Raw genomic sequence first — 61,802 nt, 5'->3', positions numbered from 1 at the left:
GTGTGTGTGTGTGTGAGAGAGACAGACAGACAGACAGACAGACAGACACTGGAAAAAGGCCAACAGACAGCTGAAACATAAGTAATGCGGGTGAATTGGTATATTATAAAATATTTGGAATGGAGTTTGCTTTAACTCAGAGATGACTAACTCAACATCAGAGGATTTTCATAAAGAATGGTCACTATTAGGATTCTATGTTCAAGGAAAACTGAATGAGAGACAATCGATTTGGAGAAAAGAAATTGTAAGGGGGGTGGTCTTTTAAAACGTTCTAACTGGCAAGTGGCTAGAGCCCGTCACATCAGGATTTTCAATTTAGGAAGACCTGATCTTATTAAGAAACAATAGAAGATGATAAGGTAGAGTGTATAAAAGGATACGATTTGTCCCCTCGCTTCATCTATGTCCCTGCAATAAGACAGCACAGATCTTCCCATTGAGAGACGGAGTCAACCTCCTTACTCCTTGAATCTGGGTTGTCTATGCAATTTGCTTAGGTCGGTGGTACAAGCGCACACATGATTCCGCAGTTCTGAAAAACATCTGTGAATCAGAGGAGAACCAATCACCAGCCAACTGCCAGATATGTGATTAAGGCCATACCAAATCATCCAGCTCTGGCCACTTCACCAGTTGACCACAGATGCATAAGAAAACCTGGCTGAAAATAGCTAGCTGAATCAGAACAGCAGAACCACCCACACGATCCACAGAATTGTGAGCAGATCGAATGGTGGTTGTTTGAAGCCACTAAGTTTTGGGGTGGTTTGCTCACGAAGGCCCCACCATCAGGAACGAGTTACCTGCACTACACCACCAAACAGCGTGCTGATGAGTGCTGGGGAAGACTGATGAGAATGACGTGGGAATGGAAGGTGTGCGGTTTTTTTCCATCTGATTCTGTTAGCTTTAGCTAAAGCTAACAGAATCAGATGGAAAAAAAAAAAAACAATAACAAGAAAAACTAAAGTGACAGGCTGAATAGACACTTGGAGCGGTGGCCAATTAAGTTTATGGCTTGAGGGGCTTTGCCCTCTACCTGCCTGAAGATAGAGAACTAGAATAAATGTTCGCAATATTTATTTGGAAAATAAAATGTCTTTACAGATCATCTAGTCCAACATGAGCAATGTACATATAAGGGAGCTGAGACAGAGAGAAAGGAATATGACCTTCCCAAGGTCACTGTGAGTTTCTGACTAAACTAAGACACCAGTCAGGCCCTCCAACCCCTAGTCCTGGGCCTTTTACTCACTCACACCTTCTTGAGATCTTGACCAGTACTAAGATTCCATGGCTCTGTGACTCTGTGGTTCTATAATTCCAAGACAAAACACCACAACACCAGCGCTCCAGACAGCCTGGGGACAGGAGAAGAACATGGTCTAGACCGAAGTGTCAACTACATCACTCTATCACTTCAAAATATCAACACCACCATCATGGATTCCAACAGGACACACAATCCCGTGTTTCTGGTGTTTCCTCCGCAGGTCACTGTTCCCGAGTTTCAGTCAACAAACTCTACGGTCACAACCGTTGAGTCCCGGATCCCCTTTCCAAAATTACTTTCTACAAAAATGAAAATCTTTGGGGTAAGTAAAATTTGCCCCAATGTAAACTCTGCTGAGGGTGTGTTATGGACTCAATATTTGTGTTCCCCAAATTCACATTTGAAACCATAAGCCCAATGTGGTGGTGTCTGAAGGTGGGGCCTTTGGGGGGTGGGTAACTCGTTCCTGATGGTGGGGCCTTCGTGAACGAGGTTAGTGCCTTTTCTAAGAGGGGTCAGAGAGCTAGCACATTCCCTTTCCATCTTATGAGCAGACAACAGAGAAGTCGGTGGTCTGGAACCCAGAAGAGGTTCTTGATCAGAATGGGACCATGGTCGGCTGGCACCCTGATCTCAAGATTTCCAGCCTCCAGAACCATGAGAAATAAATGTCTGTGGTTTATAAGCTGCCCAGTCTGTCCCTTTGTTACAGCAGCTCAAACCTACCAAGAAGTGGGGTGGTGCTCTAACAAATGCTTAAAAATGTGGAAGTAGCTTTGGAACTGGGTAATGGGTAGAGGATAGAAGAGTTTTGAGGCACACGCTAGAAGCAGCTGAGATTGTCATGAAGGCAATTAGTGAGAGCTCAGGAAGAAAAGAAGGGAGCTGTAAAAAAAAGGCTCCATCTTCTTAGAGAATACCCAAGTCATCCTGAACAGAAGCATGGTAGAAATATGGATAGGAAAGGCCACTCTGATGAGGTCTCAGGTGAATAAGGAGCATGTTACTGGACGAAGGACAAAAGCAGATCCTTTTTATAAAGTAGCAAAGAACTTGGCCGAACTGCGTTGTGTTGCAGTGTTTTGTGGAAGGTAGAACTTGCCAGCCACGGAATTCAATACTTAGCTGAGGAGATTTCTAAAGGAAGTGTCGAAGAAGGGGGCTTGGTTCCTCCTGACTGCTTGCAGCAAAATGCAAGAATGAGAAATTGCTCGAATACAGAATTATTCAGCAAAAGCAACTAGAACTTAAAGATGTGGAAAGTTCTCAGCCGATCCATATTGCAAAAACTGAGGGAGGGTATTAGCAAGGGTACACAAGGGGTGTGGCCAAGGGGCCTTTAATTAAGGAGATTAATGTGGGTGTGAACTAAGGACTTGATCAGCCACCCCAGCAGGCAAGCTGCCAGTCCGAACTGAAGAAGAGGAGGACAGGAAGGGACGAAGGAAGGCTCTCTTATTGTCTCATGATTTACAGGATGAGACAACAGAGCTATTGGGTTGTGAGTGTGCACCATTCTTCCAGACAAGGGAAGAAGAACCCCAAACGTGATTTAGAGATCATCAAGCCCACCACCTGGGTTTCAACAGGCCGGATGACTTCTAATAAAAGCCATGGGGGAGGAGCCGCCCAAACTGATGAGGACCTGACCTCTGTCCAGTGGAGCTACAGGGACAGGACCACTACCCCAGTGGGTCCTGAAGGCAAGACCACCATCCCGGTGGAACCACAGGGCCAAGCATCAAGCCACAGAGAATCATTTTGAAGACTTAAGACCTAATGGAATTTGCATGGCTAGGTTTGGACTTGTTTGGCACCCATCGCCCCTCCTTTCCTATTTCTCCCTTTTGGGATGCAAATGCCTATTCTACGCCTGTCCCACCATTATGCTTTGGAAGCTCATAATTGAATTGGTTTCACATGTTCACAGCTGGAGAGGAATCTGCCTCAGGATGATTTGTACTTCAAGTCTCACTCTTGTCTGATTTAAATGATATTTCGATGAGACTTTGGACATTAGAGTTGATGGTGGAAGAAGTTAAGACTCTGGGAGCTGCTACGACAGAATAAACATTTTCTGTGTGAGGACATGAATATGGGGGGTGGGGGACCAGGACAGATTGTTATGGACTGAATGTTTGTGGTTCCCCCAGTTCATATTTTGAAAGCCGAAGCCCAATGTGATGGTATCTGGAGATGGTCCTTTGAGAAACAATTAGGTCATGAGGGCGGAGTACTCAGGAGTGGGATCAGTGCCCTTAAAAGAAGAGGCCACAAAAGCTAGCTGGCTCTCTTTCCATTATGTGATACAACAGAGAAGTCAGTCTGAAACCGCAAGTGGTCTCTCATCAGAACCCAACCACTTCCGGCCTCCAGAAGCTTGAGAAATAAATTTCTTTTCTTTGTAACCTATTCAGTCTATGATACTTTGTTATAGAAGCCTGAACTAAGACAGGGGGTGGAGGGAGAAAGACAGGGAAACGTATCCGGTGGCACAATGTTTTCATGTAGGAAATAATTCCAACTTTCGCTTCCATTCAATTTAGGAAGTATGTATCACATTTCTATAGGAGTTATGTACAAGGTTCTGTGGAGAGGAAGATATAAAACAAATAAACCAAGGTCCCTGAGCTTGGCCACAGAGTAAAAATATCCACACAGATCACCTAGGAGATTTTTTTCCAGTCAAGCTCAGAGAAAACAAGGGAAAGAGAAAATCAAGTAGAAGTCAACAGACCAGGTTTTATATTCTGGGTTACTGAGTTCTACCGTTTCATATTTCCCCAGATGAAAATTAGAATTCATTTTGACAACATGACATGGTATTTTTCAATGGGGGGCTTTTGCAGAAAATCCCCTTAATAGTGTAAGTGCTCATCACTCCATCCACCCATTTACCCATTTCATTAATATTAACCGCCTTTTATTTACCAATCCTTGTTTCAATGTGGGGAATCAGCTATGTCTGAGGTTGTAATAGTGCCCATATCTTAGAAAATATTTGTCCTTTCAATTCCCAGCCTCCAAGAATGAAAAAATAGAAACTGGTATTTTTTTCCAGAAAAAAAAAACAAAAACGGAGAAGTAGAGAAAGATGGCCCACTGACATGCAGAAGAGACTCATCAGTTTAAACTGCTTTACTGCCATTCGAATATAATGGTACCCAAACTTCCGCTACGGAGTTCAAATTATTTTAACAAATATGTATAAAACTATGTGCAAGAAACTATGTTAGACACTACGGGAGTTACAGAAGTGAAAACAACTTAGTTTTTCTCCTTGAGGAGAATAAAAATATAATTGAGAAGTACTAAGAAGAAAATATTAAAAACTACACTTTTATGTCACATTTAATAAGAGCCATAAATGGTGTTGCTGGTGGGGGCAGGATAACCCAGAGAGGGCACAGTTACTTCTCTCTAAATGGGATAAGACAACGGCATGGCAAATTTGGCATTTAATCTGAACTCTGAAGAAGTAAGGGAATTTTAATAAGTGGAAACGAAGGGAGGGAGAGATGGGAGGCAGGATATTATAGAGGGAGAAAGCATCATGAACAAAAAGCACATGGCAACATAGTTTGGGAATGGCAGACAGCTGGGAGTGAACAAACTAGATTTAAAAGATGTAAAAGAATAAAATTACAAATTAAGAAAAAAGAAAAATTAGAATGGATAAATTGTGTTATATCCATACCATGGAATATTATTCAGTGCTCAAAGTAGATGAGTCATTAAGCCAGGACGAGACAGGGAGGAACCTAGGATGCACATTGCCAAGTGAAGGAAGCCAGCTTGTAAAGGCTGCGAACTATGTGATTCCAACTATATGACATGGTGGAAAAGCCAAAATATGGAGAGAATAAAAAGACCAGTGGCTGCGAGGAGCTGGAGGGGCAAGGAAGGGATGAATAGGTAGGTGGAGGACAAAGGATTTTTAGAGCAGGAAAAGTATTCCGTACTATACTATAATGGTGGATACATTTGCCACAATCCACAGAATGTATCACACAGAAAGAAGAGAAGGTTTAAAGGGACAACAGTGACTTGTTTTTGAACATATCGACTATAAAGTGGTAACCATGGGCCATTCAAGTGGGGATGTTTGACGAGAGAGACCTAAAAATGGGGTCTGGAGCTGAGGAATATATTATTTACAACTCACCTACTTAAAGGTAATTGTTGCTACAGAAGCGCATGAGATGATTCAGACTGAGAAGGTGGACTGGGGGTTAAAGAGGGCAGAGGACAGGCTCATACACCGCACACCTTCCATTCCCACGTCATTCTCATCAGTCTTCCCCAGCACTCATCAGCACGCTGTTTGGTGGTGTAGTGCATCACAGGTGTAGGAAGTACTTATGTGGCGCATGGTAGTGGCACAGGGAGAAAAAAATAGAAAAGATGAGGAATGCTTAGAAGTTGATGTGACAATTCCTCCACCGGCTCAGAGGATTGGCCATCAATGGAGGAGTTTTCTGACAGAGCACTTCTTGGAGGCCAGGCTGGTATGGTGATTTAGAATTCAGTGCCTCTCATAATACTTTACCATGTAATAGGCTAAAGATTTGGAGGTTTTTTCACCAGCTTTATTGAGATGTACTTGACATTTAACATTGTGTAAGCTTAAGGTGTACAATGTGATGATTTGATACACTTATATATTGCCGAATGTTTACCACAATAAGGTTAGTTATCACATTTTTCACCTCATGTAATTGCCATTTTGTTGTTGTTGTTCTGGTGAGAATGTTAAATCTCAACTCTCATAGCAACTTTTAAGTATAAGGTACCGTTAACTATATCACCATGCTGTCCCTCAGATCTTGCAGCTAGAAGTTTGTACCCTCTGACCAACATCTCCTTATTCTTTCCACCCCTCGGTCCTTGGTAACCACCATTCTACTCTCTGTTTCTATGAATTTAATGTTTTTAGATTCTACATATAAAGAAGATCATAGAATATTTGTTTATGTCTGACTTACTCACTTAGCATAATGTCCTCAAAGTCTATCTATGTTGTTTTAAATGGCAGAGTTTCCTTCCTTTTTTTATGTGGAATAATATTTCATTCTATACATACACATACATACATATACATGTGCATCACATCTTTATCCGTTCAATCATCTATGGACACTTAGGTTATTTCCATGTCTTGCCTGTTGTGAGTAATGCCGCAATGAATATGACAGCACAGATATCTCTTCAAGGCAGCGACTGCATTTCCTTTAGACATATACTCGGAAGTGAAGTTGCTAGATCATATGGTAGTTCTATTTTTAATTTTAACCTGAGGATTCTATTCAGTAGGTATAGGATTGGGCCTGATTGTTTGCGTTTATAATTCCCAGGTGATCCTAAGGCTGTCGATCCATGGGCTGTATTTTTAGGAGCATTGATTTAGATCATTTTACCTATTACTAAATGCCAGATAGAGGGATCGAGAAAATACCTGCATGCATCATAAAGGGGATTCTGCTATCCTTCCCTTATTTATAAAAGAGAGCAATTGCCAAACCCTTTACCCTTTACCAAAAGGAGAGCTAAGGTTTTGAAAGGGGAACCCACCATTTTGGCTTTTCCTCACATCTTTTTTTCCTCTATTTACAGACTATCCAGATCCTGGTTGGACTGATGAACTTTTCTTTTGGAGTTATTTTTCTCTTCACCTATGAAAATCCGTACCCAAGGTTCCCCTTTATATTCGTTACAGGATATCCATTCTGGAGCTCCGCTTTGGTGAGTAGAGTCAATCAAGTTCAATTTGAAGCCATGCCAACAGGAAGATTAGAGAATTCCTGGTTACAAAACTTATCAGTTGTATGACAGACTTTAAATAGTTAAAATAAAAATCAACCTTGTTGAAATTATTTCCCCATTAATTCATCAGAGTTACCGATATCCCATCATTGGGTCTTGAAGTTTCTTTGGGACTATTTCTTCCAGTCTTGAGGTTATCTGTCCATTCATTCATTCAAAATAAGTTACTATCTATCATAAGCCAGACACATAGAGGAAGGCAATGGGGGTCCTACGCTTAATAATACATGGGCCCTCACTATGGAAACCAGTATGGAGGTGCCTCGAAAATTTAAATCTAGAACTACCATATAATCCAGCAATTCCGCTTCTGGGAATTTATCCAAAGGAAACAAAAACACTATGTCAAAGCGATTACCCATGTTCATAGCAGCATTATTTACAATAGCCAAGACATGGAAAATATCTAAGTGTCCATCTACGGACAAGTGGATAAAGAGTTGTAAATACACACGCGCACGCACGCACACACACACATACACACACACGTGTATTTATAATGGAATATGATTCAGCCATAAAAAAGAAGACATCCTGCCACTGTGACAACATGAATGAAACTTGAGAGCGTTACACTAAGTAAAATGAATCAGATAAAGACAAATACCGCATGACCTCACCTATACATGAAATCTAAAGGGGGGGAAAAAAAAAAGAAAGAAAAAGAGATCAGATTTGTGGTTACCAGAGGCAGGAAGTGAGGAGAGGGAAAATGGATGAAAGTGGTCAAAAGGCACAAGTTTCCAGCTGTAAGATAACAAAGTACTAGGGATGCAACGTGCAGCCGCTATATGTGATAACCATAATTAACACCGCTATGCGATACACATGGAATTTTAAAGAGAGTAGATCTGAAGAGTTATTCTCATCACAAGGAAAAATATATTTTTTCCTCGTTTTTCTTTTTCTTTGTATCTATATGAGATGATGGATGTTATCTAAACTTATTGTGGTGATCATTTCGTGATCCATGTAAGTCTAATCATTATGCCGCACACCCTAAACTTATACAATGCTGTACGTCAATTATATCTCAGTAAAACTGGGGGGAAAACAAAAAGCAAATGAACAGAAATAAAAATACATACGTCTTTTCTTCACATACCCCTCAGTTAGCAAGAAAGAAAAGATGTAAACACGTAATTTCCAGGCAATCTGATAAATGGCGTCACAGAGGAGTGGAAAGTGCTTACATAAGCCGAGATGAAGTGGAGAAGGCTTTTCAGATGGACCTTTGAGCTGCACAGATGCGTTTATTTAATCATATTCAATAAACATTGTTTTAGCACCTAATTTAGTGCCAGAGAATGGGCCCTGTGTGGGGATGTGGAGAAAAGGCAGTCGCTGGTTTCAAGGTTTCGGGTGAGTGGAGAGTCAGACAATGACCCCATGGTGGGATGAGGGGTGACATCGAGGACACGCGAGCTGTCTCTACAGGAAAGGCACCTACGAAACGAAGGGGAGGTGGCCCAGAGACATTTCCGGCTTGACTGAATTTTAAAGGATGTGAATCAGATGTGGACACATACAGGGGAAGGGTGTGGGGGGTGGCTGGGTGGAAGCGGGGCAGGTAGGGACATCCCATCGTATGCCAAGGGAGAAACATGAGAAAAAAGTGTAAGGCGTGTGAGAACACTTTCTATTCTGAGAACGGTCCGAGTTCAGTGCAGAGAGTAACAGTGGAGGGATGAGGTGGAAGAAACGCCATGAAATGGGCCTAGAAATTTAAAAAACAGATGTGCTGTAATCAGATTTGAGGTTTATGCTAGACAAGGATGCCACCACATATGACTCACCTGCATGAAAATTCTTGAGATCTTTTTCAGAATTCCCAAAATATTAGCTGCAACTCCACCTATGCTCCCAACCAAGAGAACACACTGAACTGCAAATGGGTATAAAAGATGTGTCTTATAAGAATGATGGAATCCGATCTTATTGGTTGTAAACTGATTTGACACCAGGGGGTCAGGATATCAAAGCTGAGTCCGCAGTAGCTAAAAATGAAAGATGGATGAGAAAACTAAAGCCCAGTGAGGTTAAAAAAAAAGCCTCACGTTCAGATAAATATTAAGGCTAAAGCAAATGTCTAATCCAGTATTTTGTACACTATTCATTTATAAGCAACCATACATGGCCTCACACCCTTCTCATATCCGAGGGTCGAGTGAAGTGTGAAGAAGGGTCTGCAAAAGAAACGGAGAAGTTTATTCTGTGAGAAGTCTTTAACATCAGCTAACATGTCCGTCAGTAAGATATTCATTCTTTTTAACAGTTCATTAATTCTGGAGCCTTCCTAGTTGCACTGGAAAGAACCACCACAGACGTTCTGGTGAGTTATAGTCCTCTTTATTAAAAATTTATAAGTTTGAGATATATAATTAATCCTAGCCGTGAAAATCAATTTGGAAAATCATTAAGCCACTATAATTCCACAAACTGTCGATTACTGATACAATCAATCAATGTTATTCACATCTTTTTTTTTTAAATAGAATCATAAAACATTAGTGCTAAAAGAGTTTTCTAGGTTATCAAGTTTAATTCTGACTTTATATAGAAAGACACTGAGGCATAGAATAAATGATTTGTCCAAGTTCCTCAGCCAAATGACAGAATGGGTCTCATTATATCAGTAACTCATTCATTCTTTCTCTAAGTTTTTTTGGGGCCTAGTGCATGCCAGTTACTTTGATAGGCAATAGCTTGACTCATATTATAGGTACATTATGTAGGCAATATAACTAAACCTGATAGAATCTGAAAAAAAAAATACAGAGTTAATAATGCAAAATTTTAACTTATAGATAAATTATAAGTAGAATACTTTTACTTTTTTCAAAACATGGAAAATATGAAATATTAATTATCTGATAAATTATTTTCAGCAAAGGACATCTCCCGTAGATTTGTAGTTTTAGAAAGAATTAAAAATTGCAAATATAATTTTTAGTTTAAACAGAGTCATAAAACAAAAGTGTCAACAGGTCATGACTTACTGGAGCATCAAAGTGCAATGCGATGTGGCTACCCCTAAAAAAATCTTTTTGTCCTGTGTATACCCCTCCCCTCAATTAAATGGGGGATGGATTATTAAAAATTCACTGGATTCCCCTCATTCTGTAGATGAGGGCCTGAAGCCCAAAAAGGTAGTGATTCACATAAGATGACACACAGTTGCTCCGTGGCATTGTGATGTTGGGACTAAAATCCTGCTCCCCATTTTGTCTACAGACTCTGACTGGGTCTGAATCATTGTGTTATGTTCTTTTTCTCTTTCAGATGAAGATGAGCCGAACAATGAATTTTTTTAGTGCCCTGGCAGCAACAATAGGAATCATTCTCCTTGTATTTGGTTTCATTCTAGATCAAAACTACTTTTGTGGCTATGCTGAAGAAATCAGCGAGTGTAAGCCTGTTACCACCCTATTCATTGTAAGTATGCTGCATTTTAGTAATAGTTTTAATCGTAAAGATGGATTAGCTTCCCAAATCAGCATCATGCAAATAATGTTGCTGACACACATATTTTCCTTTGTTCACAAACATTTACACAAATCATAGTTATCTGACAGTCATTATGCCAGGCACTACAGAATAGAAAAATAAACATAGTATAATCCCCAACTTTAGGAATGCACAGATGAGTAGAGGAGATAAAACGTACACATCAATGAGGACAATATAAAAGATAAAGTTCTATACAAAAGGAAATACGGGTATAGCTGAATAGTAGTAGTTCAAAGTCCTGGATATGAGAGGAATGTTTTTATGGTTTTGGTATTTAGACTGGACTTCTGATAAAACACGATAGACAGAAAACAGGCATTTATTTCTGCTCTTTCTAAAATGCCACTTAAATTAGCGTAAATGAATGTAAAAGATATGCATCTACATGGAGGAAAAAAATAGTCAGTAAGACCCATCAAATATTGCTGAGACAGCTGAAAACTAATTGCCTAAAAAAAGGGGGGGGTCCTAAGAGAAGTAAAATATTTCATATGGCAGATTCTAAGAAACATTGAGAATCTAGACAGACCAGGACCACAGGAAATAGGGGAAAAGAGAAGAAAATAAAGACATTGGTTCTGGTAATAATAGTGAAATGGGCTATGTGGATTGAGCTTCCTCTGAAAACAAAGAAAAAATTTAAAAACAAAACAAAACATTTTTAAACACCTTAGAAGCGCTGAAGGGCTGAAGAGTCATCTGGAACTCCTAGGTCAATTTTTAGATGAAAGTCTAACCTGAAATCAGTCAGTGGAATGCCAGAGAGCAACAGCTGCTTATACCTCAAGGCCACCAGCCAACGCTGCCCATTTGGAATCTGATTCCCAACCTGAGAGCAGTGAAGGAAAAAGAAACCAAGGCCTAGAGTCCACTCAGGACAGGAAGACTGAGAAGTGACATTCCCACACTGAACTAGGTTATTGATAGACAATTACACTCTCCTGGTAAAGACCAAAAGACACACAAAATACTCTGCCCCATAACGGCAGAGGTAACTTACTGAATGGAGTGATAGAAAGAGAAAGTCTTTGAGAAATTGTGGCCCCAGACTAGGTCCCCTGACAAAATCCTCACGTCCCTCACCCCCACTGAGATTTTACCCTTTGGTAGACACACATATCATCTTTTTGAGATGCTACTGAGACTTAGACCTCAGAAAATTTGATAAATTCCATGTGTATGATCAATAGTTTTTCCTGAGACAGATATGAGGTCGAAGTGTTCATAAACTGAATCCATCTGTGTATCAAGTTACTGGTCTTCCCCTCTCTTTCTCTTCTGTATTCTTTGGAATGAACTCACTGTGTGCAACCGACAGGAGGGAGTTAGGCTCCAACTCCTTGGAGACAGAGTAGCTACATAAATCATTTGAAATTCTTCTAAACTGGAGATTTGCCTATTCTCCCTCTGCTTACTTACTGAATCATAGATCTATGGGTATTTATTTTCTGTTTTCGGTTATCATCTAAAATTATTCATTTTGTTGTGCAAATTGTTCAATTTTAGCCATTGGGAACTCTTTCACTTGGCTTCTGTGACCTTTCAATATACCCCCAAGTGTGTGTGTGGGGGGGTTTGTTTGTTTGTTTTAGCATTTCCATACTTCCTGGCTTCTCTTATACTGCCCCTGCCCCAGGTCTACAATAGGCCAATTCTCCAAAGAACTCTGGTTCCTTTTGTTGGAGATGGTATTAGAAACCACAGTACGGGCACTAGGTGTACTTGTTGCTACTGGAGTACCATTGTTTCTTAGGCCCTCCCAGGGGACAGAGCACAAAATATGTGTGTGTGCTAATCCATGTATATACTTCTATCTACAAATGCTTCTTTATGTATCCATCACTATCAACATTAGTGTAGGCATGACTTTTATGATGATATCTACAAGACTTATCCATTTACCGCGGGGATCATTTTAGCCTTCTCCATTGGTTACTTGTAACCTCTCTCCACCCAACAGTGAGAAACCTGACTCTCCCCATTTACTTAATCCTCCACCCATTTACTTAATTTTTCAATGACAGTTTATACATGTAGAATGGTGTCAGATTGTGAACTGATACCCCCATAGGAAATGGTTTATGAAATAAATTATAACTTACCAAATAGTTAAATATAACTTATAAATATAAGTGAGAAGTTATATTTAACTGATAAATCCATGGGAAACAATGCTTATAGTTAGTTCCTTTTGCATTTAGTCTTACAGACTCCATTCATTTCCAAAGTAACTTCAATAAGCACCTTCCCTCAACCCCAATCCTCTTCAGTGAGCTTATTTCAGATATTCCTAATGCAATTAGATTACTTTGTCTCAGTCTAATTTATATTCTGGCATCCCTTGAGTACTTAAAAGATTTTTTAAATTTGTATACATTAAGGTTCATTCTCTGCAAAGCAAAAGTTCTTAATTTTGATGAAGTCCAATTTATCTATATATAAATTTTTTTCTTGCTTGTGCTTTTGGTGTTGTAGCTAAGAAACCATGGTCTAACCGGAGGTCATGATGATGTATTCCTATGTTTTCTCCTAAGAATTTTACGGTTTTAGCACTTATGGTTAGCTATGTGATCTATCTTGAGTTAATTTTTGTGTCTAGTGTGAAGAAAGAGTTCAGCTTCATTATTTTGCGCGTTGTCCAAGCACCATTTGTTGAAAAGTTTTACTTATTTCATTTCCATGGTGCCCTTGATGAAAATCAATTGAGCATGAAATGTAAGAGAAAATGTTCTTCAAAAGTAAATTTGAAGATATCAGACTCACAAAAAGTGAAAAAATTTGGCACTGGCAAAACTTCACTAAAAGGGCATATTAAAGGAATTCTTTAAGCAGATGAGAAACGCAAAGAATAAACACCAAAGGAAAACACAGCACTTCTGGAAGAAATACAGGGCGTTGAAAATGGCAAGTCTGAGAGTAAAGCTAGCATGTCGAATGTTTAAAAAGTAGGGATTTCTTATGGGGTTTAAAACAAAAGTGGCATAAAAGCAGGAAGGGTATAAATGAAGTATTCTCTCACATCCTAGCATTGTCTGGGATGTAGTAAAAGCATCAATTCATAGTGGCTATTGTGAGTGAAAGAACGAGTTGGTAATTTCCATGGTCACCACTTTGAAGAACAATTTTTAAATGTAGAATAAACAAGCTTATATATACAAAAAAAAGAATAAAAATAATTTTAAAATAGTTTATTAATTCAAATTTGAACATAAAGAGAAATAAATAAGAAATGGGACATTTTAAAAATAAATGATGCTTAGAGATAGTTCAATAGAAATCTATCAGTAACTGCATTAAATGGAAAATACTCCAATTAAAAAACAGAGGTTGTCACAGTGAATTAAAAAAAACTGTGTTCTGTTTGCCAGATATATCTATAGTAATAACAAAAACTTAAGGCAAAAAGCCTTACCAGACATAGGATAGAGAGGGTTTCATAATGAAAAAAAGATCGATCCACAAGAAAAATATCACAATTCTAAGTTTGGTTGCTTCTTATAACACAGCTCAAAATATTAAAAGAAAAGCTAACAAAACTTTATAAGTAGAAAAAGCTAAAATCATCAAAAGAAATTTTAGCACACCTCTTAGTAAATGAAAGAATATGCAGAAAGGCCGTAAAATGATAGGATTTTAAATAATACAATGAAGAAAAAAAACCTAAATGTCACATTATTGATGGAGGCCGGAAGATAGTGGAAAGACATTTTTATAAGTGCTCAAATAAAATAATATGAAACTGAATTCTATGCCTGGTTAAAATGTCCTTCAAAAGTGAAGTTGAAATAAAAATGATAATGACAAAGAATAACTGAAAGATTATACACAGAACATTTTCAACAAAAGCCATAGGGCAAGTCTCAGTGAAATCTAAAGTATGTTCTCTGCATACAATGGAACTGTGTTAGATGTCAATTAAAAAAAACCCAAAAAACCCTAACAATTCTAAAACAGCTTGGAAATTCTAAATTACGTAAGACTCTAAGAAGAATTAAAAATATATTAAAATAAAATAATGAACTATTCATACCAAACTGTATTGGATACAACTAAAGTATGTTTAGAGGAGACTTTATAGCTTTAAATTGAAATACTGGAAAAGAAGAAATACTGAAAAATAAATGATCTAAATAGCCCTATTAAGAAAGTAAGACATCCGGAGTTAGTCTGCTCAGGCTGCAATAACAAAATGTCACAGGCGTTTTTAAAAGATGGTGACATAGGAGGCCTTTGAACTCCCTTCCTCTCACGGCCACACCAAATTTACAGCTACCATGGAAGCATTCCCTGTGAAAGAAATCCAGACACTAGCTGAGTGACTCCAACACATCAGGTGAACAAAAAAATACTTCAAAACAGGCAGAAAATAGGAAATCTGAACAGATAATTACTAGTAGGTATACTGAATCAGTAGTCAAAATCTCCCAACAAACAAAAGCTCAGGACCAGATGGCTTCACTGGCGAATTCTACCAAATATTTTAAGAAGAATTAATATCAATCCTTCTCAAATTCTTTCCCACCAACCCCCCAAAAAAATAGAAGTGGAGGTTTCAAATTCATTTTACAAGGTCAGCATTATCCTGATACCAAAACCAGACAAGGACACTATTAGAAAAGAAAACTACAGGCCAATATCCCTGATGAACATAGATGCAAATACCTGCAAACTGAATTCAACAATATATTAAAAGGATAATATTCCATGATCAAGTGGGATTTATTCCAGGATGGTTCATAACATAATAAAGGATAAAATCATATAATCATCTCGATAGGTGCAGAAAAATAATTTGACAAAATTCAGCCTCCTTCTGTGAAAAAAATCAAATTCTCAACACGTTGGGATAGAGGGATGTACCTCAACATAACAAAGGGCATATGACAAGCCCACATTTAACATCATGCTCAACGGTGAAATGCCAAAAGCTTTTCCTCTAAGATCAGGAACAAGAAAAAGATACCCCTCTCACCATTTCTATTGGACATTGTATAGGAAGGACTATTCAGAGCAATTAGGAAATGAATGAGTAAATGAATGAATGAATGAATGATAAAAGGTATCCAAATCAGAAAGTAAATCTGTCTCTGTTTGCAGATGACATAATTTCGTTAAAACTAGAAACAATTCAAATGTCTATCAACAACAGAGTGGCTAAACGAACCGATTATTCAAACAATAGAATACTACTACTGAGCAAAATAAAAGGAACAGACTGATACATGCAGCAACAAATTTCAATTCATTATATTGAGCAAACAGAATCAGATATAAAAATGAGCAGGCAAACTTAATAAGTGGTGCTAGCAATCATAATAGTGGTTACCTCTGGATGGGGTATCAGGATTGATTGTGAAGGGACATAAAAGAACTTACCAAGGTGACAAAAATGTATAATATATCTTAATTTGGAAAGCAAAAATGAGTACAATATATATATTTACATATAAACAGTGGTATGATAAAAAAATTGGAAATTTTTTTAAAGCAGATAACAGCAAAGTTTTAATGTTTTTATATACAAGAAGTGAATATAACTGGCAAAAGAACACAATAAAAAATAGACAAAGCTTATGAGAAAGGAATTTACAAAAATGCAAATGTAGTGGTCAAACATACTCATAGAGTGATGCTCAAAATCACTAGTAGTAGGAGAAATGTCAGTTAAACTAACAACAGACTAATCACCAGATTGGCAAAAATTACAGAGTTATCAAAATTATCACTGGCAGAGAAACGGTGAAAAGCATGCTCTTATATATCAGATGTTACTGCCATTTTGGAAAGCGAGGAACATTTACTTATATGAAAGTCACACATACCTTTAATCCAGGTAGCTATCTCTACAGCAATTAAACCACCTACATGTACGGGTATGTGGACAGGAATGCTTATCACAAAAGCAGAAAAGAAAGAAAACGAGGAAGAGGAAATGAATTATTTCCTGTCACTAATGAATAAATGAATGACTTATGGCAACTACACCATGAGATGTTAAGAGCCCATTGAAAACCTTGTAACTCTAAACAGTTTTTTAACCTATAGTCAAAACACGTAGACAAATATGGTCATGGAACAGACTGTTAACCATATGCTACTGGCAAAACACAAAGGTTGGTCCAGCCTCTGGACTACTAACAAGGCGTGCATCCCTGTTTCCGCTCCTGGTTGCCAGGATATAAACATTTTAAAGATCTTAGCAACAGTAAAAAGGACACAAGATGGTCCTTAGCCTATGCTTCTTGTTAGGTGTCTTTTCCTGCATGTTCCTCTTTTTCTGGGCCTGTAGTTTGCTCTTTTCTCTCTTATTCTTTTATCTTCTTTTCTATTTTTGCTTCTCTTTGTCCTTTTTCTTAACTTTCGTTTCTCCTTCGATAGATCACTTTTTGATATTAATTCTTGGTATTTTATTTATGAAATGGAGTACTGCCTACACATAATTTAGAAAGTGTGCTATTTTACATGACTTTAAGAAAATAATGTGCACTGCGATGCTGTGCTGTGTGGTGCTGGGCAGAGCTAAGCTGTGCTTTGTTAAAACAGCAGAAAGTTGTCATGAGCCTCCACTTACTTCCTAAGCATCAGATACACTTGAGACACATGGGTGAGCGACCTCACCTGGGCATTGCTACCTCGCTGTCATAAGAAAAACAATTGTTGTGCTAATGGCGTGACTTCTCTTCTTTTTTTCTTCTGTTATAGGGAATTTTAATTATGTTGATGGCCCTCAGCATTATTGAGTTTCTCGTCTCTACGTCCTTCTCATTCCTGAGTAGAGCCTTTGACTGCTGTAATTGCGAGGAATGGTGTTGAATAGCACTGTGAGAATAAAGATGTGTAACAATGTGAAGGAGAGATGAATTATGCTTGTGAGGAAAAGCCAAATGGAACATTGGTGCTAAAGCCGGCAACTCTTTGAAGCAAAGGGGAGCGACTCGAGGGAGCAGGGAACATTTCAGCTGTTAAGACACACCCTGCCTCTTTGCAATGCCATCTCCTTGTCTCCCCAAATCACACGGTCGTCCTGGTGTCAGTCACCTCCTCTGTCAGTCATGCATTCACGTAGCATTGCCACTGTAAGGACAGAGACATGAACCACAGCCCAGGGGGTGGAGTGACCGGGTCCACGATTTCTCCAAGAGACTCTACCTGGCGGCTCGTACTCCACCGTTGTGTGAAAAGATGAGTTGGTTGGAAGGATGGCTTGGCCCACTAATTTTACATCGGCCATGTAACATCACACGTGTTACCCACGTGTAACCACCGCACGGCAGCAACGTGGGGGGCACACACTGGTGAGAGCCCCTGTAACGTTCCAGGCACCGCGCAAAGTGCTTTCTGTGTTTGACTCGTTTAAGCTCACGAAAATCCTAAGAAATATTTTATTATAATACTCATTTTGCAGACAAGGAGGCTGAAGCACAGGGAAGGTTAGCGACATGCCCAAGGTCACGAAGCTTGCAATTGCAGAACCCTGATCTCGACAGGCAGTCTGGCCCCAGAGCCCACGGTCTTAAGCCCTATACCAACGTACCAATGTCTCTTCTTCAACTTTTGGTCTCAGGACCCTTTTACATTCTTAAAAATTATAGAAGACTCATCATACGTTACTACAAATAACACTTTCATTAAAAAAAAAAAAAACCCTATATTTTCCCAAATAGAAAATATTGGTGTTGAGAGTAGCACTAGCATAGAGTTTTGCCAATCTCTTTTTTTAGGTTACTTAACATTCTTTTATTTTTATTTTTTAGCTTTAATGAATTATAGTTGACACAAAAAAAATACAAAAAAAACCCCCACAAAAAAACGCCCACATATAATGTATGCATATGGCCAATGCCATCCGCATGACCAAGATACTAAGCACACCCATCACTGTCTAAAATTTCCTCATGTTCATTTGTGGGGTTTTGCTTTCATTTTCATTTCTTTGATAAGAACAGAATATGAGATGTATCTTCTTAACATACAGTACACAACACCATATTATTAACGACAAGCACTCCACTAGATAGCAGATCTCTAGAGCTCACTCATCTTGCATAATAAAATCTTTATAGCCTTTGATAAACAAACCCCCATTTAACTTTACTGCCCATTCGCATCATCTGAGGAACTTTTATCAACCTCAATGTACCATACACCACCACGTATCCATTAAACGGGAATGTGGGGAGAGCCGGGCATCGATATATTTTTTAAAGATCTCTAGGTGAACCCAAAGCAGAGCAAAGTGTGGGACTCGCTGCTCTCCTGTAACCTATTGGATGACAACCGGGTTACCTGCTTTTGCAGTCAGTCTGCTGTGACAGCTCGTCCTCTGTGTCCTGTGGAGAATACCACTGTAAACTCGTGGAAAGGGGTAAATAAGGTTTTAGTACTATCATGAAAATTGTTTTGAGGTCACAGACCCCCTAAAAGGGTCTCAAGGGCTCCAGAAGTTTCCTGGACCACACTCTGGGAACCTTTGTATTTTCTCCACTGGTAGAGTACCTGCTCAATACTAGAGATCTCGCCTCTGTCACGTCGCTTAAAAGTCACCACGGCCCCGAGAGGTATAACTGGCTTATGTCACAGACACGAAAACCAAAGCTCCATGTGGTTAATGTTTCTGAGACCATAAAGGGAGTGGGATTTAGAACCAGGATTTGGATCAAGATCCCTAACTCCAAACCCCATTATCCTCTGCTGCTTTTGGCCCAGAAGAAACTTGCAAACTCAAAGAAATAAACGCTCAGGCTTTTCTTTCTGCTATAAGCTGGAAGGAGAAAGGCCTGTAGGTGCATATGTGAAGGCAGGGGATGGGAGAGTGAGGATCTGATGAAAAATGTTTTATTATTTTTTAAAAAATATTAATTTCCAGTGGAGTGAGGTTCCGATGAGAAGTATTTGGCAGCTGAGTGAGGTTCAGATGTGTGTGGCTCGAGATATATTTAAGGATGAGAAGCTTTACGGTAAAGGCTTTTAAGTCAGACCTAGTTTTAAATGTTGGTTCTGCAATTTAAAGCTGATTGACTTGAACAAATTATTTAACCTTTGTGAGCTATAAATCTCTAGACTAAAATGCAATAATACCCACCTGATGGGTTTACGTGAGCCTTAAATGGCACATGTGAAATGATTTTACCAGTGCCTGGAACTTAAAAATCACTTAATATATGGTAGATTTTCTTTTAAATTTATAATTAAGGTTTTGTTGCTTTCTAAACATCACATTTTATCACTTACTATGTGACTTTGGGCCAGTTTCCCCCATTTCCTGAACTTTAGTTTCCATGATTATAAAACAGAATCAATACTATAGGTGTTATACGGTCAGCGCTTGGGATATAAGTAGGTATTCAACTAGTGTTACTTTCGTAACTGTTAAAAATATAAAGTGGTCCCTCAGGACAGAAAACCTCATAAACTGCAAAGCTCTTAAGTACTCAAATTTACATTTTTCTTTGTTTTAATTATTTATAAGTACAACATTGGGACTTTCCAACTTGCAATCAAGTTCTATTTGCAATAAGACCTTTAGTTTCACCTGTGAAGGACCCTGTACCTCCCTTACCAATTCTCTCAAACCAAAAGCCTCCAACACCAGTTGGCGACTCTGGGTGGCAACGCCCTGCCGAGCAGTTGAGAGCACATCACAAAGTTACCGCCACAAAGTTACCGCCACAATGTTAACCGTCTAGATGGGAGAAAGAACCAAAGCGGAGCCATCATCCCTCATGGCACTGCAGAGAACACAGCCACACAGCTTTCAAGGGACATACAGACCGAAGGACACAAATGATTATGATACTCCGTCACAATTACATTACAAAATATAGTTTTTGTAAGTAAGGCAAAAATGTTTCAAGGATTAAAAAAGAAAAACAGGAGTGTTAGGAGATGGAGTTGGGGGGGCATAAAAAGAAGAAAAATTCCTATCAGGAAAATATTAACTAAAGTCGAGTTAATAAACTTATGTAGACCTTAAGAAAGACATCATAGAAGCAAGAAGGCCACTTGCTAATGACAAGAGGCTTAATTTAGAGAAATTTTAAATGTGTAATCGACGTAATAAAAATATCCTCAGTCATTAGAGAGAGTAAAAATGATAGAACAAAGAAAGTGCAACTAACGAGTCTAAATTTTGGGGGGGCTATCAACACACTCAAGCCTTGAAAGGTGAACTGCTCCACGCTAATAAAGACAAAGCGAAAGTTTATTTATATACATTCAGATTCAAGTTTATTTAGGAGGAATCACACATAGCATCACTAAGTGACCACACTGGCCACAAAATCCAGAGCAGCAAAAGCCTCAAGACAGACATGGACAAAAAGCACGGCCTACGCAGAGACAAGGTTGTGGAAAATCAGGTGTGTAACCCCAATCCAAGCTTCACCGATGCCAAACATCCGCCAGGTTCCGCCCTTGTTCCCATGCTCACTGAAACGAAGGCACATCCCGCTGACGACTCATCCTGGGGACTCACGCCCCAGGCCTCACGGACATCCACAGTTCAGATCCCATTCAATTACAGTCCCTGTCCCCAATCACTCAAGCCCTTGAGCAGAGGCTCACAGACCCACAACCAGGATATCAGACAGATGGCAAACCTTACGTTTCCACTCCTTTTCTCTCTTCAGCTTTTATGACAGGTGACTGCACGGTTGACTTGTGTAGACTTGGTGACAGCAAGTTCTCCATTCAAATGGTAGCCTGTTCCATTGAGGAACTGCTCCAGCGGTGGACAGATGCATTTTTTATGTTGCACTGAAATCAGCCTCTCCAGAACTACTACTACCCGTTGGTTCTAATCCTCTGATTCTAAATCAGCCTCAAGAAAAGAGGAGAAATAGAGAAGAGAAAGAGAGAGAGAGAAGATAGCAATTAACCTCAAATTCGGCAATAGCGCTGCCATATCACTTTAGATTCGGCAAAGAAACAACTAACTACAGCCCTGGGTCTCTAATGAAATAAAGCAGTGGACAAGGAAATTTAAAAATAATGAAAGATCCGATATATGAACATACAGCAGTCCCCCCTTATTCAAGGCAGACACATTCTAAGACCCTGGTGGATGCCTGAAACCACAGATAGTCCTGAACCCTATATATATATATATATATATATATTATGTTTTTTCCTATACATATCCAAGTTGCCAGCATCGCTACTCTTGCGATTTGGGGCCATTACTAAAGTAAAATAAGAGTGACTCGAACACAAGCACTGAGGTGCCATGACAGTCGACCTGATAACCTACGGAGCTCAGACACTGGTGCGTGGGGAGCTGGACAAAGGGACGATTCGCATCCCAAGAGCGGGGTGGCATAGGATTTCATCATGCGACTCAGAAAGACACGCAATTTAAAACTTACGAATTGCTCGCTTCTGGAATTTTCCATTGAATATCTTCAGACTGCAGTTGACCGTGGGTAATGGAAACCCGAGAAAGTGAAAGCGCAGATAAGGGGGGACGGCTGTAAAGACCATATATAACGGGGCAGGGGGTACGGTACCTTCGGGCAAAACTTTCATTGATTCATCTCCCGAACATGTGTACTCCCCCGGCCCCCAGCTGCCTCCATCCCCTCACTTGATCTAGCACTGGGCTAATGAGCCGCACGGCTCCAGCCTAGAATGTAAAAAGAGACGGGACAGAAGGGAACTAAACATGGAACCAGAAAGTCAGTTTGTAGGTAAAGTGCTATTTCAGTTTATATCCCCAAATATGAAACTCTTGTCTGAAGCTTCTGGGGATGTGTTGTACAGCACCAGAGTGTATTTTTAGGACATTTCTACTAAATCCAACACAAGACACAAATGGTGCCACTAGAATGCTGAGTGTGGGTAAATGAGGACAAAAGCTGGATGTGGACACGTAGAACGCGCCCGCGCGTAGGGGCTTAATGCTTCTGGAATCTCCGCATGGATGCCTCCTTCCCACCTACTCACTCCTAAAAGTGAAATAGAAAGGTGAAAGTCCTAACGGCCCATCTTTGCAGAATTTCTAGAGCCCTTCCTGTCCTTGGGGACCCACGATCCACACCTGCTTACAGGGTGGGGGCTGCAAAGTTCTTCTAATTAAGGTAGCGTAAAGTACGCCATGCAGTCCCCTGGGGTCTTTTTCAAGAAGTGAAACCTCCTGGTAAGGCAGAAACTTTTTTATACATCCTTCAGCTCTTGTACGTGTGTATTAAACCAAAGTAATTAGGGTGAAGCCCAAGGTAGCAGAAGCTACTGATTTCCTGTCACCTGGTATCTATCAGCGATCCCAGGCCCAGCCTGTCTCACTCACCCTGTGCCTTTGTGAAAGTAGCCACCGAAGTGAACTCGGCAGCCAGCAGCGAATCAGCCCTTGAGCTCTAAGGCCTTGGAGAGTCAGGTAAGGAATCGATTTGCTTTGTTTTAATGATTAAAAGGGAGTGATGGATAAGGCATGGGACGGTTAGGGAAGATTAGAGATTCTTGGCTTTACTTCTAGGGCTTCCCTGGTCAGATTTTCTGATGGCGTCATTAATTGAGAGGAGGGGTGACATCAAGGCTTGCTGACCACCCACATCCTTCTCTCCCTCTCTCACTCCCTCCCTCCCTCCCTCTCTTCAGGGCCTGGCCAATCAACTGTGAGTCATTCCACAAAAGCAGCGGGTTGTGGCACGTAGATTAAGCACAGTGACTAACCGGCTGGGCACAAAGCTGGCATTCTACCACTTCCGAGCCATATAATTAGACCTCTCTGTCCCTCAGTCTCCTCTTCTACAGATAGTGCCCACTGCAGTATGAAGATTAAATGAGCTAAAATCCTCAAGCTCTTAGAGCTGGCTGCCTGGAACCAAACAGGAAAATAATCAGTTGTGGCTATCATGAAAATAACTCTATTTCTCTTGGTTTAAATGTTTTTGTCTCCAAAGATATCTCGCTAAATGTAAATATCTCGCCAGATATTGTTAAGGCTCAGGGCCTAACATTTCTGGAGGGAGATGGTAGATACCGAAATGAGTACACAATCCTGCCGCCAATCCATCACGGAAGCCTAGAGTAAGAGTGATGGGTTTGTAAAAGTAGGCTGGAGACAAGAGGAAACTCCCATGAAGGGGAACAAAGAAGAATTTTAACCCTGTCATAAACCAGTACACAATATGATTCCCTTTCCGTTTCTCGTAAAATGACTCGATCTCACCGATCAGATCACCTTTTTGTCCGACACCCTGGACATCTTGTAAACCTGCTCAGGGGAAGCAGTTCCATTTAACGTTCACTTCGAGGTTTCCTGAGCATCCGGGAGGGAATAAAACAGGTTCTCCGTGTAATCAGAGTGGGGCGTCCTTTTGCAAGATTCACAGCCCACGAAAGAAGTTACAAGATGACGTAGAAAGAAAACAGTCTGGTGACAAGAAATGCAAAAGGCCGTGGGATCTGAAAGAGCAGCTCTAGCCGCGGGGAAGGGGGGTGGGGGGCAGGGATGAGGGCAGGGGGGGCGAGAAGAGCAGGGACAGCCTCTGGTGATGTGCATGTCTCAGGGGGAGCGTGAGTGAAAATGAAGGGGCTGGGGAAGCATTTCACAGTGGACGAGATTCAGAGAAGCGAGCAGGAGGCATGTCCAGACCAGCGCCCCGGTGGGGAACGGTGGGGTCCGAGGTTAAGAAGGGGGGTAGGGCGGAGCTGAGAAGGGTTTCTCCAGTGGGCAAATGACACGTTGGGAAGACGGCCGCGACCTAAGCAGTGACTTAGGAAGTCTGAACTAGTAACCTGTAGAGCCTGGATGAGAAAAGAGAAAGATTCAAGGCAGAAAAGCAAGATTTTTTTTGTGCTTAAATTAGGAGAGGAAATGAGACTCAAACTCAGGGGTGACGCTGTAAGTAAAACAAAGGTCCACCTGCAAGATAAGATACCTGACAGAGGCAGAAACCACGTGACCTGGCCATCGGTTTCACTTGGGAGATAAAGGAGCAGGAGTGAGTTATGGCTCCAACTTTTTAAGCCCAGGTGAGAGGGGAAACAGAAATAGAGCGACCTGAGGGATGATGCCCGAGGGTTAGCGCAGTTTCAACAGAGTGGCTCCCGCAGAAACTAACTAGCTGCCAAGCGCTGAGGTGTGAGTGGGCGGCCAGGAAGTGGAGGAGGAGCGGGGAGCCATGACCTTTTAAGAAGCTGCGGTCAAGGACAGGGGAGATCGGGCAGTGGCTGGGGACGCTGCTAGATTAAAGGAAGGGGCTTTGGGATTGGGGGACGCCGCAGCACATTTTAATTATTAAATAAAAAGGTGCGGCGATAACCATTATTCTTCAAGTGTTAAGTACTTTATAACTTGGAAATTATCTCACGTCCTCGGCACAATACTTTGAATAGAGAGATCACGAAAGTGGCAAGCGACAGAACTGGGGCTTGCTCTTTGTGCTACAGGGCACCACAAACAGCGAGAGACTGATGATACAAGAACCGATTTCTCTGAAGGACTGACATCTTGATGGAAGGAGAGGGGCTGAGGAGATGGGCCGAGGAGCACAGGCAGAGGGCATGGAAGTTAAGAACATTCTTCCTCAGAGATGAGTACCCAGGAGGCCAGAAAGGATAAAAATGCAGAACTATTTTGAGTGGCAAAGGAGGAAGTTGAGGTAACAGAAGCTGGGCAGCTTTGAACTGCTTGGTAAATGATGGAATCAATGGACCTAAAAGTCATTACTCAAACCAAAACCCATAAAGGCTGTGAGCTCTTCTTCAGTAGATGGATACGGAAACGGTGGTACCTTTTAAAAATCAAAAGAGATTTGCAGAAGTTGCTGTAATAGAGCAGTGTCTGATGAAGTGAGTCCTGATTTTAATATAGTTTACTGAAAATAAAATCCTATTGTTATCATCTTTTGACCCATGTGGTCAGTAACCCCGAATAACGTACTCACTAGTCTTTCGGCATAACTGTGTATGTAGGGCACTGTTTAAATAATTGTGGACAATATTTTTTTTTTGATAGAGCAAAGCTGCAGGAATCTACAATATCCTCAGGAGTATGTGGTCTGGTTTTATATATTCCCATACAGTGAAATTTTTCATTGCCCAGCCAGTCTACAATGCCCTGGCATAAATCTATCTTCTTTCTGTCTGTCTGTCTGTTTGTCTGTCTGTTTCTTTCTCTCTCTCTCTCTCTCTATCATCTATCATCTATCAATCAATCTATCTATCTATCTATTGAGATAGATGATAGATATATTTTAGAGAGTTTATTTGCATAAAAAATGAAGTAGCAGATAGGACAGGTATGTTTGTGTTTATAAACTACCGGTTACAATAATATTTATTGAAGACTTCATAGAAATATAATTTCCATAGCGAGACATCATTTTAACAAAGAAACTATTTTCTCCCAATGTTATTACTGCCATTAGCCACTACAGACACAGCCTGAGTAGAACTTGCATGTATAAGTGGTTTATCTCACCAATAATACAACACAGCCTTAGGCAGTTGAAACATAAGGATAAATTAAAATAACAGTAGTCCAATCATGTCCTTCTGTCCAGTAACTGACAGTCTTTGCTCTTTAAGTCACCTTCACTCAAATGAGCCCTTTACAGAGGAGCGCGGTGACTCCCAGCCTGTTCCATGCTTGCCCTGGGAAAATCAATCGACCTCTCTGAACCTCCATTTCCTCATCTGCCAAAAGACAAAATGCCTACTTAGTAAGGAAGGTGTCGGGAGAGCTGGAACTAGATATATACACACTATCCCTGGAACATGGTAGGTGCTCAGTAAACAACTCCAGCTATCTGACCTCGCCTGGTGGGGCAGCAGAAAGAGCACCAACCAGCCTCAGAGCCATGCTGACTGCCTTCCGGTGTGGCTCTGTCAACAAGAGCAAGATCTTTAACAATGCCTGTCCCACGTCCCATCCTTGGGCCACAGTCTCCTCATTTGTCAAATTAACAGCATGGTTTCTGAGGTTCTGACTAGCTCTAAAAAATGTGCCCGGTGACAAGAATCAGTTTGTAAACTCCCTAGTGGGCTACATTTTTGCTTGTGGTCTTGTGGGGTGGTTTGTGGTACAAAGCAGAGCCTGAAGACCACATGACATCTGATCATCTAGACCTGGGACAAAATCAAACGCAAAGCATCCAGTCAAAGTCTCCTTTCTAACCTTCAGCCCGCAGCCCAGACAGATATTCTGTTTTCAATTGATTTATAGTCACCCAAATAGCACATCTATTTAAAGAAAAAGGAAAAGGTTCATACATGAATAGGCTGAGGGATGAAACAGCCTGCTACCAAAGACACCTCACTGGATGGGTCCAACTCTTTAAATCTCTACTAACCATGTAACTTTGAATAAGTTACCTAACTTTTCTGTGCCCTTGTTATACTCTCTACGAAAAGGGGCAACGATTCATCCCTTGTCTACTCTGCGAGGCTCAGATGAGATGCCAGATGTGAAATCTTTATGTAGCTATAAAGTGGTTACAAATGTGAGGCCCGGGAGACCCCCAGTCGCCTGTCTCATAGTACTACTGCGGGAGCCCACCTCTGTGTGACTTTAACAAAATAAGCCAGGCGGACAGAGTCTTGGTCTCCAGGGCCCCTTACACAACTTGCGGTCAATAAAGACAAGACCAAAGACGTGTCCCTAAAGAGAGACTTCCAGGGCCCAGGAAAGACCCAGTGGAATTCATGTAAGTACCTGATGTAACCAAATGAACTTGACACCAAATGAACCTGACACCAAATGAACACCAAAAGGAAGCTCAAGGTGAAGAAAGTTGAGCAGTCGTAACACGTTAGCGCTGGAGCTTGGTAATATGCACTGTCTAACGTGAAGAAATGAATAAACCGTGAATTCTAAGAACAAATAGCATTTGCTACTTTCTCCCTGTGTACTAGGCATTTTCACATTTACTTATTTCTCACAACATGTGTGTGAAAGGGGTATTGTTCTCATTTTTTTTAGATGGAAACAATAGAAACTAATACTCATAAAGGTAATGATACTAAGGACAAGAATAGCAACGAAAACAGCTAATGATTATTCAGACATGGGTACTGTACATACATTTCTTTCTTTGATCATATTTGCTAAAGGGCTATTAAATCCAGCCATAATTTTAGATACTGGACAAGAGAGGGCAAGGTCTCTGCTTTGATGGAATTTATATTCAAGTGGAGAGAGACAGACAATAAGCAGGCAAGCAAATAAGGTAATTCCCTGCAGCGAGAAGTGCCATGAAGCAAATACAGTAGGAGAATGCATTGTGGAGTGAGGGTTTCTCTGAGGACCTGACATTTGAGCCACAGCTGAATAAAAACACAGCAGCCATGCACAGACCGCAGTCCACTTACGTCTACTCTATGAGACAAGAAGTATAATTATTCCCCATTACAGTGGAAGAACTTGAGGCCCAGATCATTCAAAGGACTTGCCCGAAAGTTCACAGCAAATAGCAGAAACCTAATTCAAACCTAGGCAATCTGACTCAGGAGGCCATAGTCTTATGTACAAACTAGAGAGTCGCCTTGAAGTGATTTGTTCAAGAGTTAACAGTAGACTAGAATCGGTCCTTCATTATACTGTCATGATGCCTCTGGTCCATCACAATGCACGACAGCAGATAAGCAAAGGGACGAGGACGAGTCAATACAAAATACATTTTCTGATATTAAACCATTAAGAAAAGCATCCAGGGGTGAGAGACAAACACAACACGCAGATATGTGGGCATGGCGTTCTCTACAAAGATAAAGTATGCCCCAGACGTGGTTGTCGAGAATACTGGCTGCAGTCCCTGGGTCCTTATGTCCTCACCTGAGATTCCCCCTGTGGATCCTATCTTAGAGCATGGCAGTAGGCCTGGCCTCAGATCCAAAGTTGCAAGGAAGAGGCCATGTCTACCTTCAATGACATCCATGGAGAAAATACAGAGAAAAGTATTCAGGGGCGTGGCGTAAGATAAAAGACTGAAATCCCATTCTCTCTCTTCTCAATTTATGATTTGTTTTATTTTTAGGAGTTTTGAGGGTGAAATGACGACACCCAGGAATTCAATGAGTGGGGCTTTCCCAGCAGATCCTACGAAAGGCCCTATGGCCACACAACCTGTTCAAAGAATAATTCCCAAGAGGATGCCTTCCACAGTGGGTCCCATGCAGAGGTTCTTCATGACGGAATCCAAGGCTCTGGGGGTGAGTCAGCCACCCTCCATTCCATATCCCAGGGATTCTCTGGCCTCCGGAAGCAGATGCTGGAGGCCGGTAGAGGACTCAGCCCAATGTGAAGGTGCTTGATCCAATTGGACACAGGGGTTCGGATTGGGGGTGTGCAGAGAAGTCAACACGGTGACCTTACATGCCCTTTTGATTTTGAGGTTTGCATATTGAGGGGTCTCCCATCACAGTTCGTTTTGGGCATCCTAGGCACACCTGCCTTGGAAACGCCCCAGGTGACGAGAAAATGGATCCGAACAAGACCAGCATCTTAGCACCTTCACCACTTCCTCTGGCCTTTTACACGGGCCCAAGTCCAGAGCCAGGGCTTCCGGCCTGACCTTTGCTTTCTGACTTGACGACGATTTCCGTTCACCTGTCTGTGCCCCTCTTCTCTCCCCAGGCTGCCCAGATTATGAATGGGCTCTTCCACATTGCCCTAGGCAGCCTCCTGATGATCCACATGAACGTGTATGCACCCATCTGTGTAACCGTGTGGTACCCGCTCTGGGGAGGCATTATGGTGAGTAAAAACTCACAACCATTCGGGGAATGAGGCAGATGAAAATGTTCAAAAGCTCCATCGGCATATACCAGATTATTTCTGTGTTGAGGAAAATATATAGGTAGGAAATAGGTTATCAGTGAAAAGAGAGTCGACTAACTTGAGCGTGAATGCCGTGGTTGAGAGTCCGTGCTCCTGCTTCACGTGAAGTCAGAGAAAGATGCCCTACACGGATTTATACAGAGAAGGAAGATTATTGAAAGCAGGACTTCTCCAAAGTCAATTTGGGGGATGGGGTGCGGGGCAGAGCACTAGACATCTGGACGGTATAGCATGGTGTTTCAGAAAGCGAAAGGAGGTAGGAGCATCCCACCTCCTCCCAACTGGTCCTTCCTTCTTCCCTACCATTCTGTTTAATGACTGTTGCACGCGGTGAAATTAGTCCCATCCCAAATAAAAGTCCTTTTGTTCCTCAGGAGAGCAGCCTTCCTGACGGCTGTTTTATGTATATGTTTTCCAAGCCTGTAACCCTGTTGGGCGTGGGCGGGGCAGTGGTGTTTATATTACACCTTCACAGTTGCTACTACGGAGATGAGTCTGAGATTGAAACTTTCAGAACAAGGAGAGATGGATTTAGAATAAGAGTTTTCTCCCTTTATCGTTTGAGCAGCAGAAAAGGAAAATGAGAAATCACCTTCATCTCTTCCTGCAGCAGCCCGCATTTTAATGGGGTGCCTGTGACATTCAGGCCAAATATTTCCTACATCGATTCATTCTTCATTGGTATCAAAGTCATTTAAATCATTGTGAACGTCAAAGAGCAATTCCACCATTTAAAAAAATAATAATAAAACTAAAAATAAAACTTAAATTCACAGTGTGACTATTAATTGACATGGAAATGTGAATTCTGCCTCTTTGGTCTTATTATATTCCTAGTCACAGCTCCCCAATTAGTTAAATAAAAGGCATGGAATGAATGTAGTTGAACCTGAAGGAAAGAGAAATACGACTGCTGAAAAAATAAATGAATCCGATAAAAATGGCTGGATAGTTTAGTAAAAACGGTTGAAAGTGTAGACGGCTTTTTTATAACCAGTTCTCAATGGTAAGAAGTAATGTCCCTCTCTGCCTCGCTCCCTCTGCCATTTCTCCCATCTCTCCCACACCCTTCCCCACCTGCCACCTGTCTTTTTACAGTATATCATTTCTGGATCACTCCTGGCAGCAGCGAAGACAAACTCCAGGAAGAGTCTGGCAAGTAATCGTATGTTCTTCTTTCCCAAACATCAGAGAAATAACTAATTTCTCTGTTGAAAACAAAGGCCCTTAAAGACCTTCCGAATCACAGTAGCACTGAGTTCTCTCAACCCTAAAAAGCAAAGATCTGTTACAATGCTGTTGTGATTTTATTTATGAAACACTTGGCAATGAGATCTACCTGAAACGTGTCCATGGAAACAGAATTAAAGGCAGATCGATGAAGAGTCTGCTTATGAACTTAACGACTGACAAATGCCCTGTGAGGCTAACGCATCTCTTTGGAAGCTGTGTCATTTCTCTTAGGTCGCCATTTAGGACAACTGTCTAATCACTGCTATGGCTGGCTCAAGTCCTATTTAACCTTGAGCTGTAACTTTGAGCAAGTCAGTTCACCTCCATGTACCTCTGAGTTTTCACCTATAAAATGGAGATAATAGTCCTTGCTACCGTATGCAATTGTCAATAGGATGAAATGGAGTGATATATACAGGAAAGTGTTTTGGAGGCTATAAAGAGCTATAGAGTGGTCTTGTTATATAACTCCTAAGGACACATTTACACCCAGGAAGATCGCCCCATTCTGCATGGGTCAAGGGCTTACCAATAAACGGATTGGATGGTGATGGCGTAAACTGAGATGGGGGAGACGGAGAAAGGCACAGGATCGGGAGATGAGGGTTTTTATTTTATAGTGACAAGGAGACTGAAAACAACGGAAAGAAGTGTGATGTAGGATGATTTAAGTACAGTATGTTTGTGAGTCAGAGGGATGAGGTCTGGGATGCCTTCCTAGCTTACATCCTCCAAATTTAATCAAGCCCAATTACTAACTCTTTATGTCTCCATTTCAGGTCAAAGGGAAAATGATAATGAACTCACTGAGCCTTTTTGCTGCCATTTCTGGAATAATTCTTTTGATCATGGACATATTTAACATTACAATTTCCCATTTTTTTAAAATGGAGAGTCTGAACTTTATTAAAGCTTCCACACCATATGTGAACATATACAACTGTGAACCAGCTAACTCTCCCAATAAAGAATATTGTTACAGCATTCGATCTGTGTTCTTGGTAAGTGTGAAATTTGATTTCTTTTCAGAGAAGAAAACTGGCATTTTTATTATGAGCATCAACTCTAGATCCAGGCTCTCTGCATCTGCTACTTATTGACTATATGGCTTTGGGCAAGAATTTTAACCACACTCTGCCTCAATATCAATTGTAAATGGGGAAGGCAACAGAATTTATCTTGCAGGGCTGTTTTGAAGGATGAGTTAATAGATGCAAAGCTTTTAGAACAGTCTCTGGTACACAGAAAGTGCTCTGTAAGTATTTGCTTTAACATTAATATTATTAATGGTATTAATGTTTTATTATTATTAAGTCGAACAGTGAAGAACTACCTAGGTTGTTATAGATATCTTTTGCTTCAAGGAGTTTTTAGTATAGAGTTTGAAGGTGTAAAAAGCATCTCCCAAGTGTGAAGAGGTTTCCTTGTGTGATACTGCCTATATACAGCTGGATACAACTTAATTTGGGACTCAGTAATTATTCTTTCCTACATAAAATGGATTCTTCAACTAATTGTTACTGCCTTGCTTTCATTTAGCAACATGCATCAACTATCCATTGTGTGTCAGTTGTGATAACGGTCAGGGTTCTAAAGAGACTCATTCTTACAGGTAGTCATCACTCACCTAAAGATTTGATCTCTTAATCATTAAATTTTGGTCAAGTCATTTACTGAACACCAACCGTACTCTTCTATTTTTCATTATTACATTTTCACCTTCATTTTTTTCTGTTGTTCTCCAGAGCATTTTCGCAGTGATGCTGGTCTTCACCTTCTTCCAGAAACTTGTGACAGCTGGCACTGTTGAGAATGAATGGAAAAAACTATGCTCCAGAACCAAAGCTGTAAGTAGTAGCCGCTCTGTCCACAATCCCCCTCCAGAAAAATCGTGTCTTACAAAGGATCATTGACAGAGGACGCGATCTGAGGGGCCCGGGAGCTTCAGGGAAAATGGCCTCGCCATATTCCTGGAAAGCAGAACATACTAATAGCGAGGAAGAGTGTCTTGAAATTTAAAATTCGTTGGTTAGACGGAGAATACAGTTCTGTGGTATGTGCTCCCTCCGACCACACTTGAGTTCTGCTTGAGTCGGGCATCCAACCTCATTCCATACTCAATGTGTAAAAGCAGGATGGCTGAAGGTTGGAGGCTGATTAAAGCTACTGGTTCCTCCACTTTCTTTCTCAGTAACGCCTTCTTCCACCCTCCCTCAACCTTTTCACCTAATCCCTCTTCCAAAAAAAAAAAAAAAAAAGGATTGAAGAGGATCCACAACTAGAAGATAGAATTATCTCCATGACAGATCTATTATCAAGTGCTTCAGAAACATCGAATGTCAGATTTAGAATACAGTTTAGAAATCATTAATTCCTTCTTTTTGCAGATGGGAAAAAAAAATAAGATTAGAGAGAGAAAATGATTACCTCCAAGCAAAGCAAATCAAAACTAACATCTGAATTCTTCTATTATTGCAGTGTTCTTTCCCCAATACTGTGTGACCATTCCAGGCAAAGTGGCACATAACTGCTGGCCTTAAGGATGAGTCTTGATAAGTGATTTGAGAAGGATCTGAGTGCCTGAGAAATCAATTCTGGGTGGGACTGAGAGGCATGTAGGAAATAACATAGAAAGCGTAAAAATGCGGAGGTGTTTGATAAATATTTGTAGAGGTTGTTGGAAAATGTGCAAATGATAAAGGTGAAGACAAGTTTACTTTTGTGTTCTAGAATGTAGTAGTTCTCCTGTCAGCTGAAGAAAAAAAAGAACAGGCCATTGAAATAAAAGAAGAAGGGGTGGAGCTGACAGAAATATCTTCCCAACCAAAGAACGAAGAAGACACTGAAATCATTCCAGTCCAAGAAGAAGAAGAAGAAGAACCAGAAATACATTTTCCAGAACCTCCCCAAGATCAGGAATCCTCGCCAGTAGAAAATGAGAGCGCCCCTTAAGCTATATTTTGTTTTCTGTTTCTTTTTTCTAAGCATTAGTGTTCACAGCTTCCAAGAGGCATGCTGACCCCCATTTCTTGAGGCACTCTGCATGTATCCTCTACATCTCTCTATGGTCACACCCCGCCCCCCATTCAGAGAATATAGCTACTGTAGCAGACTGTGTCATAATGTTCCTTGTTTGGAGAAGCTTTCCTACATTAAAAAAAAAAAGACAAATTGTGATTTCTCACTAGCCTTTGCCTTAGATAAGCAGTAGTAACAGCAGCAGCAGTTTCTTGTAAATTTCTTCCCTGCTCAACAGGGAGACTTTGCACCTGATGAGAAAAATAAATGACTGTTCCGTGCCATCCCTAAACTATCTCTTATTCCTTCTACATCTACATTTTTGGTGGAGTCTCCTTTGTACATCGTTTTAAGGAGAGTGAAAAATAAGCATAATGAGGTGCAATAAGGAAACTATTCCATCTTTCTGTGGAGCTGACACGGTGGCACCTTCTAAGAGCCTCCATACCCCGTCACCCTAAGTGGCCAGCGCCCAACCCTTTCTCTGTACAAACAGCACAACTTATGCATGGACACATCTCTATCTAGCTTAACTTTCTCTAACTCCTGCTCTAGGCTCTTGGTTGCATCGTTTACCTACTTTTAGACTATAGGAAAGAGAAGAATGAAAGAATGAAAGAAAAATGCCATGAGTATCCAAATCTGAAATGATAGTCAACATTTATATTTATAGAATATTTTCCAGCTCATCAAGTATTTTATTAAATAATTGCATTTGATCTTTCATGATCAAGAAAAAGATCCCTGTCCCTGTTTTTACATATGTTTCTAAGTGGGTAAGTAACTTGTAAATAAGTAAAGGTAATTTGTCAGTGATCACAGCTAGTAATTTTGAGAGCCTTGTTTCATACCCAGATCTCCTTACTCAAATCCTGTAATGTTTGAAATAACCAAATTGCCTATCCAATGCATTCATAAACTACCAAAGCTAAGTCAACAGGTTTCATTAAGCTCTTAATCTTTGACCATCATGATATTGAGAGAGACATAAAAGAATCAGAATTTGGGTTTTACCCCTCAGTGATAAAAAGACTTAGATATTATGCACGACCTTTGAAAAACTACTTATATCATTAATATATAATTAGCTGTCAGATTATATAATGTAGATACTAAGTGCTATAGACATTCTAAGAAAGATCATGTTTGAAGATAACATGATTAGTTACAGTGCCAAATCTCAGGCAATAGCTACTTTATTTCTTGATTCTTGTTCAGATTCAGAGATGCTAGTACCCTACATAGAAAGAATGCTAACCTAAGAAGATGTCACTGTAATCTGTCAACTGCATTTGAGCATTTGCTACAGGTTGAGTGCTGTCAGATGCTGGCAGGTATACAATGTAACTTCCACTCCCTGTGATACTTCTACTTTGTTAGGAGCCACCAATGGAAGATATGTCCTGATTAGAAAAATGGAGGTAGGATATTTCTGTCTATATAAAGTCCTCAAAACTAGCTTTAAATAAATAAAATGATATTCGTGCTCTTGCCTGCAACAGATGATGCCAACATGGTATTTCTCCAGTCTTCTTCCTCCAGTAACGTCAGACCACGGGAGGCTTCTGAGAGCCTCAAGTTCACATTCACGCAAGCCCAGTCTGGTGTGAACTGTGAGGTGTTAGTACATTGACTATTCATGTCAGTAGATGCTTACACACACACTTTCCCAAGGAAAATGTTCACGGAATAGTTCGTTAATAATAGTTCATTAATAATGTATTCCTCACACTCTAGAACACAACTGAACCATATGGCAGGCAATCTTGCCTTAACTAGAGGAAAGGGAAGACAGTGTGGCAATAGCAGACTCAAGAAAAAAAATAATGGGAAAACTTTCCAAAAAGACAAAATCTTATTTCCATCTGATTTTCTCTGCTTCTGAAATATATATGAGGATCCCTCTCCAAACCCATGGTTTCCTTCTACTATTAAAGAAGAAAGAAAATCCTTGCTGTGACCTTCTCCTCAATTATCCCTTTGGTAATCTCTTCATAGTAGGGTGACTGACCATCCCAGTTTGTCCAAGACTGAGAGATTTCCTGGGACACAGGAATTTTGGTGCTAAGACCCAATAGACAGTTTGAGGCAAACCAGGATGGTTGATCACCCTAGTTCATAGTAATACATAATTTTACCCTGCAATCACTGTATGATACAATCGGATTTTTATACTTAACATTTTTTCATAAATATTTTTCCTTATTGATATATACTTTTCATAAATATTATTTTTAGCGGCAACTTAGCACTTCATTGAATCAATATAGAAGTCATCATTCCTCTATAATTGGGGACTTAGGGTATTTCCATATTTTGGGGTGTTTTTTTTTCTTGTAAGTCACTTTTGTTAGTGCAGAAAGTATGAGCAAGATATATATTTCCTCTTCTCATTATTCAAAATGTGGCCTCAAACTTTAAGCCTCGTCAAAGTCTGTCAGAGGCCTAAGCATAAGAGCTAACACTATAAAACTCTTAGAAGAAAACATAGGTTTAAACTTCAAGATCTTGGGTTAGGCAATGGTATCTTCAGTATGACATTAAAGCACAAGCAAATAAAGAAAATAATAAATTGATTATTGTCAAAATTAAAAACTTTTGTGCTTCAAAGGGCACTGTAAAAAAAGTGAAAATACAACACATAGAGGGGAGAAAATATCTGTGAATTACATAGCTGATAAGGGTCTAGTATCCAGAATATATAAAGAAAGCATACAACTCAACAATAATAAGACCTATAAGCCAATTAAAAAATTGGCAAAAAAAATCTGAATATATATTTCTCCAAGGATTATATACAGATGGTCAGTAAGCACATGAAAAGATGCTCAATGTCATCAGTCACTAGAGAAATGCAAATTAAAACCACAACGAGATATCACTTCACACTCATGGGGACCGCTAGAATCAAAAAGAAAATAATGGATGTTGGTTGAGAATCTGGAGAAATTGGAACCCTCACACACTGCTAGTGGTAATGTAAGATGGTAGAGCTACTTCGAAAAATAGTTTTGCAGTTCCTCAAAAAGCTAAACATAAAGTTACTAAAAGACCCACTAGCCCACTACTAGGTATATACCCAAGAAAACTGAAAACATGATCACACAAAAACTTTTATATAAATGTTCATAGGAGCATTATTCATAATAGCCAAAAAGTGGAAGCAACTCTATAACTGATGAATAGAGAAAGTGTGATATATCCACATAATGAAAGATTATTCAGAGATTAAAGGGAATGATGAACTAGTACATGCTATGGATGAACCTTGAAAATATCATGTCAAGTATAAGAATCTAGATACACAAAGCAAGACATCATATGATTCCATATACATAAAATGCCCATAATAGGCAAATGACAGAAACAGAAAGTCGATTAGTGGTTGTCAGCAGCTGGTGGAGGCGGGAGGGAGAATGGAGAGTGACCCCTAATTAATTCAAGTTTCCTTTGGAGGTGATGAAAATATTCTGGAATTATATAGTAGTGATGGTTGCACAATTTTCTAAATATATTTTTAAAAAAAAAAAACACTTTAAAAGGGTGAGTTTTGTGGTATGTGAATTACAATCCAATAAAAATAATGTAAAAAGAGATAACGAGTGATATAAGACAGCCAGGAAGGCCTAAATAATAGTAAAACACCCTAGTGTCTAGTACAAACTAATTTCTCAATAATGTTACAGGATAGGAGTGAAATCCATGAAGCCTAGAGTATTACAAGAAAATCTCATGGAGGGATTTGAGTTGAATCTTAGAGAATAAGTAGAAATTATAGAGCACGAGAAGAAGGAAAGAATATTTTGGGTAGGGGCAGCGATATCTATACAGGATGAAAACAGAAATATTCTCATTGTTTTCAGGGGCAAGAACAGAATAACCTGGATGGTTATTGTGGTTAAATCGGGTGTAATAAGTCTTAAGATAGTAGGGAAAGGCTGAACCACACTGTACAGGGTCTTAAATGCATCTGGACTGGATCGTTGGAGGTGTCTGAGTAGAGAAGTAAGAAATTATAATTAATAGTTTAGAAAATAAGTGAGACAGCAAGAATAAATAAGAAACTAGACCTGAATTAAAAACTACGAAGAAGGGGGGTATATTTTAGAGGTATGTCAGGGTGAAAAAGAGTGAAAAAGAGGAAGAAACCAAGGCATCTCTCAGCTTTGAGTTTGGATGATGGGACGTGGGGTAGTAAGGGTGTCAGATGGTAGTGATGCTCATGGAGAGAAAGCAGCAGCACGGGAACCGGATCATAAACTCAGATCGGACTGGTTCGATAGACTGAAGATTTCGATTATTGCAGATATCAGGAAATATAAGTTAGGAAATCAGATGGTAGAATAGGATTGAAAGTGGAAGTGCATGAAGTATTCACTTTAAATTGATAAGAGTTATGGGAATGAATGAGAGCTCCCAGGAGAGAGTGACGCTCTGTGAAGAATGACCACAGTTAGCTATCAGAGGAAGTGAAATTAGTGAAGATGAAATTGAGAATGTCTAAGAAAGTAGGACAGGGACTTAAAAGAGTGGTCTGTCTTAAAATCTAAGGAAGGACCAGTGTCTCATAGGGCAAGGAGGCAGCAGAGCAGCGTTGCTGAGCAATCCTCAAGAATAAGGATTAAGTAGAGGTCGCTGCATTCAGCAATTAGGAGTCGCTGGCAGCATCGGGGAAAACAATTTTAGAAACTACTACGGAGAGAAGATAGACTGCAGTTCAATGAAAATGAATGTGACATGAAAACATGTGAGCTGTGAGAGCAGGCTCTGCTTTGGGGATGTTTAGTTATAAAAAAGAAGGAGAGAGAGGATTCAGTGGTTCAGTGAGAAGCAGGGCAAGGAATCACTCAGCATGGTAGGTGGTCTAAAACCTGCAGGCACAGACAGGGACAAGGCTACGTTCATTTAAGAAATTCAAATATTGATGGAGCACCCACCATATGCTCAGTAGTATTCTAAGTGATGAGGATACGAGCGGTGAACAACGCAGACAAAAATCCCTGCTTTTGTGGAGTTCGTATCATTCAGATGCACTAATCTGCTGTCACCAGTGAGTAGTCAAGAGGATGCTGCAAAGTTTGGGCACTTCCATTCACTTAAGAGCTAGGGTTCGTAGTATCGCTTCCAACTTATTGACAGTCTGAACAACTTACTGACCATTGTGTGTGACTTTTACAATGCTCTTGGTCTTCAAACCAACATTTCCACAGTTTTGATAGGAACAACCACTATGGCCAATACAGCAGAAACAAATGTGACGGCCGCAAAACCTCAAGAAATGACAAGAGCAATATTACTCCATGGGCCAGATGAGATCAAGGAACAGAGAAGGGGCCGGTCTTAAAACGACAAAAAGCTTTCAAGTGTCAATAACTCTGACACCATTTTCCATCAGCTGCTTCGGTAAAAGAGCTGCCCAGAGATCTATTCAGAACTCTCTGTGCTTTTATCTTTATAGGAAATGAAACTTGTAAAAGTGATGCTTTTGCACTTTGCAGGAAACAGCTGCAGTGAAATCTAATTCTATGACAGGAACAATCTGAGTCGCGAGGCGGGAGAAAGCTTTATTAAAACTTATTACATAAAACACACTTAAAAATTTTTCTTTTACATAAATTTGAATTAGCTGAGCCGTGTCCAGGATATATTGCTCACAGATCTTTTGTTTGCCAACGTGGAACAGCAACGGGTTCTTTTAGACATTTTCTCTTTCCTAAGCCCTCTTGCAGATTTTATAAGTACAAAATCTCTGAGACAGACAAATCTAGAAAAGGATGTCATTTACTGGGGGAACAAAAGGAGCAGATTTAAGCCAAATGGAGTTTTATGCAGGCATTTTAGCATTAAAAGAAGCTAGGATGAATGACATTTTTCAAATTGCGGGTTTTCAGCTATAAATGTATATGGAAATCACCTGGGGAGTTTTAAGGCTCCCGATACCTGAGTGCCAGCCTAGAGAGTCTACCAATTGTTCAGCGTTCAGCTTGGGCATACGAAATTTTTTTTTAAACTCTCATGTGATTCTAGGGTGCATCTGTCGGAGGGCCACTATGCTAAATTTCTTCTATGAGATACCAATAATTAAGTCATTTAGGTAACTAGTTATCACTTTAAATAGCTTCCAAGATATACTTTTGTATTGTAAAGACAAAATTTCGAGACTTCTGAAGCAATGACAAGAAAAAAACAACACAAAACTTCTTCAAACAAGCTCTTTCTCTAGACACTTCCTCCCATTCCATCTTAATTCTCTGCTTGGCACCTGCCTGTCACAGTCTGATGTTTCTATCATTTATTTGCTTGTTTGTTTATTTCTCTTTCCTAGAACACAAGCTCCTGAGAGCTGGGACTTGTCTATCATGTTTACCACTAACACTTAGACACTTAAAAGAATGATGGTTGAAAATAAGTTTTGTTTCTTGTAAATTTTATATTAATCAATAGGCATATCATTTTCTCTACATAACGTTTGTAGGGTTTTGTGTATGTATTTTTATCTTTCTTATTCCCATTTTAGCATTCTAATATATTAATTGGTTGAATAATAATCCAACACTAGACATGCCAAAACTATTTTACCCATTTATCCTGTTGGTGAGCAATAAAATTGACTGACTATATATCTACCTGGCTATCTACATGCCTGTCTTTTCATTTATCTATTAAAATATGAACACTAAGTTTTATTCTTCTTTTATACCTTTATTGAAGAAGTTTACATTAGAATATCCTGAGTCAAAGGGATTTCAATATTTTGTTTTCGTTTGTGACAATTTTTTCTGTATAGTTTGTAGTTGAGATGTACAGTCCCCCCCCAAAAAAATAGGTGTATCTTGTTCACTAAATTCAGAATAAATTTAATAAATTACACCCTCCTTAATTCATTAATCAGAAAATTATATGTAATCTCAATCATTTCTTATTGCTAGTGAAATGGAATAGCATTCTAATATATTAATTGATTTTCTTCCTTTTATTTTCTGTTCCTATTTTCTGCCGACTAAAATGTGATTTACCTTTGTTTATGCTTTTACTAAATTAATAATATAAAGTATTCCCAACATAGTAGAAACGTTAAGACATACCAAATCATAAAACCCATTGTGTGAAATAAAGCTGCCTACTTTCCTTCCCTTTTTCCTTCCTTTCTTTATTTGCTTCTCTTCATGTTTTGTTTTGTTTTTTTTTTTTTTAATTTGGAAGGAGCACCTTTAAAGAAGGTGGATGATATAATTTCTGAAGAAATAAAATTAAGCGAATCTCTCTGAAGAGAAATTGAGTAAAGAGAATAGAGTTGGTGACAGAGAAGATACACTGAGTGAAAGGGGAAATGATCAGAATGCTATCGGAGGAAGAAAAGAGAGAAAATAAAGAGGTGACGTTTAACGACATGCTACAGCGCTATATCTAAGAGGAAGACACTGAATGGGGGGGACACCCCTGCGGAGCCAAGCGACTTTCCAGAACAGGAGAAATGAGAGCTGCTCTTTCCGGCTCTGCCACAGAGAGTGAGGGGCCTACAAGAGACCGTATAGGCAATCGGAAGTTAAGGCGGAAGCAAAAGGGGTCATCTTCTTGACAAAAGGAAGGAAAAGCAAGGATAGAGGAGACATCCGGAGGCAAATGACCCATCCTGCTTATGTCTAAGGTGCAAAGCAGTCCAGGTGGAGAACCACCAAAGTCTGCATTTCACCCAGCAGGGCAGGAGCAAGGACAAAGAGCAAGGAGACAGAGATGGCAGGAAAGCTCAATGCTCTGCGGTAAGGAACACTCTTCACAGACACCTCCGTGCAGAACTCCACCTACACAATAGAGGGCTGAAACGAAACCGATTTAAGTTAATACAAGAAATACACTGGTTGAAATAAGAGGAAGAGAAACTGCCTTTTGTTCATTATATACCACGTGACAGGCCTCAGGGTGGAAGAATTAGATCCAGCAGATTAGTTATTCCTTGCCTCAACCCAATGGAGGTGGGTGTGGTCCCGTTTTACAGATGAAGAAATGGAGTTTGAAGAAATGTCACTTCCCAAAGTCACACAGCTAGTAAGAGGGGATCTGGCACTCAAGACTTCAGCCTAACCACAAATTCCTCTTCCTTTCCCTGCTCTTCTCTCTGAAGACTAAAAAGGAAAATTTCTGTCTTCGTTGAAAGATACGCTATCTTACATCAATTGCACAATTCACTTTTTTTCCATATTTTAACATCTTTGAAATCATACGGTGTCATAGGTTAAGTGGCAGTATTTTTCTTTCTTAGCGTTATATAAAATAATGGTGCATCTTAAAAACAATGATGTGACAGAGTCAATAAATACTTAGATATATGACTGGCTCTTGATAGCAGAGAATTAAAAAAAAAATAAAGTCATTTAGATTTGAGTATTCACTCTTGGATGTATAGACAGCAGGAGTCTGGAATAGAAAATTTCTAAGAGGTGACTTCTTTGTTTAACTATGGTTTTTTTTACATGTAGACGATGGCCCTGCTGTCTGAAATAGTCTACCTTCCAACGCGTAGGAAAATCATTTTCTATAGAAGCTCTTTTGCTTTGCTTGTCTGACAGACATGGATATTTTAAGACAGACTGCATCCACAGAAAGAACTTTTCATTAACAATGCAAAAGCTAAGGTGTGTTTGGGGGTATCCTGTAAAATCAGAGAGAGGTCAGGAAGGAGAAAACACAGGGATCCCAAGAGATTATGCCCACACCCCACCCGCTTCACCTCTTGCTCCAGAGAGCAGTAACTCATGGTGGACGGTGAGAGGGGGGAGCGGGGGAAGGCTGTGAACAAGATGCTCCTTTGGCGACGGAGAAGGAAGCTGGCCGGCCCCATGTTCTCCACTCCCCCACCTCTGTTTCCTAACTTGGGAGTGGGTGAGGCTTCATTTCTCCCACCTGCACCCTCAGGGGAGACTAGGAAAGGTGACCGCTAAACATGACCAGGGCTTCATCCTGTTTAATAGGTGGGGGCCAGACCTGAGGAAGAGTCAATGAATGAGCATGACAAGGCCACTAATGGCTCACGGTATTGGCCAAAATTAAATTCTCATGCTGCTACTTTTAAACCAAAGGTCGCTTCTGCCCCAGAGACCCCACAGATCCTCTTATCTCAGAAGTCCTATTCAAAGGCAAGTTCAAGTTCAAGGATGACTTCTTCTGTGAAGACCTTCCCCACCAAGCACTTTAAGCACTTTAAGGACTGATTGGATTTTTAGTAACTGTATATTTCATTGAGTCTGACTCATTAGGATATGAGTTTTTTGAGGGTGAAAGCCATATTCTTTTATTCACCTCAGCATCCCCAGGTCCTGCTCTATCAATACTTTTTGAATTATTATGTTAAGACTTTATTCTTTGAGATCTAGTGAAAAATCATCTCTGGAACAATTTCTATCAGCAATTGACCTCTCAAGGCACCCAGTTTAGAACAAAGTAAACGGGTCTTTGCCTTCCACACTTTATTTCCCTTTAGATATTCCAGAGATTAGTTCCAAGCACTTCAGATTTTTGTTTTCTTGGCTCAAACTTTCTGAGAGGGGAGAGGAGTTCAAATCACTATTAGTAGTTAATCCTCTTATCTCTAGCTTCCTAATGTCCTGTCCTCCCTCCCCGCAGCCAACAGACAGCCCTGCCTGTGTATTCTGCAAACCAGGTTATCCTCCTCCTACCTAGTCTCTCCATGACGATTCGGTCACAATTCTGCCCTCGCGCACGTGCCCTTGCTCCCACAGCCCCTTTAACTCAAGTCTTCACGGTTCTTCCCTGACTCTCCTACGTATGAAACACTGTTCTGTTTTGTATACATAATTCGTTTTACCCTCACGATAACCCTTTTGGCATAGATACTGCTATTTCCCAATTTCATAGATGAGCTGACTAAAGCACAGCGAAGTTAACTAGTTTGCCCAAGGTCACGACTAGGAAGAGGGAGAACAGAAAATCTGAACCGTGTCTGCAGGAGATTCCATCGTGCAGTTAACCTCTGCCCTACCTTTCTTTTTTCAAACACCATCTTTTACCCCCTACCTTTACAACTCCACATCCACCTAGGTCTGTTTTGTTATTGTTTGTTTGTTTTTTACTTTTTATTCTGAAATAATTTTAGATTCATACGGAAGTTGCTAAAATAGTACAAAAGCACCTGGATACCCAGCTTCCCCGTGTTCATCTCTTATATAATCAGAGTATAATTACCAAAACCAGGAAATTGACATTTGTAAATACTATTAACTAAACCTTAAAACTTATTTGGATTTCACCTGTTTTTACATATACTATTTTTTGTGTGTATATAGTTTATTTGTCTCATGTATAGATTCATGTAATGGCCACCACAATCAGAATTCAGAACAGTTCTACCATCCCAAAAATATACATCCCTCGAAAATATACAACTCTTCCATAACCACAGAGAAACACCTCCTGTTATCCCCATAGTCACACCCCCAGCCCTAACCCTGGCAACCACTGATCCATATACCATCATATATTTTGTCATTTTAAGAATATTCTATAGATAGAGTCATACAGTATGTAACCTTCTGAGATTGGCTTTTTTTCACTCAACATAATACCACTGAGATCCATCAGTTGTTGTGTGTTGGTTACTTTCTATTGTTCAGCAGTAATCCACTGTATGGGTACACAGTTTGTTTACCTACCATTATATTTTCTACTAGTCTCTTACGTTTCTTCTACCAGAATAATCCAGTGATTCTCAAAATATAGCTGAAGGTCTTCCTTCAACTGGACATGATTATTAAAAATGCAGAAATCTGGACCCCATCTCAGATCCATTCAATATGAATCTCTGTAGATGGACCCTAGGGTTACAATATCTGTAGTTCAAATACATACTTCAATGTAGACAGTGTAATATTGGTTACTTTTTAGTTGCATTAAGATAGAAACCCATGCAGCTACCACTTAAGTGAGGAATGGTGAAGGTTAACTGACATTCTAATTATAAAATCTATTCTCCAGAGGCAATCAGTGCTACTGCTCCACGTCAGACCCTTTGCTGATTAGAATAAATGCCGGAGATTTTTTTTTGGAAACAGGAGCTTCCTACATAACATAAGCACGTTAGAATGGGTTCCCATTGGCGAAATTAAAGGTATGAATTGTTTAGAAATATCTCCTACCCTTGCATGAACAGGATATAAATATCTAACAATGTCTGTAGACTTTACTCTTATGCTCTAAATTAAGACCAGATCTTTCATCTATCCATGAACTTGAAGGGCTCTAATGACAGGATCCTAACTTAGGAAGCTCGGCTTCCCTGCTCAGTTGAACTTTTCATGCAGAAGAATAGGAAAAAGAGCGCTAAAGGACACAAGACCTATGGCTGTGGTAAGTACTCTCTGTCACGTTGACTCATCAGAGCCCAGGGTGGTGGCTGGCACAGAGCTGGCTCTCAGCAAATATTTAGTGAATTCTAAAACGGGCTCTGTTCTTTTGCACTTTCCTGGTACTAACCTGAGTCACAGAACCAATTCATCCTTAACTGAAATTCGAGGTCTTCAGCAGACGAATACTTTCTTTAGGTTCAAGGTCCTTAACCCAAGTAGACATACCGTACAAGCACTGTTAGAAGATTCCCAATCATTTGTCACTTTCTACGGTTGCTCGGTGTAAGGGGAGAAGTAGAGGGACACGTTTTCTTGCCTCTCCAAGGTTCCAAGGTAACTCCCTGATATTGCAGAAAAAAGAATAAAAGGGTAATTGCCCAAAACATGCACAAAATTTAAAAAGAGAGAAAAGGCAAAGAAAGATTAAAACCATGAGGGACACCTGGTGGTGAAATCTGTCACCATGTTGTTACAACTGCTTCTCTGTACCACACCTGCCACCAGAGGGCGCGACTCAAGCTCAGCTGCCACGAGTTTTGAAGCCTTGTAAAAAGCGGCACCAGGGAAGACCCACGCACGCATTCGTGAGTGCGCTCTGCCTCTGTCTGACTCGACTGCCTGGCCGGCTCATGGTGACCCAGAGACTCAGTCAGACCGTTTCCTGCAGGTGCCCAGCTTCAGTATAGGGTTTGAGTTCAGCCACACCTGCACACCTGCACACAGACCCTCTGCCACTTCCTAACTGTATGATCTCAATCAGATCTCAAGCATGCTCAGTTTCTCTACATATAAGATGGCAACTAAATCTATTCCAGAATATTTTGTAAGAATTAAATAAAGGGGGTTAATGGAGAACTAAATAGTGTCTAAAAAAATGGCACATGATATTATTTCTAAGGAACACTTACAAGGGATTGCGTTCTTTATAAGCAAGAAACTCAGGAGGAAAAAAGAAAGTCAAAAGGACATAATCTCTGAGAGTTACTCTAGGAAACTAGCTCGGTACATAAGAAGAGTTCATAAAAATAATCACTGAGATAGGCCTTTCCAATCTCTTGGTCACAGCATTCCATCTTTTGCAATTTCCTGGTTTACTTTTGAAATGGGAGAAAGAAAATGATTTGCCAAGAACTAGAGACAAGTAGAGCAGAGGTAGTTTCAAGATTATATTTAATCCAGTACAAGAGGAAAGAATGAAAAAATGGGAACATAGAGTCATGCTGCTCATGCTAGTCTAGACCAGACTAGACTAGATAATAAAATAAAATAAGCCTACGCCTGAATTAGGAAAAAGCTGTGTAGAGAGATTAGTGAATAGCACTAAATTGTTTAAATATTCACCTAAGACTGTAGGACTGAACAGCTGGGCAAATGGTAACTACAGAGCTGAATATAAATGTTTCACTCAAAAAAAGTGAAAAATGACAGGATTACCAAACACTGGGAAATGAAGAGAGGAGAGGCAAAATGAGAGATATATAACATAAAAGTGCTAATCACGATAAACAATCATCTAATACTCTTAAAATTGAAACCTGTAGGTTTAAAATGACTTCTTCATGGATTCCATAAATACTTTAATTTTATCAGACTTAATTTGCTTAATTTTTTTATATATGTTTTAAGATGAAGTAATATTTTTATTTCAAAACAGTAAATACAAAATAATTCCTTTCCTAAAGAATGGTGTTTCTCACTCTTCCTCCCTCTTTTTCCCTCTGCCTTGCTGCCTCTCCATTCATCCAATTTTCTATTTCCCTTCTGCCTACACATAGAGATCTAGAATGGATGATGGGCATCTAATGTTAATTTTGCTTATTTCCAGGCACTGGAATTTGGGATGATTGGTTCTTTTCTATAGTGCTTGTTTTTTGTTTTTGTTTGTTTGAGCTGGTAACATTTTTATAAAACAAGAAACCATTGTAAAGAAAAAATAAAATCTATCTCTTTTCTAATGATTCTAAATAATAGTCTACTGATGAAAAAAAAAGTCTTCTGCAACAAGAAAATCCAAAATTAATTCACATTCCCCTGAAATAAGCATTTGATGATAACAGACAAATAATCAAGAAAAGTTCATATGAGCAACAGCACATTTGATGAGTCAGTAACTTTTCGAAGCCTGTTCGAGGCCCTCCTGATTAGGCAAAATTTCGGCATGTTTATTCCCGATTTCGGCTTTCCAGGAAAGGAATTTCAGCCATGCTGCTTATTTCCTCTCTCTCGTAGTTCTGCATAGCTAGTAGCTCATCACATTTTGCTAGCCAAGCCATCACCAGCATCAACAGGGTGAGCTGGGCCTCTTCTCTGTAAAATGATCTGAATATATATGGGAGAAATACAGACTTAAATGTCAGCTAAATGCAACTATAGGTTTAGCAAAGAGAGAGCTCTTTGTCCTTAACCCTGATGGGACCGGGCAGGGGTGGGGATGGGGCGGGGGCTGGATAGGACTATACTAACAATATTGCTTGTTTTATTCATCTTTCCCCGTCTGTCCTGGCTACTCCAAATGTGTATGCAACCAGTCCCTCGACACCACGGTCTTCCATAGCGCCTGCAAGAATCGACGGCCACCCAGCTTATGCAGCTAGGTATTAAAAGAAAAAAAGAGCATCGTGCAATCTCATAGGGGTAAAACGACTCTGCAGAACGTTCCCAAGAAGCTGCTCTACTGTCTACGATGACTGCTCATCTTCAAACGCTGAGTTTGAGATGGATTCTTCGTCTGCCGCCAATGATAACTGTATGTGTCTCTTTGCCACTGTGCCTTCCTGCATGCCACTACACACGTTGGCACCAGGGAAGGGCCAGACGACTGATAGTAACTCTGCAACAATCTTCAAGTTAGAAAATGTCCTGTTAATGTTAACCTTTCCTCAATAAAATATTACTGGGAACCTAACCCTTTTTTTTTGGTATACTTTTAAAATTCATTTTGGTTTGATATTGGTTCTGGAGCAGATCTGACAAAACACTGCAAAGCGGACTGACAAAATTTCTTTGATGATGATCTGAAGGGAGCCCGGCTCGCTGGAGCTCCCTTACTCACCCCCTCTTCTCCTTTCTGTTCAAAAGCAAATGCCCAAGTGCCCTTGTTGTACATGAATATCATTAAACATTTTGCCTTCTGGATGTCTACAAAGCCTTACTCTTTACAGAGCGTTTTCATGTACATTAAACTCATCTGTAATTGGGGTAACAGTAAGACAAGGATGGTACATTGAGGGGTTTTTATTTGGTTTTTGGCTTTTTCGTTTTTGAAATGGGAGAAACATGGACACGGTTAAAAGCTGATGAGAACAATCCAGATAACAGACAGAGATGGTGACTGTATTAGAGCTAAGGTATGAATGATATTGTACATTTTAAGAACCAAAAGTGTATATACGAGGCATGACTGTGACAGAAAGAACGAAAGATGTCATTGTTTCAGATACCAGTAGGTTTGCAGTGATGGTAACGAGTATGTAGGAGGCTCCACTACGGTGGCTGGTGTCATCCTTGTCAAAGCAGAAGTGAGGACATGCCCAAGGCGGGGGATGGGTAGAGTCGGAATACTGAACAGCAAGGGTAATCCTGGGAAAGTCACGGAAATAGAGAAAAAGTCATGGGGGAAAAAAAAAGTCATGATCAGAGAAACGGAGGAGGCCTGCTAGCTGCACTGAGGGCACATCCGGAGGGGGTGGTCATGAATTCATATACGAAGAAACTGCTTCAGCAAGGCTTGGCTGCTTGGATGTGGATCCAGATAAAGCACCTGTTTTATTTCATCCAGGGTTAGGATTTTGCTAGAGAGGATGATAAAATAACAGAAAGGGGGTCACGGGAAACAAAACTTCAGGATATTGTTGAAGTAGTATTAAAATATTGGACTGTGGAATCTGAACTGGATAAGGAGGGAATTAAAGAAAAGGACAGATAGGTTGATCCAAAATTGGGGTGTCTGCTTCCTCCAGTAGAGCCGTAGTGAAGACCAAACGAGATAATGTTATGTGAAAATGGTTTGAAAATAACAAAGTACACCCCTTTTTGAAGCTTTAAAATTATTTAAAAAGCCAGAGGGAACAAAATATATAGGGAAAGAGGAAGCAGAGAAATCAAAATCAAGGAAGAAGCAGATAAGAATAGCATTTCTGATCTAGGAAAACAGAGATGTATTATCTCAGGTGAGAGTCGCATAGTTACAAATTTCTTGCCCCGCCTGCGTTCCAACTATTTAGCAGTTTGGGTGAATAGTAATACTGTGTCCTTCAGCATGAAACTCAAATAGCTCAATGAAAGTAAAGACAAGCCTTCCATGGCCTAAGGGCCTGGGAACTAAATAGCACCCCCAAAAATGTCTGGAGGAGGGGCACATTGTATATCCATACAATCGACTTTAAAACTAACACTTGCTTTAGGGAAGAGAAGCATTTCCTTCTAATTTGATTTTTTAAATAAATTTCCATATTCTATTTTTAATTTGACTTCGGCAACAGCAATAATAAAAATAGCAAATATTTAGTCCACTCTATGTGATAGTTACATCCTAAACATATAAACTAAATGCACTTAGTGCTCACAACAACCCTGCGAGGTAGGTACTATAATTAGCATCATTTTCACATGAGAAAACTGTGGCAGAGAGGTTAAAAATTTGCCATTAAGACATATAGCTAGCAAATAGTGAAGCTTGGATTTGAACCCAAGCAGTCCAGCTCCCAAGGCCAGGTAGTATTCCTAATCAGAGATCTGTAGCTTCAAAACAAACAAACAAAAACGTTTCCCTACAGTAAATTTGTAGCACATTAAGAAGGAGCTACCTGACTCTCAGATGGGAGAGAGGGGGTTAGTGATATAAAACTACTACTTGCTTCCTGAACATTACTCTTTTGCCTTTTAATCCCATCCGAGAGTCCCCTAACTCAATATCTAGAGCATCAATTGATTTGCCCCTCTTTTTTCTGGATAGTCAAAAGATGCTAATAAATTTGAGTTTCCACCATCTCAAATTTGTATTTAAGCTGAGGCTTTTTGCGGTGTGAAAAATGAGACTGACTACTCATTTTAACAATGCTGCAAGCATAAAATCTTATATAGTGGATTCATTTTGAACATCCCAAATGCATCCTATATTTAGTTTCTTCCTTCCTCAGAAAACACAAGTTATTAGCTCTCTAGGATACCAGGGGGCTTTCGAGTCACAATGTAAGGAAGCTGGCTGTGCAGCAAAAGTAAATTTATTAAGTTAATAATTGATTTTCAGGCTATAAAATGATCATGAAAGATCCTGGCAGCTTTAAAACATACTCATAATTTAGCTTTGGCAAAGACAGGGGTTAGTGGCACTAAGTCAATTTCTTAAAGAAAAGTCAGTCTCTCTTTCTGAATGTTTTGCTCACTAGCTGTCATTCGCTAAATATTTAAATCATGAGCCTTAATCTTAACTTTTCCAAAATACCAATATAAATTATCCTCCAATAAATGAGAGTGTATAACATTCAGCAGCTGAAAGAATGTCTGTTCCCCAGGTATTTTAATGCCTCATAAATCATGATAGTTGCATGACAGGATAATCTGTACTTGTCAGTTAATTTAAGATTATGTTGTTTGCTTGAGTTTATTCCTATGTTTTTCCCACTTCTTCATCTACCTCAGATCCGATTCTTGCATATCTTCTAGCTGCTACCTCTACTTCTTTACATACCTCTTCATAAACATTGTTTTAACCGCTATTCATATCAAATAGAAAACTGATGCCAGGTGTAACCTAAAAGGTAAACTCACCTCAGCAGGTGGATGAAAAAGTCATTCTGGTGTCTTGCCAAATATTTCCTTCACTAATTTTCTTCTTTGGCTACTTACGTTCCTCTTTAAAAAGTGAGTCATTGACTTAGCTACCTGCCTTTTCATTATTTACAGCTTCTAAAGTGCATTTGTGGCCAAAATTTGAGGACAGAAAAGGTGAAGGACTTACTTTTCATCAGCGATCCTGGTCACTTTGCAGGAGCAGATGTGTATGTACAAGAAACGCACCAGAAGGGCCAATATCAGAAACGGAGGTTTGGAGAAGCCACTTCTGGAGTCACCCAGCACCGCACCGCAGTTGGCGCGGATCAGATCACGTAACCTAGCCGGCCCTAGTGAGTCTGCGCACACGCACACGCACATGCCCCACTGGGAGTGGGCGCGCAGGCGCACGAGGACCACGCTGCTGCCACTGCAGCTCCCGCTGCCGTTGGAGACCTGAGCGGCCTGAGGAGCCTAAGGGCCAGCTGGGTCCTGGGCTCCTTGCTACCTAAGTGATGACCTCTGGGCAAGGTGCGAGGATCTGGCCGTGAGGGTCCCCCCAGCTGAGATCTGCCTCTTCAGCCAGGCTTGAGCACTGGGTGCCAGGCGAGCACTCCCAAGCAGGGTGACCAGCCCCCAAGGAGACTCCCCTTAGCCTGGGCCTGGACCTGAGCGGGAGACACTCGATCCTTGGGACGTTGAACAAGTAAAATGAGGGGTAATAATGATGTCGCTTTGCTTATGAGATTTCTTAAGTGCTAAAAGCCATAAGGGAGGATGAAGACAGGGTTCGGTGACCCCGGTCCCCCTTCTCCTGCCTCCTCCTTCCTCCCATCCCCACCCCTGCAGAAGCTAGGCCTCATACCGCCCCCCAATGCCGGCCCTGGCTTTATCTCATCAAGTTTGAGTCTCTAGGTCACAGCCCAGGACTGGCTCTGGACGTACAGAAATGAATTCCTTGACTTCTGGGAACTCACGCGGCCTTGGGAGCCAGTCCTGAAAACCAGAAGTTAAGAGTACACGGAGATAGGCATGCGCGTTCAGAACGCGTGGGGGGGGGAACCGGGAAGGGGGGGAACCGGGAAGGGGGGGAACCGGGAAGGGAGGCATCCGAAGGGAGCAGCTCCTGCAGGGCTGCTAAAGAATTTGAAGACAGGCACTGTATCGCTACTAAAGATGCTGAAGATAGAAAAGTGGTTTCTAGATGTGAGAAACTTGACCGTTCCAGAATTTCTATGTAACTCAAGGTTAGCGATTAAGGATAGGGTTGGCAATAAGGGCTAAGGGCCTGTCCTGCAGCTGCTTTTTGAATTAGTGATGAGATCACCAGAAAGTATGTTGTTATTATTTATTTATTTATTTTACAAAAATGAGATGCTTATCTGGGTTGTAGAGTAACCGCATGTAGAATTTTGTTTTCAATTCTAACTATGTTTTATTCCAGAAATATATTGTAGCATTTTTTAGTTTTCTCCTTCCATCAGTTAAGCTGAAGGTTTTAAACACTTTTTCTTTTTCTTAGCATTTTAATGAATACTTCATTGAGGTGGTTTTGTTGGAGGCGATAAATATTCTACTTCCCAAGACTCTCATGTTGCTTTTCAACTGTGAACGTGAAAAGAATTTTTCTATATACACAAAAGGGCTTATTATTTTGATTATTTTTTTCATCTGAGAAGTGAAATAATAGCAATCTAGATATGGCTTTTCCTCATTACCCTCTATATATGAATTCTATAATACTACGTCTTTTATTTAAGCATAACTGAGTGATCGATTACATATAGGCCTTTGGTATTTCTCAAAGGTAGTGTTTGAATATATAAAGCTTATTATTTATACTTGTTGTTAACATACTGTTTTCTCTATTTGCTATCAATATCTCTTGTGTTCTTACCTAGCTTTTTCTGTCTCTATACTTTATAGAATTAAGAGACATTCAGAAAATCGATTTTAGAAACCGAAGACTCATGAAAATAATCAAGTCATGAGATTTTAAGGTTGCAGGGAACGAAAGGTCAGTTAGTCAAACTCTCTCCTTTCTGAAAGGACCAAGGCTCAAGTTTTAAGATTATCCATCACTCATGTTACTGCCCTAAATATTACGTGTTAGAAGATATAGAACAGTTTAAGTTCTGATCCACGAGAGGATAAATTCCCATAAGCGGATACAATTATTAGCCTAGTTTTTATCTTAATATAAATAAGAAAATGATCTAATCAGCAGGGAGAAATGCAAGAAATACCAGGGGGGGTGGGAAACAGTAGAAGCCCTTAGGATTGTGGAAGCAACTTCGATAAGCTGTCTGATGGAAGAAAAAGTTATTTCATGTAGAAAGAGGAACTAGGTAGCAGGTATATGTCAGAAAAAAATTACAAGCCCATGATGAACTTAAGTGCAAGAATTTGGCTTTGAAAATGCAAACGCAGCATTATGAATTGCATTGAATTAGTTATTAATTGTCAATGAATTGTTGAAAGCTTTACGGAAAATTTTCTAACACTGTTCTCTAGGTGTTCTTTCTACTTTATCATCCAGAGATACACTGTTCACAACTCACAGAAAATATCTATAATATACCAATATTTTTAGTCATAGAGAGGCTTTTCAGTTATGGAGACTCTTACTGAGGACAGGTGGACGCAAGCCAATGCCGCTAAAAATGAAAGTATGGAAAGATGAAAGCAATTGTTTCTGAGTTTGGGAGGGTGGTTGCAAAATAAGGAAAGAGTCAAACTTAAGTATTTTCTTTTGAGCTAAGCATGTATATATGTTTTGTATTGTTTTGTAGAAGTTTGCTAATAAAGATATCATAAAGATTAGAGACGTAATCATCTAACGGAAATGCTGGTAGTATGGCTCCATGTGTGTGTTCAAAAATCTCTTCAGCGGATGCACTCGTGTTAGGTGTAAGTAATACTTCACTTTGGCTAAATTCAGGATCATGCACTATTTTGACTTAATAAGGAACATTCTTGGATCTCGAAAAGGGCAGATCTGGAAATTGGCAGGTTGGGTTAAGTAGAAAGGGTAAAAATTGTGTTTTTTTTTAATGTTTTTTTTTTTTAATCTACAAATTTTGATGCATCTCATGCCCTTTCATAAACTAATATCTGCTTAGATATAAGCATACCAACTAAACCAACATACACAGGGTAATAGATAAATTCAAAAGAGGAATTAACTGGGAGATATCTATTGCTGATCCCTTTTAATTCCTGTATTGATGTCTATGCAGTAGAATGATTATTAATTGGTCTCTTTTATTAAGCTATAAACAGAATTAATGTAGCTCTCTTAATAAAAACACTAAGGAATCAATGAATATCATGCTCTTTCCCATCTGAAGGAGAAAAACTTTTCCACTGGATGTGAACTTTTCCTTTGAATTTGGCTGCTGTGCAGACCAGTTTTCCCTGTCGCCTGCCTGACTGTCCAGCAGAAGTTCTTAACCTCTTTGAAGTCACAGACCCCTTTCGACATAAGAAAAAAGCTCTGAACGTTCTCCTCAGACTCATGTCTATATCATAATCTTTTGCACTCATTTTTTTTTTTCCTGGGGTAGGACAATGTCCTTCTGGAACCCATTCATTGGCTTTAGGTTAAGGACCACTTTATTTTATTTTTTATTTTTATTTATTTATTTATTTTTTAATTGAAATGATTTAAATTTTTTTCCTCCCATCTACCTCCCCTGCCTGCCCCCACCATCTGGTAACCACTAGTCTATTGAAGGACCATTTTAAAATAAGAAAACCCATCTTGTTCTTCTCCACACACTAGCAGCCTTACTTCCTTGTGGAGTTCTTGGCAAGCTTTGGCTAAATCGGTAGGTCACAGTTTTATAGAGAACAATTGCCAATCATATGAAAGGAGACACTATTTTTCAAACCCAGTCACTCCTTTTAGCAATGGGAAAAGTCATGTGGAATTTGTGTTCTTGACAAGAGGCATTTTCCGGATGCCTGCTGTGCACTGGGCGCCACGTTAGAGGCTGATGACAGACAGCAGTGAGACAGCGAACATCCAGGCCCCCGGGGATTTTGTGATCTAGTAGGGGATTTTTTCCCCCAATGAATCCAAAGAACCTCTAAAAATAGTGCTATTCCAAATTTGATGGAAAGGAAATCTTAAGTTCTCAATCTATAAAAATGCACAAGATAGTTACCCCAAAACTGGTCTCTCTATACAAAAAAAAAAAAAAATTCTCTCAAATGCATTTTTAATATTAGACAGTTGCATTTATATGCTTTACAGAGAGCTGGACTATTAAAGTTAAAACATATAGCTTCCTATTAAAGTATACATGAAAATGAAGATAATGGACACTGCAATTTTTAAAGCGTAATTAAAATGTGCTTTAGTATATGAAATAGTTTACATATGAATTCAGAAATAAGTTACTGGGACATATTTACTGGGATTATAATTATCTTCTTACACATTAAAGTTGAGTAATGATTCCCCTACCCTAGCCCACCCCCCTATCCAATAAGAAGACTTCATGCAAACAAGTGTACTTTGGCTATTCTTTGTGTCCCTGTGTTGAACTGTACCTCACCCGTCATGCTTGTGAAAAAATCCATGCCAAGTATGCATGAAGGAAATGATAAGTCAAACCTTAATAAGCTTTGAAAAGCGATTCATTCTTAATAAATTACTAACGTACAGGAAAATATTGGATACATGGCTGTCTGCATCCAAATAGATTAATAACCACATTTTCCCTGAAGTGCCCTCAGTATTCTTCTCTCATGCCACTACGTAAGAGGGAGGGAGAATAGCCAGTAGTAGAGTCAGAGTGTCAGCTTTCTTATGGGAAAATGGGCCAGAATTATATTTGGACAGTCTGATACTCTAAGTATGGCTGATTCCTACTTGGTAAACCTCAGTATTTCCTGCTTAGGGCTTTCTTTGGGAGTGAACCAATCCCAGATATGTGGTTAAGTCTGTTGCTATTTTACTTTTGTAAAAGTATTGAATGTTTCTTATAGTTAACACTTATTGGAATGATGTTATAAATTATATGGTTTCAGTACTAATAGCATTCTCTTCTTCTCACAGGCTATCCAGATTTTGATTGGCATCTTTCATGTTTTTATGTGGTATTTCATATTGATTTTGTATATGGGACAGATTAAAGGAACCTTTGGGATATATGAACCTATAACTTACAGAACAGGATGTACTTTATGGGGAATTGTTGTGAGTAGAATGCATTTATATGATTTAATCATTCAGTAAATAATATATATCCTGCTAATGGAAGATAGGGAGAAGTTTCTAAACAACATTTTCAGGAGAATCATGTAACAAAATCCCATGTTGATAATTTATTTAAAATCAAATTCCTTTTTTTCAACAAATATTTTTTGAGCACTTTTAATTTACTAGCACTATTACAAAAGATGTAGCTACAAGAGTAAATACACAGTGACAACCATAAGTTAGATTGTCCTTAGGTATGTGAAGAATTAAGAATCGTAACTATAATATCCATTAGCATATTTAGGAGACTTACCTCTGCTTCCTCACACAATAAGTCTATACTCACACATTATCTAAATTTATCATCATTTGCACTCTTCTGCGGTTTCTACATAGCCATAAGATAGTAGGAAAATCTAGACAACGTAGCATCCCGGAAACCAAGTGAACGAAAAATTAGGGAAAGATCAACTATGTTAAATTCTGTTACTTTGTCAAATAAGGCAAGGGCCCACCATTGGATTTAGCAATACGGAAGCCGGCAGTAAACTCGATGAGTAGTTTCAATGGAACGGTGGGGGCGAAAGGCTGCCTGGAGTTGGTTTAAGAGATAATGAGAGAAGAGGAAGTATTGATGGCAAATACAGACAACTCCTTGAAGGACTTCGGTGTACTGTGGTGTAGAGAAATGAGATGCTAGCTAGGGAAATCAGGGTTAAGAGAGAGTTTGTTTCAGTAAGTTGGAAATACCATGTCTTATGTTGAGGTGACTGAATCAGAAGAGAGAAATTTGATATGAGATAAATGGTGGGAGGGAGGGATTATTAGGATCTTGTGTAGGCAAGATGATGAATTTTAATACACAAATAGCTAAGAGCATGGACAGTTCGTCTTTAGCAATGGTTCTCAACTAGAGATGATTTTGCCACTTGAGGACATTTGGTAATGTCTGAGACAATTTTGGTTTTCGCAGCTGGGAGCTAGGGGTGTGCATCTAGTAGGCAGAGACTACAGATGCTGCTAAGCATCCTGCAATGCATAGGACAGCCACCACAACAAAGAATCATCCACCTTTAATGTAAATAGTGTCAAGGTAGGCAGCAGGAGAGAAAGGTGGAGGAACAGAGAGAGGAGACAAATTCTGATAGATAAGTAGATGGGATGTTGGGAGCTTGTGGAACTTTTCTTCCAATGGCTTCAAATATCTCAGTGAACTAGAAGGCAGGATCACGAGCTGAGAGTGAGAATGAGAGAATGGCTTGGTTGTTGGAGGAGAGAGGAGAGCATATGAAGTAGTCATCTAGGAAAAGGGAGTGCGTGTATTGTGGAAAAGTAGTTTGGCTTTCACACAGCATTAAGGGCTCACTTCAGCTTGTAGTGAGACGGGTCAAGATGGCTGTTTATTTTTCTCAGGCCATGACTGGCTGCCTGGGCGCAGGCACGCAGCAAGAACAACTGCATTTAATCAGGATTTTGAACTGTGATCAAATGAGAAAGGTGCAAAGTTGTTGAAAGTCTACATAAGTAAGTGTAGTGGTTGACCATGGAATTTAAGCTAGTGAAGAAGAGACTATAACAGGGAGGCGAGGAGCTCAGATTATAGATCCAGATGGGGTTAAAGGGTTGTTAGAGTTATGATACTACAGGGTATGAGCTGGAAAGATAGAAGGTCAGAGGGGGGTGCCTGAGATTGCGATTTGAAAGATGTTATATGTACTGACAGAAACAAGGACAAGAGAATGCATATGGGAGTGAGCCACTGCAATAGGATGGAGTCAAAGGCTTGGAGGAGATAAATTAAAGAACCACAAGCCCAGGGTATTAGAAGAATCGCATATGGAAATATTGAAATTACCAAGGATTAAGAGGTGTTAGAGAGTTAAAGAGACAAGAATTATAATCACCTAGAAAGAGAGCAGCGAGCAAGGGATCAATAGATGACTTCAACCAGGAGGGTCAGTGGGTGACAGAATCCGATGACCTTTGGTTCAAAGCTGGAGGAGAGACAATGATTGGCACTCACAATAGCAGCAAGGAGACCACTTACCCAAGTTTACAACTAACGGTCGGAGGGCCATAGGAGATAAGATGGCCACCACATGAGGGGGCTGCAGTGAAAGCAGTGGCCCCTAGGAGATACCCTGCCTTTATCCGTTGGCTCACAAATGTCAAAGCATTGTATTGGAAAACACTAGGAGAAAAATAGTGACTGTGCATACAAAACCCAGATAAATGATTCATGTCCCTCAGTGTTTAATTGTTCATATAATAAAAATAGCATATTTAGCTCCTAGAATCAATTATCTAAAAATTCTATTAAATTTAATCCAACGCAAAACTTCTCATTTAGATCATGAATCCTATTTTTTCACCAATTAGCCTTTGACTTGGATCTTCATCAAAGTCACTAAAACTGATAAGACAAAAGAAATATGTCAGCGAATTGTGCAGGCAACCTTCAAAAAATATGGCGTTGCTTTATACTTCTGGGAAATAGACAAAGTAGCCTGGTACAAAATAACAGAACTTTAAAAACAAAGACAAAGACAAAAACATGAATAGCACCTGTTGTCTTAATTCTGCTGCAGTCTCATTTAAGAAATATATTTTGTACAAACAATTTGGAGAGACTCACAGACCACATTTTCACATCTAGATGTGTATACAGTAAATATAATCAGTGGCATCATTTCATTAGGAAGGACAGCATTAGAAGTAATAATTGAATGAGTGCAGAAAGCACACAGAGACATAAGCAAACTTGGTCCCTGATTCAGAATTGTGTAAGTCATCTTTGGCATATACCATGACCTGAATTCCGCCCACTGTCCCCTATATATATATATATCTGTTGTTAGTGACCCTACTATGACCTTTCAGTTTGTTACTAAATGATAGAAACTTGTCGTGACTGGTTCAATGAAATTTTTTTTGTATTTTGTTACTCTTGCTATTTTAAGTTGCTAAGCATTATCAATGAATATTTATAAATATATGTTTTTATATCCAGTTTATCATTTCAGGAGTCTTCCTAATAAGAGTAGCAAAGCATCCATCTCAGCGCCTGGTAAGTTGCAATATTCAGAGTAGCCTCAAGACCACTTGTCGCAAAGCTAAATAGGTTTTAATGAAAAGATGGCGAGGATTTAAACAATGAATGACTCTACCCCACCTGTAGAATAAATGAAGGAATTAAGTGAAAAAATGCAGAAGCACATAATTAAATGTAGACAGGCACACTATATTAGTTAGAACCATGATTATGTAAAGGTTTCTAAATTTAAATATAGCTTTTTATGGTTTAGTATTCTACCTTCTTTTAATATAGGTGTATAAACTTTACTGTTAGGAAAAACTGTAATAGGACCTAACGCCTTTATATACAGATGTAATACTGCTGTAAAACTCATTTTCCTACAATCCGGTTCGGGAACTGGATTGTATCTTGTAATGAAATAGAGGACAGATCTGGAATAAAGACCCATCTATGATATAGGTTGAAAGATATTGGGAAGAAAAATATCTTAGAATCTTAGAGACAAATGATGTTTTAGAAATTAATTCATCTTATCTCATAGTTGTACAGATAAAAAAAAAAAACTAGTCCAAAGGTATTGATGGATTTTTCCTAGAAAATGAAAGCCCAGGATTAAAAATCATTAATTCCTACTTGGCTTATTTCTACAAATAGCCATTTTCCATCTTTTTCTTTTTCTTCTTGCAGTGGCACTTCTTTTGTTCAAGTTATTTCTTACAAGGTTTCTTCCAACTGACTCAGAAAATTGTAAATTACAATATTTTTGAACCCAAATGGAAGATATACATTTATTGGTATGATGATATTTTAGAGCTTTCTCCAGACTTAACTGGATCTCATGTCAACCAGAAAAATATTTTACTCTATGGCAAGCATACCAAGACTTCTAAAGTTGCAGAAACTGGATCAAAGTTTTAAACAGATGATTTTTTTCAGCAAAGCAAACTGTCTAATCAAAGTGTTTATTCTGAATGTAATAAATTTACCCTATATCTTCTTTACAGGTTGTACTAGCATTGATCACGAACATCTTCTGTGTAATCACTACAATTATTGCAGTAGCTTTGACAGTAACTGAATTGTCTAAATTTCATTCTGTGTCATATAAGAATTATGGGCAAGCGGTAAGTGGCCAATTCTATAGGAACATCTTAATTTCAAAATGATTCTTTTCAGAGGTGGTGAAGCCTTAGGAGGTGAAAAAAAAAGAAAAGGCTATTGGTCCTCACAAAATTCTTTGATTTAATAGTAGACTCTCAATTGAAAGTTCTAATTCAAAAAATAATTCTAACATGATTTTTGTAAATATTAATAGAATGTTTGAATTCTTGACATGCTCAATTAAAATAAAGTAAGTAAATAATATGAAGGCTTCAGTGGTAAAAATATCTGCATTAAGCATAGGATCGCTGATGATTTTCTTAATGGAAGTAAAGTGTAATCTTAGACCTTAAAACCGTTGCCAAGATCAACAAATAATTCTGCTGTTGATGCATACAGTTGAAATTGTAGATATCTAGAAATTTCTGGTTTAATACATGGTTTTCCATACACAGCCTATTTTCGTGTTTCATATGAATTCTGCTTTAATTCCTCAAATAATAAATGTGAATATCTTTACTGATATCAGGATAGATTTATTTCACTTGTGTCGGCTTTAAATTCAGAATTGCACATTATTAATGTTGCAAAAGACTAGCAACACATAACGAAAGTCTTCCATTTAAAACGAGATCAGATCGGAGTGGAGCCCCTCTGTTACTGAACAACAGAACGAAACAACAATTTGAAAGTGTTAATTCAAATATAATTCTAATTAGTAGAAGAGTCATTGTAGGTGAGGGATAAACTTCCTGCTCACTGCACCCCCTCATGTACCCCAACGCCATAACTGCAAGTATATTGTACAGGGTACTGTCAGTGGAAGGAATACAAGCATGGAAAAAAAGCCTAGAGAACAATGAGATGATGAGAAGATGCACCAGTACCCCAAAACAGATGGCGTGTAATGAATGATGCATTGATTTAAATAAGCATACATCAGATTTTCCCTATAAATTGTAAGAAAATTCTCCACTCTCCCTAGAAATTCAATCTAGAAATCTTCTAATTCAGGAGCCAGAGACAGGAAGGGGGAATAAATTACTAAGAGTACAGTTATTAAAGTTATTTTAGCTTCCCACTCTTGTCCATAAGCTTATAACCATCAGTTTAAGATAATATGGCATAATCGCCAAGACCTGCCTTTTGCAAACACTATCACAAACCAGTGTAGACTGTATTTATCTGACCTGAACTCAGTATCAATGATCAGTTTCACAGTCTCCCAAACACATGCTTCAGCTTTGTTTGCTGTGATTAGTTACACAAAATGAACTTGTACCTACATCTCTAACCCCCTTTCTTTTCCTAAAGGCTCCCTTATTTGATGTAACCCTTCACCCTTCTCTTTCCACTGTCTTCCCAATTACCAAATGCTGCTTATTATTTACTTAAATTTTTATTAATTGGGATTCTTGGTTGTAAGTGACAGGAAATGCAATCCAAATTGACTTAAGCACAAAAAAAGGGGCAGTTAATGACTTAACCTGGATTCAGAGGCTTGAAACCGCGTACCGATAACTCAGTCACTCTCTGCCGTTCTCCCGTTTGAACGTCTCTGGCAGACATCTCGCCACTTTCAGGGGGAGAGCTTGAGAGTAACTCTAACATCTAAATTAAGGAATAGGGTACCAGAGGGTGGGGGTAAGGGAAAGGGAAAGGGGGGAGGTAGATGGGGTAAAGAG

The 61,802-nt window shown here is 39.6% G+C and overlaps 2 protein-coding genes across 2 annotated transcripts; both read left to right on the top strand.

The window, feature by feature from the left end:
• Positions 1-1,445: 1,445 nt before the first annotated feature.
• Positions 1,446-17,422, top strand: MS4A5 (membrane spanning 4-domains A5). The gene is made up of 5 exons (XM_039860248.1): positions 1,446-1,598; positions 6,890-7,018; positions 9,375-9,431; positions 10,382-10,534; positions 17,312-17,422. The coding sequence occupies exons 1-5, from the start codon at positions 1,446-1,448 to the stop codon at positions 17,420-17,422; spliced, it is 603 nt and encodes a 200-aa protein (XP_039716182.1).
• A 5,367-nt stretch (positions 17,423-22,789) lies between these two features.
• LOC120600773 (B-lymphocyte antigen CD20) lies at positions 22,790-33,930 on the top strand. The gene is made up of 7 exons (XM_039860295.1): positions 22,790-22,979; positions 28,585-28,759; positions 29,184-29,303; positions 30,486-30,542; positions 31,400-31,621; positions 32,366-32,467; positions 33,351-33,930. Exons 2-7 carry the CDS (start codon positions 28,601-28,603, stop codon positions 33,570-33,572), a joined length of 882 nt encoding a protein of 293 aa, XP_039716229.1. The 5' UTR covers positions 22,790-22,979; positions 28,585-28,600; the 3' UTR covers positions 33,573-33,930.
• Positions 33,931-61,802: the final 27,872 nt, after the last annotated feature.

This window comes from Pteropus medius, unplaced genomic scaffold (assembly GCF_902729225.1).
Source record: "Pteropus medius unplaced genomic scaffold, Ma_sr-lr_union100, whole genome shotgun sequence".
Lineage (NCBI taxonomy): Eukaryota > Metazoa > Chordata > Mammalia > Chiroptera > Pteropodidae > Pteropus > Pteropus medius.
This window is presented reverse-complemented; position numbering and strand designations above follow the sequence as displayed.

What these genes read in the sequence shown, in the direction of transcription:
- MS4A5 (XM_039860248.1), top strand. Translation starts at nt 1,446, where the DNA reads ATGGATTCCAACAGGACACACAATCCCGTGTTTCTGGTGTTTCCTCCG. An exon ending in CAAAAATGAAAATCTTTGGG is followed by an intron (nt 1,599 to 6,889) that starts GTAAGTAAAATT and finishes CTCTATTTACAG; the next exon opens with ACTATCCAGATCCTGGTTGG. An exon ending in CTGTTACCACCCTATTCATT is followed by an intron (nt 10,535 to 17,311) that starts GTAAGTATGCTG and finishes CTTCTGTTATAG; the next exon opens with GGAATTTTAATTATGTTGAT.
- LOC120600773 (XM_039860295.1), top strand. Translation starts at nt 28,601, where the DNA reads ATGACGACACCCAGGAATTCAATGAGTGGGGCTTTCCCAGCAGATCCT. An exon ending in CAAACTCCAGGAAGAGTCTG is followed by an intron (nt 30,543 to 31,399) that starts GCAAGTAATCGT and finishes TCTCCATTTCAG; the next exon opens with GTCAAAGGGAAAATGATAAT. An exon ending in GCATTCGATCTGTGTTCTTG is followed by an intron (nt 31,622 to 32,365) that starts GTAAGTGTGAAA and finishes GTTGTTCTCCAG; the next exon opens with AGCATTTTCGCAGTGATGCT.